The sequence below is a fragment of the Sarcophilus harrisii genome, chromosome 5 (genome assembly GCF_902635505.1).
Source record: "Sarcophilus harrisii chromosome 5, mSarHar1.11, whole genome shotgun sequence".
In the NCBI taxonomy this organism is placed as follows: domain Eukaryota; kingdom Metazoa; phylum Chordata; class Mammalia; order Dasyuromorphia; family Dasyuridae; genus Sarcophilus; species Sarcophilus harrisii.
Window position 1 is genome coordinate 110,088,621 of NC_045430.1, and position 72,089 is coordinate 110,160,709.

General features: G+C 38.6%; 2 protein-coding genes across 2 annotated transcripts; one reads left to right on the forward strand and one right to left on the reverse strand.

Annotated features, from left to right (window-relative positions):
* The first annotated feature begins 2,292 nt into the window (after positions 1 to 2,292).
* Positions 2,293 to 28,283, forward strand: FOXJ2 (forkhead box J2). The gene is made up of 11 exons (XM_031938329.1): positions 2,293 to 2,683; positions 10,655 to 11,001; positions 16,267 to 16,341; positions 17,684 to 17,752; positions 17,903 to 18,043; positions 18,586 to 18,787; positions 22,352 to 22,708; positions 22,830 to 22,931; positions 24,612 to 24,821; positions 26,151 to 26,249; positions 27,139 to 28,283. Exons 2-11 carry the CDS (start codon positions 10,669 to 10,671, stop codon positions 27,225 to 27,227), a joined length of 1,677 nt encoding a protein of 558 aa, XP_031794189.1. The 5' UTR covers positions 2,293 to 2,683; positions 10,655 to 10,668; the 3' UTR covers positions 27,228 to 28,283.
* Positions 28,284 to 36,054: 7,771 nt separating this feature from the next.
* On the reverse strand, positions 36,055 to 43,857 carry C3AR1 (complement C3a receptor 1). Its single transcript, XM_003771195.4, has 2 exons — positions 43,725 to 43,857; positions 36,055 to 37,785 (listed from the first exon to the last, which is right to left on the reverse strand). The coding sequence occupies exon 2, from the start codon at positions 37,773 to 37,775 to the stop codon at positions 36,276 to 36,278; it is 1,500 nt and encodes a 499-aa protein (XP_003771243.1). The 5' UTR covers positions 37,776 to 37,785; positions 43,725 to 43,857; the 3' UTR covers positions 36,055 to 36,275.
* Positions 43,858 to 72,089: the final 28,232 nt, after the last annotated feature.

A 72,089-nucleotide genomic window follows, 5' to 3' on the forward strand; every position in this document is an offset into this window, starting at 1 on the left:
AGTCTCTACTTCTCCAACTTTGTGCTTCGGCCAGTACTGGAAGCAGCCTCCCAACCTGCAGCCCCATGGCATCCTCCGCTATCCCGCATCGTCTCCAGACCAGTCTTTGCCCCCAGACTTTAGTTAGTCCCGTAGAGTTGTTAAAGGAGCCACAAGATGGTATTTTAGAGGGTAAGAAGAGGCGAGAAAGGGATTTTATTAGCTGGGATAAATCGAATCACCTTGCTGTATATGTGGTTTATCTGTCCGAAGACTTCCCTCAATCAAAAAAAAAAAATTAAATGCCTTTGTGCCCAGAGATGGCATTACAAAGAAAAGTACAAGACGGTTCTTACTCACTGGGAGCTCTCAGTCAAGTGAGAGGAACCGCTTGCAAAGAAACTGTTCAAACAAGCTATGTACAGGCTAAATCGGCTCATACACGTGTGCTATTATCCTTACCATTAGTGAAATGGGTGCGGGAGGGGGTGTTATGAGGAAGGAAGATAGTCAACAGACTAGAGGGCAGGTGGGTAATGCCCAAACAGAATGTTAGCTCGTGCAGTGGGCATCTGCATGAACTAACTGGTGGTGAAGTGAGAACACTTTATGCATTATCAAGGTGTTAAAAAAAAAAGAATTTTCAAAAACTTGAAAACTCGACTTAATGACCAACCTAGATTCCAGTGGACTGATGAGATAAAACATGCTACTCACCTCCTGAACAGGGGGGGATGGACCCAAGATGAAGAATAGGGGACATTTTTGGACACAGCCAATGTGGAAATTTATTTTGACTATACTTTTTTGTTAGTCCTTTTCCAATGGGGAGGATAGGGGGAATAAGGATAGAGAAGCAAAAAAAAAAAAAAAAAAATAATAATAATAATAATAATTCACTGGTGTTGATATATAGGTAGGGAAGGGGGAGGCTGAAAAGAGTTGATAAGGATATAAAGCTTGTGTTTTAAGAGGTCAGGAAGTAGTGAAGTTTAAGATGTGAGATGTTAACGGTATTGTCAAAAGAGCTGCAGGATAGTTCTAGTACTTTGCTTTTGTCTGGTATTAAGAATCCCACCTTCTGCAAGACTTTTCGTGGGGGTGGCTTGTCTCTTCTGGGATTACCTTCAATTTATACTGTACATAGCGCCTTTGAACATCGTTTTGGGCACAATGTCCCGTTAGACCGTAAGCTTCTTGAGTTTAGGGTCTGATTTTTGTTTTTCTGATATGCCCTACGCTTAGTATTCTAAATGCTTGGAAAATAACGGGCGCTTAATAAAAGCTTGTAGACTGGATTTTAACAGTGCATTAAGGGCTCTGGGATGCATATATACCTGCTAATTCACTTGATCCTTACTGTCCGGTGGGGGTTAGCCCCTCATTTTACAAACAGAGTAAGAGACGCTGCGCTTTGCCCAAGGTTACTGGCCCCGTAAGCTTCGGGCACTGACTCCGAGCCTCCGATGCGAAGCGAACGGAGTGTCTCAGACGATGCCCGGACTGCTAGCTCCTTCGGGAGGGGTGGGCGAAGGTGGCGATTCTTTAGCGGGAAGGAACGGGTCCTGGGCGGCGGGAGCCCCAGCAGGTCCCCGAGCCTCCTTAACCCGCGCGGGGAGACGCCGGCCGTGACTGTCGGGCTGGGCCGGGGGGCGGGGACACGAGGGGAGGGGGGCGAAGAACCGCGCGGAGGCCGGGGAGGAGCCGGGGCCTGCAGCGGAGCGCAGCCGGAGCCCGAGCCGAGCCCGGGGACAGCGCGTATGCTCGCCAGCTCCTCCGCCTGCGCCGAGTCCCGATAGCGTGGCGTCCGGGGTGGCGGCGCCAGCAGCCCCGGGGGACGAGGCGGCCGGGCTGCCGCCGCTACTCCCCCGCGCCGAGCCCGAGCCTGAGCCCGGAGCCGAGGCCTCCCCGGCCGGCCAGCCGGGCAGCCTTCGCGGAGCACGAAGAGCGGCGAGACGCCGCACCCGGGGCCCCCGGCCGGCCTCCGCTGGATCCGAGACCCCTAGACCCCGGACCGTGCCCCGGGGGAGCGCGTTTTCCCCCGGGAAGCGGGGACACCCTCCTTTCCACCCTCCTGCGTAGACACACTCACTCCTTAGTTCCAGACTTTCTGGGTCTGGGGGGACCGGGGAAAGGCGCCCTGCGCCCTCCCCCCCGTGCCCGCTCTGCTTTGGCGAGAGGAGAGAAGAGTGCCGGGCTCCAGAGGCTCGGAGGACCCCGCGGGGAAGGGGGGATCCCGAGTCCCCCCAGATTCCGGAAAGGGCGACGACATCCCCACCCCGGCTCCGCGGGTTGCTTCTTAGGACCTAGAAAGTGGAACAGGGCAGCGCCTCTCCGTTTGATTCTCCAGCCCACGGAAGAAGTCCCTCACCCCTGAAGGAGCCCGTTTTGAGGGGAGGGGGACTCTCCCAAAGGGGAGGAGACAACCCCAGATTGGGCGAGGCTCCTCCCCTTCTCCCCAGGACCTCTGCCAAGGCGTGGGGGATCTGCCATCTCCCGCAGGTGGGACCTCCTTCTCCTCCTCCTGCCGCTCCTCCTTCTCGGGGCACTCGCCTCCCCGCCCCAGCTTGGGGAAGTCGGCAAAGCCCACGAAGAACTGCTGAGGATGGGGCCCCTGGCCTGCCCGTAAAGAGCGATCCCCCTTCCGCCCCGGGCTCCAGCGCCAGGTGGTTCCCATCCTTCGCCTGGAGAACCTCTGAGACAGGTGAGAAATATTTGTCCGCGGTCACCATCTCCCGGCCCCTTCTGTGTGCTAAGTGCGTCGGGAGGGGAGGTCTGGGATTTGGTTTTGACATCCAGGAAGCAGATCTTTCTGGGCCTGGGAGTTGCAGAGAAATGAGTGCTCGGAGACACTGGAGATGACAAATGGATCCTGGGGGGTGGAGCTTCAGAAGCCTATGGAGTACGGATCCCAGTGCCGAGGCTCGGGGAAATGGGGTCCTTAGTTCGGGGAGAGGCGGCGTTCCCTCCTCATCCCCAAGCAGATCTCACCGACATTCTGACAAGTGAGGCGGTGGGGGGCACGAGGTCTGAACTTTGTACAGACAGGGGTATGTATCACCCTTAACCCACCTCGCTGCCGTGTCATTCTCCAAGCACTTCTTAAGTGCCTTCCAAGGGCTGGGCTCTGTGCTAGGCCTGGCAGGCCCAGGGCTGGCCCCTTGGATAGATCCTACAACGCTGTGACTGCTTCCTGTTGTCTAGATCCTAGACCTGAAGAGTAGCTTGGAAGGCTCCTAACTTTCCCCGCAGTCTCCTGTGTTTTTGGAGATTTTGTTTTGTGTAATAGAATCATGGGATGTGGGGGTAGAACTAACAGAGAGACCCTCAGATCATGTTACTCAACCCCTTCATTTTACAAAGGAGGAAACAGAAGTCCAGTGAGTGAAGGGTTTGCTAGGGATCTCACAGGTGTTAAATAGTAGAGTTGGGATTTTAACCCAGATCTTCCGACTTCAAATCCAGTCATTTTTGCACCATCCTGCGCTGCCCAATTGCTTTAGTATTTGACATTGTGCAGGAGGACCATCTCTGTGGCTGTGAGAGTAGAGGCAGTGTCATGGGGAACCTTCCTCCTCTGCATCTCTGTCACTAAATGGGGCATTTTCCTCTCAGAAACTATTGGAGTTGTGATATTAGAGATCATCTAGTCCAATCCCCTGATTTTGCAGATGAGGAATCAGGACAGGACAGATTATGTGAGTTGTTCAAAAACACAAAGCTGGGGAGCTCTCCATATATCAAAAGGAGTATGGGAGAACTGCTAGGAGTTCAGAAGAGCCAAAGCTCCTCTGCTGAAATCCCTCCCTAAAAAAAGGACCTACACTACTGTGCCTCCGGGCTTCAGTTTCAGTATGACTGTACTTCAGGTGAGAGCAAGTATGATTTAACCAGAAAGGGATATGTATAGTCAGCACTAAGTCCCCTCAAAAGAATCTTTCCATCAAGGTGATCGTGACCTCTGAGAAATATCTTAGATTAAGGTTCACTTTCAGAAAAGCCTCAAATAGTTTCTCTCTGGTTCCTGGCCCAGGATGATTGTTTACTATCTGGTATACAGGTCCTTAGAACGTTCAGAAGAGTCAGTAGAAAAGACATTGCTTCAAAATTGCAGGAAGTTGGGGATCCTCTTCTGTTGACCCTTATACTGTCTCCAGCAAAACTGCCCCTTCAGAAGATATTATTTTCTCTCCTTTTTAATTTTATTTAATTTTTAAATTTTGTCCTCGGCGTCACTGAATTAGGGATAACTTCAGGCCTGTCTGGCACCTTATTTTTTTCTCAAGGATTCTAGCCTTTGCCCTCTAGTTTATCCATTCCTACCCATTCTGCAGCATAGCTGGGTGTGGAAATTTAACTATGATTTAGTTTTTACTTTTTGCTTCTGCTTTTCTATCTCTAGTCTAACCTCAAGGTGGGCTCCCTAAACACTTGAAATTGTTTCTTTAATCTGAAGTAGCATTCTATATAGCACATACGTGGAGGGAGAGACAGGGTCAGGTGTGATGGCTTAGAACCTCATAAGCCAAGGGTCAGGATCTTCCCCAGAGGGGAATGGGATAATGTGGAATAGTCCTGAGGAAGCTTCCATAGCATGTATATGTACATTATATGACTGAATGTTTGTATCTATGTTTGGAGTTTATCTGTCTGGGTGTATTGAACATAGAACTGCAAATACCAGGTTACCTCGAATCCTGTTTCTAGTGGGATTTGTATATGGGGTGGACCCTTATGAATCCCGCTGAGATACAGACAGATGCAGAGAGTAAGGTGGGGATGGGGAATGCTTTTTGCAGCCTGACATCCTTGAACAGTTGTCAAGCAATAATAAAATATCAGAGTAGCCCAGGTTGGATTCAATACCTCTGGAACTTGAGGAGTGACAGGAGAAAGGACTCTGAGTTTAGAGGTCACACAGAGATATTTGAGCCCTCACCCCAAGAACGTTTCATTCTGGCAAGATCCAGCTTTGCTCTGACAGCTTCTCTCTTCTCCCAAAGTGCCTGACCATCTGGTCAGGAATACAAATTATTCCAGCGCCCCATGGGGCTGTGTTGTGTCATAGTCAGACTTAAAATGCTGCCTTTCTATCTGACCCCTAAGTGGCGTTGGGTGGAATGATGAGTTTGGTAAAGGACTATAGATGTCAAAATTATTGATCTAATGCAACCCCCTCATTTTACAGATGAGAAAACTGACTAGCAGTAATAAATGGAAATTCTGAGATTTGCTCAAGTTCATGAGTTCCTACACTTCTAAACATCTGGACAGTCAAGAGAATGCTTATCCTTAGATAAGCTCCTACACCTGTCAGAGTTAGAGTGATTCTATTGCTGAAAGAAAACTAGCATGAATCCTCATGGCTTGACAACCAAGCTGACTCCAACAAGTTTTAGGTTTTATTCTGTCCCTATTTTCTCCCTCCCTCCCTTCCTTCCTTCTTCCTTCTTCCCTTCCTCCCTTTCTACTTCCCTCTCTTCTTCCTTCCTTCCCCTTCCTTCCCTCCCTCATTCCTTCCATTCTTCCTTTCCAAATTGGTACTTTCAATAGGTTCGCCCCATGATCTGATCGAAAATATTCCTGGTCTCCCAAAGAAGTTATCCCAGATTGAGTGGAAGAGAGTACTGTCCTCTGGGAGCTTATATGACACATCTGTCTTGGTACAGTGGAAAGGTTTTGTAACTCTGGAGTTAGAGGAGCTGGTTAAAATTATGCACCTTGTGGTCACTGCCTGTGAAACCTCAAGCTAATCACTTCACCTGTCTAGGTCTCAGTCTCTCATCTGTAAAATAAGGAAGGGGGGGGGAGGTTAGTTTAGTTCGTCTTCCAACTCCTTGTCTATGATCTTATAACAAGGGAGAGGAAAAAAGGAAGGTCATAAGCATTTATCTAGTATCTATTGTCTGTCAGGCCCTCTGCTACAAGTATACCATTTGATCCTCACAACCCTGGGAGGTAGGAACTGTTATTATTTCCATTTTACAGTTGAGGAAACTGAGGCAAAGAGAGCATGGGGTCACACAGCTAGTAAGTGTCTGAGGCCAGATTTAAACCCAGGACTTCCAGATTCTAGCCACATTGCTCTATGTAGTGCCCTACCAGTTACCTCTGACAACATCTACCTATCTAAGTGTGTGTATGAGAGGCAGCCCAGGTGTAGTGTGAAGAACATTTGGTGTTGAGGCCAGAGTCTGAATCCCAGCTTTGATACTTAAAAAGCTGAGCAAGTTCCTGCCTGAGTCTCTATTTTTCAGAATAATAAACTCGCAGAGTACAAGTAGGAACAACTTAGAAACCTTAAAGGTATAGAAATGTGAGTGATTAGGAATGGTCATTTTATTAGGGAGGTGGTGTTGGGGCTGATTATGATTCTGGAAGGGCCTCCTGTGACAGAGGGTCATCCCTGAGCAAGTCACTTAATCTAAGAATGTCTTTGGTAAGAAGGGGCTGATCTGTATGGGTGGGTGGGAGAAATTCCTCTCTGGGAGCTCATTCCCTACACTGGTGAAATCAGAGGCCTGAGGAGAATAGAGTTATAAGGCAGCCCAAAGTGGTGGAAGGGGGCAGAGGAGCAGGGAACAAGCATTTATTAAGCACTTATTACATGCTAAGTGCTTTACAAATGAGAGAAAATTGGCCTTAGAGACTGGAAGGCCTCTGCTATGTTCTGGCTGAATAATTGCCACAGATCGCTTTACCTGTCAATATCTCAGGCAATAAAAAGACTGCAATTGGTCACTTTATCCGCATTGGATTTTTATACTTGGAACTTCCTACATGTTGAAGTTATAGGTCCAGGCAGCAAAACCTTCATAGTAATTATAAGTCAATATGATGGGCTAAGTTTTGTCTATTTAGCAATCTATCTAGTATTTATGAAAGAGGAAAATCATTTCCCTACCATCCCCTACTGAACACTCTCAGAAAGCATATAAATATAGAGAAACCTGTCCCTTTAAAAAATTAATTTAAAAAAATATGTTTTTCTTTGTACTTTCTCCATATTGAGAAAAAAGGAAAATAAAAAACCCATGTAACAAATAGATGCCTCTTCCTCTAATGGCCATGTTCCACAAATGTCTATCTCATTTTGCATCTTGCGGCCATCACTTCTCTACAGAGGTAGGTAGAGGGGTGGTCCCTTTTCCCAGGTCTTGATAAGTAATACTTCTTATATGTCTTCTTATTTTCTTCTTGGTCTTGCAGCCCAAAGAGTATAGGATGTGACTTTGCTTATGTACTGCTGCAACATAATAGCCCCCCTCCCCTCTCCCCAGAAATATCTGGATTAATAGTAGTGTCGGGAGAGAGTGATGAAATGGAAGTATCTTGTATTTTTTCATTCTAGTAGTTACCTGATGATTAGCTTCATGCCATTATTTTGGGGAGCATGAAGCAAATGCTAGATGTGAGCACAATAAGACTTAATTCTTATTTCATTGAGAGAGGACTGAATTGTTTTCAGCTATTATATTGCCGGCCTCTTTTTAGTGAAGAGGTCGTCGATGCTTTGGATCAGAAGGGTTGCTTAGGTGTATTTAGGGAGTTGGGAATAGAACTGAGGGGGTATATTTGGGAGTCGGTTTTTTTTTTGGAAAACTGAGTTTATTAGGAAGATAGAAAACAAAGGGCTACAGGACATTCTGTTGATTAATTAATATTACAGCACCAGAAATTGTATTTTGAATTAGAAATTTCGTTTGAGGAGCATTTTAGTCTAAATGTTATCATTCCTTGATGCTGGTATTATTAAATTGGTCATCTGGGCGTCACTTTTATGCGAAGTATGAGAGGAAGGAAATTATGATGAATTAAAGGAGAATGGGGATAGAGGGTCTCAGAGCTGTAGCTCCAGGAGTCATTTCTCTGAGGACAGGCCCGATCCATCCCGCAGCAGGAGAACCTCTTCTTCCAGGGGACCTCGGGGATCTCCACATCCCTGATCTGGCATCTCCTGCATCGCTGAAGAACTTCCGCTATACTCTGCATTCACCCTCATGCTTTTGCTCGAGCACAGGACAGGCTTTTAGTGTAATTCCCCAGGGCTTTCCGCCTGCTATTTCCTTGAGCTCCTCCACAGAGATCAGGAATACATTCTGGTGGCAAACGCGCAGCTCTGTGGCTCTCGGTCAGACGAAGCTGGGAGGCCGGCCCTCCTTAGAATGGAGTTAGTTCTCCATCCTCCTTCCCCTGCACCCCTCCGAGCCTGGCGTTTTGCTTTGCTGGCCAGAGAGGCCTCGCTTTGGCTCAGCCTGTGACGGCTCCCTCCTAGACGTGGCAGCTTTCTTATTCGGCTTGGTTTGGTGAGGCGCTGGAAGACCTGGGGAGCCTGAGAAGTCCTGGGGACGCCGCTGTGCCCCGCTGTGGGGCAGGTTCGGCCCGGGGACCGGGGCACAGAGAGAAATCTCTTCCTGGTACTATTTATAAACGCGGCATGTTTTTCCCGTCAGTGCGCTCTTGGGCTGCAGTCGCGTCCCGGCTGCTCAGCCCCCCGAGGCATTAAGGTGTTTCCTTCAGCTCTGGGAGCCGGGCTTTCACTTTGCGCTGCAGCGTGGGTGTGTTTCTTCGTGTGGATGGCAGGACGGTGCATGTGTGCACTTGCACATAGCTCCGGTGGGATACACCCTTAGTGGAAAGGGCAAGACGTTACGGGGATTCCTGAGCCCGCAGGAAAACGGGGGCATCGGTCAGAGATGGAGAATTGGCGTTTAGTGGGCAGCTTCGCTTCAGAGGCAGCTGGGCACCGAAACGGCGGAGTCTGCGGGGGAATATGTGTATCTGGACCTTCCTGAACGTGGCTCCTTCCGGGCCAGGTCCTTCCCGAAGAGTGCCAGGCAGGGCTCCCAGCGGCGCGCCCCAGGGAAGAGGTGGTGCCGGGCACGACTGACGTGAGCAGGCACAGACCTGTCAGGTGGCAAGTCTCGAGGGGGACGGAGGCCCTCCTCACCCCGGCGGGAGCGCCACGGGGGGGCGGGGTGGGGGGGTCTGTCCGCCCCGGCCAGACCCCGCTCCACAGGTGCCGCCCGGCTCCCCTCCCTCCCTGCCCGGGGAGCGCCGGGCCGAGGGGGCGGCGGGAGGGCTGCAAACCCGGCGCGGGCGGCCTGGCAGCGACAGGCGCGCGCATGGGGGGCAGGCAGGGTGCGTGCCTGGCTGGGAGGGAGGGAGGGAGGAGTTGGGCTCCGCCGCCGCGGCTATTTTTAGCCGCCCGCCCGTCTGATTGTTACCGGCGCACTCGCAGCTGGGTGTCTCCCTGGCTCGGAGGAGCCTTCGCGCCGGGCGGTGGGAGGCGCCTCCCCGCCTCCTGCCTCGGGCGTGCGCATGTGTGGGCGGGTGTTCGGGGGAAGCTGCCGGAGGTGTGCGGGGCGCGGGCTACCTCCGGGTTGTCCCTGGTGCTCTCACAGCTGTGCTGCGGGCGCGGCCGGCCCGCGGGGATCTCTGTGCGGGTGCTCCGGAGCTCGGGCGGAGCTGGCGGTCCTGGTCCCACCTCTCAGCCGTGCCGGGGCACTGGAACCCGACCCAGGCTCCCGGGCGGGCCTTTTTGTGTGTCCCCGGGCGGATGCTCACGTAATTAATTAACACCAAGCGCTAGCTCTGTAACTCAGTCCCACCTCTGCAGTTTTCCCTATCGGCAAGTCATTTATCCTTCCCAGGCCTCCGTTTCCTCATTTGTAAACCAGGGCTTTTTATTTTAACCTTCCTTTTGGGTCTAAACCAAATGATTCTGGGGGCCCAATTAGCTTTCCCTCACTGCCGGCTTTCTATATACAGGTTTATCTTGCTACGTTATAGAGCCCCACTTCTAAAAGCATGGTCTCTCCGACTCCGAAGTTCCCCAAAACTCTTACGGGGGATTTGCCAGATTAAAGCTATTTTTATATAAACAAGACATTATTTGCATTCTAAAATATTCCCTCCTTCCAAGAGTTTCTTGGTATATTTCAACCAAAAACAGGCTGAGACCGAAAGATAGGAGAACTCACCTTGCCTTCTTTTAAGTTAAAAATTAAAGAGATTGGTCAGAATATGGAAAGCAATTTCACTTTTTTCACAGATTTTTTTTTTATTTTGGAAAATGTTATATGTATCTTTTTTACATTAAATGTTACATTGTTTTGGATGAATTAATATATAAACATTTAAAAAATTCATCAGTTTTAGTTTCCAACACAGTACATATCAATAGATAGAACCCACATTAAAACTTTTTGGGATCATCAGTAATTTTTAAGAGTGGAAAGGGATTCCTTAGACCCAAAAGTTTAAAAATCAGTGATGTGGAACCATAAATGGAGAAAATTGAGGGACTGGGTAGTTGTGATTTTTGGCTATTTGCATATCTCTTCTCAGTTTGGAGAAGAATTTAGATTCTTGTTTAGCTTCTACCTAAGGGAAGAATTCCTTTTACCTTGTTTCAGGATAGGAGAAAGTAGATTATTGGAAATGAGATGAGAGGATTAGGAGTTGTCCACAGAGAAGTATAGTTTAAAGAAACACCCAGCAGAATGAAAATCCTTTTAAGAGACTGGGATTAGAACGTACAACTCAGTTATAGTTATTTCAGTTAATCAATGTAATGAATATTTGAGCACCTGGGACGTACCAGATACAACATAGGTCGTGCTGTAGGCATTGTACTCATTTATCCCATTTGTTCTTCCTCCGTCCTCTGCAGAGCGGGGCAGCGCCATGGCTTCTGACCTGGAGAGCAGCCTCACCTCCATAGACTGGCTTCCCCAGCTGACCCTTCGGGCTACCATTGAGAAGCTGGGGGGAGCCTCACAAGCGGGGCCCCCTGGAGGGAGCCGCAAATGCCCACCTGGTTCACCCACGGATCCCAACGCCACCTTGAGCAAGGATGAAGCAGCCGTCCACCAGGATGGCAAGCCTCGATACAGCTACGCCACACTTATTACCTATGCCATCAACTCCTCCCCGGACAAGAAGATGACCCTCAGTGAGATTTACCGCTGGATCTGTGATAACTTCCCTTACTACAAGAACGCTGGCATTGGCTGGAAGGTAGGACTACCCCATCGCTGGCCATGCTTTTCTTCTCAACAGCCGTGACTTCCCCCCCATCTCCTTCTCTGATTCATCCCATTCTAGCACGGGGAGGTAAAGGGGCTTTTAAAAAGTATCTTTGGTTCATCTCTCTTAACTTTCAGGTAACTTGATCATGGTATGCCCCACAAATTCCTCCAATTAGAATTCTATACATAGTCTCCACACTATTACTACTTTCCCAACTATCTCAATTTCCTCTCCCCAAATAGTCCAGTTTTTCATCTTTTCTTGCTTCAGGATGGGTTACCATCAAATTTCTGTGTTTGTGTTTCACATGGCCAGCCTGTCTTTTATAAAATACATTTTTACTGATATCTTCTATTGTGATGTCACATGTATTTCCCATTATATCCCTCTTGAACCCTCCCTTATAATAAAACATAACAAAGACGAGGAAAGAAAAGTTCAGCAAAACTAAACGATATGTAAAGTTTGACATTCTTTACAGTGTTCTCTGCTTTGCAATTCCTCGCTTCTGTGAAGAAGCAGGGAAGTACCTTTTCATATTTGTTTATTGGGGCTAAGCTTATAATTTCACAAGATTAAATTTTGATTATTCTATTGTTATTGTTATTTCCACTTACATCATTGTAGTTGTTGTGTATCTTGTTTTATGGTTCCTGGTTATGTTACTTCCTATTAGTTCATATGACTTACTTTGCTCCACTCTTTTTGTAATATTGATTATTTCTTACAATACATAATATTCCATTATTTTTGTGAGCCATAGCTTTTTTTTTCTCCTTTCTCAAGTTTATTTCAAAACATCTAGTTGGTTTCCTGTTTTTTTGCTGCTATTAAAAAATCCCTATAAATATTTTGGAGTATAAGGTCTATTTATTTTTTAATCATTGATTACCTTGGGATCTCTGGGTCAGAAGTTATGGATATTTTAATCAAAATTTTACCAAATTCCAAATTGCTTTCCAGAATGGTTGGATCAATTAATAGCTCTGTCAATAGTGCATCAGTGTGCCTATCTTTATATAGTCCCTTCAATATTGACTATTGCTAGTCATATTATATTTGCCAATTGATAAGCATATCTTGAGAAATGTGTTAATCAAAGAAAACTGACAGAAACTACCCCCAATTGTAGCAGATTATTTTTCAAGCAGGTTAAAAGTGGATAAGTTGTTTAGTTAGAAGTGAGAAAGCACGGCCTACCTCTTTTGGCAAGGAGAAAATCCTGTTAAGACTAGTCTTTTGAAAAAATAACCAATTTGTGAGTTGTTGAATGGGAATTGAAAAAATGTATACAGTTCCTTTACTTTTTACTTTCAAAAGATTTTTATTAAGCAACTACTCAGTATAAAACACAGGAGATAGAAAGAAAAAATGAAACTCAGTCTCTGCCCTGAAGAAGCTTAGATTTTTAATGAAAGGATAGAGTATTTATTTGTTTTGAACTTCGACACCAAAAAAGAGCATTTTCATACACCCAACAGAACACACAAAGGATTCTCTGTGAAACTATTGATTTCCATTTCATGGTTCTTGTTTTTAAAAAAGTAAATAATAATTCTATATATATATATTTTTAAAACTAGATTCTCTATGCTTCCTTTTTGGATTTTCTTCTGTGCATTTAAAAATTTGTTTCAGTGATCCAAGAGAAGGATATGAGGCAAGAAAAAAAATCTTGTAACAAATAAGAAAATTAAGCAAACCAAATCCACATGGTGTTCATGTACAAAAATGTCTATTTCTACATCTTCATTTCTCTGGAAGTGAATAACATCATTCCTCTAGAGATATGGTTAGTCATCACAGTGATCATAGTTTTTAGGTTTTTCAATTTTTTTTTTCTTTATAATGTTGTGGTTCTTAAATAAATTGCCCTTATAGTTTTACTCAATTCACTCAGGGCATCAGTTCATACTTTTTAATGTACTCTGAAATTTGCTCTAATATTTTTTATTGGTTGATAATACCCCCTTATGTTCATATATCATGATTTATTCATCTATTATCCTGTTATTTAACATGTAATAATATATTTTTATTTTTTTCCTCCTTTTACGCTCCACTTCAGAATCAGGGAATTTGTTTTGCTTATTACTATTAAATCCTTGATATTATCTTTCTTCTTAAGATTCTTCCACCCCCTGACACACACAGATCCTCAATTTTTTCCTTACTGAATTTGATATACTTGTGTGTGTTCAACGCTTTTTTGTTTCTTTTATATAAACGTGAGGGCCAGCTTATGTCTAGTCTCCCCTGCCCCCTCCTTTATATTTCTATACTCTTCTTTTCAATTATGAGAAATAGTAAATTTCACTCTATTCTTCCTCCTTTCTACATTATGTTATTCCTTTTATCCTAACTTATCTTTCCCTATTTTACACATTCAGATCAGATTCAATTCACTTTTGTGATTTTTAAAAATTTAACTTTTCATCATACCTTTGAAGACACCAAAATTATGAAGGAATACATTTTTGCACCTTCTTATTAATGTCAGCACTATTATATCATATAGCTCCTTATAATTATGCTAATAAATTTGCTTTTTGCTCTGGACTTTCAACTATTTTACAATTCCTATTCAACTCTGCTCATTTTTCATCAGGAATGCTTAAAAATCCTCCATTCCATTAAAGATCCAATTTTTTTTTTTAACCCTATAGGATTATTCTCAGCTTTTTAGGGTAAGTTATTCTTGGTTGTAAGCCTATCTCTTTTGCCTTTTATAATATCATATTCCAGTATCTCCTGATGTTTATAGTAGAAGCTGCTAGTTCTTATGTGATCCTTACTCTGGTTCCTTATATTGTACTATTTCTGGGTATTTGCCATATTTATTCTTTAGCTTGGGGAGCTCTGGAATCAGGCCATGACATTCCTGGGACTTGTTTGTAGATTCATTCTATCTTTACTTTGCCTTTGGATTGTATTAGATCTGGGCAATTTTTACTTAGCATTTTCTGAACTATAGTGTCCAACCTTTTTTTAAAGTCATGTTTTTCAGAGAATATAAATCTTTTCTTGACCTATTATCGATGTCCTTTTTTTGGGATTTTTCTTTTTTCCCAATTTTTTGATTATATTTGATTATTTTTTGCTATCTCATGGACTTATTGATTTCTTTTTTTAATTAAATTTTTTTTCATTTAACATTTATTTTTTTCTTCCTCTCATTTCCTTCCTTTCCACTAGTACTAGAAAAAGAAATTCCTACACTGGTCATGTCCAAATAAGTGTCTATTTAGCATATATAATCCATCAGTTCTTTTTCAAGAAATGGGCAGCATTCTTCAAACTATTCATTTCTGGTTTTTGTTTTTTGTTTTTTGTTTTTTTTAGTTTTCAGGGAGTTCATTACTTGGTTTATTAGGTTTACTACTTTCCTTTCTAAACTATTTTCCAATGTTTTCTACAAGAGTTTTTATTTCATTAAAAAAATATTCTTACTTAATTTTCTTCTAAGTATTCATGTAAAAAAATCCATTTTTTCCTCTCAGAATTACTGATTGCAATTGTTGCAGTCACTTGTTAATTCTTTTAGGGAATCTCTAGATATCCAATACTTTTTAATGTTGGTTAATATTTTCTCTGATTTATTTCTTTCCAGCTTTAGTTCATGGTTTGGAGCTTGATGCTGTAGCTTTTCTTCCCTCCCCCTTTGCTTTTTTCGGATAGGCGTGGTGGACCCTGCTTGGTCTTGCCTCCTGGTTTAGGTTCCCCTGGATCTTTGAGGTTCACATCTGCAGGGCTTTTTGCTTCGCAGGATACGGTCTTAGGGTGTCTTCCATTGAGTACTGCTGCCACTCTGATACTTTTCCAAAGTTCCAGCTTCCAGTGTTCCCTATGGAGGGACTTTCTTAGGAGAGCTCTCCATTCCGAACTTTGGTCCTGAGCCTATTTCTGATCATACAGAATAGCTCTTGAAACTGGCTTTATTGGTGGCCTTGTCTCCTATTGAGTATCAGCTTCTATTTGATCTCTTATGCAGTCCTAGGGTAGAAGAATTCACTTATTGCAGTTTCTCTTTAGATTTCTTGAATGTTCTTCAGCCTGGTGTAAATGTAAGGGTTTTTCTGGATAGTATATATAAGAGTGTGTGTTAGAGCCAATTTTTGTTAACATTTTGATGTGAGCATTTATAACTTGGAAATTTGAAAATACTATGGATCAGGGTTTGACTTATTGGTTTGTTGAGACTTAGGCAAATGATGAAAGAAATTTTAATAATGCATTTTCAAAAAGCTGATTTTAAACATTTAACAGTAAATACATGGAAGCTGGTGGGCTTTAGCGCTGGGTAGGGCAGCCACCTTGTCTAGGTGGCTTGTTTCTTTATTGTATAGTTAGCAGTTGTATCCTGAAATAAAAGACAAAAATGGACCTTTCTTTTTCTTTGGATAAACTCGAGAGGCCAGTTTTTGAATTCATTATCTAAGCATCCTTTCAATTGTGCTGCTCATTTTTGAGAGGACAAAGTGGGTAGGTTCTTATTTCCCCTCTTAATTCTTTATTGCTGAAACACTTTTCAAAAGTATTTGGCCATATTTCCTAAAGAAGCCCTTCTTGTCATAAATTTATCTCTAGTAGGAGTTGTCCCAGTCCAGTTGCTGTTGCCATCTGGCAGGTAACTTTTAATAACATAAGTAAAAATCGTATTTAATCTCTTGACTTCTGTCTTTGTTTGTTTTAAAGTCTTCATTGATTCTTTATAAACATAGCTATTCATTTCCCAGTACTTCATCTCATGGAATAATCTCTTATTACAAATTAGAACTGTTAACCAAACCAAACCAACACGGTGATCATCTGTGACAGTATCTCCCTTCTTCTGAAGATGCAATCCATCTCTTCTCTACAGAGACCAAGAGGGTCTTTCTCCTCATCAAAAGTCTGGAGACAAGATGACTTGGTGTATTTGTTAATTTAAGTTCTGCTGTCATGCATTCATTTATCCATGTAGTTTTATTGATCTCTCTCTCTCTCTCTCTCTCTTTCTCTTTTAAACATCTGTCACTTTGCTTTGACTTTCCCATCTTTCCAGTGGAGCCTTTCTTTGTAAAAAAAATAAGGACAGTTAAGCAAAATAAAATTGTTACTTTTCAGGATTATTATTCTTAATGCTTTTAAAAACTTTTGACTTTATGCTGCTCTATTTTATGCTTGGGCCCCTTAGCTCATCCCCTGTGTCTTAAGAAACAGTCTCCTGCCTCATGCAACCTCTGAATCCCGATTTTTCTCTCTCTGTCCTAGAACTCAATTCGTCACAATCTTTCTCTCAATAAATGTTTCCGAAAGGTGCCAAGACCGCGGGATGACCCTGGGAAGGTGAGTTGTTACTAACTACCTAGTAGCAAGAACTAGATGGTTGCTAACCAGTTTATTTTAATGCCTTATAAAAGGAAATAATATAAATCAGACTAGCACCTTTATTTTTCTCAATATGGGAATGGTTGAACTTAAGAAGTACCTCTAGAATTGGTGATTAAGGAGGGAGGCTGAGGAATCATTTCTAGAGCTCTTTAAGAACCATGTCATATATTGGATTACTTGCCACCTAGGAGAATGGGTGAGGAGAAGGGGGGGAATTTGGAGTACAAAGTTTTGCAAGGGTCAATGTTGAAAAATTATCCATGCATATGTTTTTTTTTTTTTTTTTTAAATTTAATAGCCTTTTATTTACAGGATATATGCATGGGTAACTTTACAGCATTAACAATTGCCAAACCTCTTGTTCCAATTTTTCACCTCTTACCCCCCCACCCCCTCCCCTAGATGGCAGAATGACCAGTAGATGTTAAATATATTAAAATATAAATTAGATACACAATAAGTATACATGACCAAAACGTTATTTTGCTGTACAAAAAAGAATCAGACTCTGAAATATTGTACAAGTAGCTTGTGAAGGAAATCAAAAATGCAGGTGTCATGCATATGTTTTGAAAAAGCTTTAATAAAAAAGAATTCATGGGTAATTTTTCAACATTGACCCTTGTAAAACCTTATGTTTCAGTTTTCCTCCCTTTCCCCCTATCCTCTCCCCTAGATGGGAAATAATCCAATAGATGTTAAACATGGTAAAAATAAATGTTAAATCCAATATCATGCATATGTTTTGAAAAGAAAAAGCTTTAATTAAAAAAAAGAACTATGATTTCTGTTTTTCCTGTAGTCTTGACATTTAGAGCCTTTTAAGGTCAATAATTCTGTGATTCAATTGTGAAAACTATCTGAATTGATAACTTAGTTTTAATAGAAGGAAGAGTACCTTATTTTGCTCATTTTATAAATAGGAATTCTTGAGGCCTCCAGAAAGGTAGGAATTTTCCTGAGATCACACAGGGAGAAGAATTAGATAAAAGCGTTTGAACCTTTTGTACCATTTCCAACTTATTCTATCCCTAGTACTTTCCCTAGCCACAATGAGTTTATAAAATGGACCCCTGGAGTATGGCATCCTGCGTATTCGACATGCTTAATATTCTTTGTTCAAGTTCTTCTCCTTAACATTGAACATACCCTGGAGAGATGACTTGAACCTTTTTTTGGCTCCTTGCCTCGTCATTGGTAACACACATTGGAAACCTGTCCCTTCCCTCCTCCTTCAAACAAATCTGCCAGCCCAGGCTAATAATTCTTTCATCTTTTGTATGGAATATGCTTTCAGGGCTCTTATTGGACAATTGACACCTGTCCTGACATTTCCCGTAAGAGGCGTCACCCTCCAGATGATGAGGTAAGTTCCAACCCAGTTGTCTTTTCAACCATTTCTCATTTTTTTTAACCTAAGTTGGACAGAGACAGTGAAACCAGGGGGACTGGGGACACATTTTTTCTGCCCTTTTCGGAGAATTTTCCAGCTTCTTATTCATTTCTACCAACACAGCTGTCCCAGGACTCCCCAGAACAGGAAGCAAGTAAGAGTCCCCGAGGAGGTGTCCCAGGGAGTGGAGAAGCGGCCTTGTCTCCTGAAGGAAGTACTCAGATGTCGATGCCTAGCACCACCCCTATTACAAGCTTCAATCAGGTGGGTGGGGGAGGTGGCAGGAAGGAGATTGGAGGGGGGGGCAGGAAGTAGGACAGGGGTCCTCAAACTTTTTAAATAGGGGGCCAGTTCACTGCCCCTCAGACTGTTGGAGGGCCAGACTATAGTAAAAACAAAAATTTTGATTTGTGGGCCTTTAAATAAAGAAACTTCAAAACCTTGGGTGAGGGGGATAAACGTCCTCAGCTGCTGCATCTGGGTCGTGGGCCGTAGGGACCCCTGAAGTAGGCAGAGCGATTCAGAAATAAAGAAAAAGGAGACCTTAGGAGAAAAGGAAATGTGGTAGCTGCTGAACAGAGAGGAATTCAGAAAAGTCTGTGAGGAGGAAAGAGAAGGGGCTTGGGGGTGTGATAGAGAGTGTGAGAGTGAGGAAGGGGAGAAGATAGGAGAAAGGACCAAGAAGGAGGAAAAATGAGAGGAGTACCTGAGGAGAGAAAGTATAGAGAGCACAGGTAGGTGCTCCTCAGGTAACTGACTGAGAAAGACTACAAGAGTTTTTCAGCTAGAGTTCTCTTTGGTTGCAGGGTTCGGGCCCCGTGGATGGTACAGGAGTTGCAGCTGGTGGTCCAGGAAGAGATGGGGCTGATGGGCCACCTCCCTTGTATAATACCAGCCATGACTTCAAATTTTCCTACTCGGAGATAAACTTTCAAGATCTGAGCTGGTCCTTTCGAAACCTCTACAAGTCCATGCTAGAGAAATCGTCCTCTTCCTCTTCCCCACATGGTAAGTCATTGGTTTGGAACGAGGGTTGTGGGTTCTATTCTCTTTTTGGGATGAGAGGATGTCTTTTCTCTTTTTCCTTGCTTCTGGTAGAACAAGGTTTTAGCTTAGTTCGGATGAATAACTCTTTATTGGTGACTTTTAAAAAACACTACAATCTTAAAGCTAGTTGTATAGTGGATAGAGCACTGGTCCAGTTGTCAGGAGGACTGCCTCAGGCACCTAACACTTCCTAGCTGTGTGACTCTGGGGAATTCATTTAACCCCATTACCTAGCCCCTCTCCCCAGTGTAATGGGGAAATGCTAAACAAAATAAATATACATTAAAACAATGCACAATTATTCTTCTTTTCTTCACTATCTCTTGTAAACAAAACAAAATCCAAATATTTAAGCAAAGCCCAACAGCTGCCAAGCCTGGAAATGTATACAGCATTCCACATCTGTAGTCTACCTCTACTAATTTGACAGTGTCGTTGTTAGTGTTTAAATTGTTTTTCCTTATGCTGCTCACTTCACTCTGCATCAGTCCAGTCTTTACATATTTCTTTTTTTTTTTTTTAACTGTATTTTAAATACGCATTTTTTAATGAATCATCTTGGGAGAGAAAAATCAGAACAAAAGAGAAAAACCATGGGAGAGGAAAAAAAAAACTCAACAAAAAAAGTGAACATAACATATGTTGATTTATATTCAATCTCCATAGTTCTTTTTCTGGATGCAGATGGCATTTTCTATTCAAAGTATTAGAGTTGCCTTGGAAGGTTTTTCCATATTTCTCTGAAACCATTCTTTTCATCATTTCTTATGGCACTATATTATTTCATTACATTTACTTTCCATAATTTGTTCAGTCATCCTCTAATCTATCCCCTTAATTTCTGGATTTTAAAAAAATCACTATTAAAAAAAGTGGCTATAAATATTTGGATCTTGGAAGGTTTTTTTCCTTTTTCTTTGATCTTGATATCACTGGGTTCAAGAGGACATTTTTTAGTTTTATAACTTTTTGGGCAGAGTTCCAGATTGCTTTCCAGAGTAGCTAGACCGATTCGCAGTAAACCCACTCTACAGAGACTTCCTTTTCAGTTTTCCAGGACTGAGATTATTCAGTACATGAATACTGACTACTATCAGGATATTGTGCTCGAACATTGAGATGGAGGTGAACATAATCTGGTCAGTCACAGGATGCCTCCTGCCAGTCATTTAGGAGACGGCCACTAGAGGACAGTGTTGTCACTGGTATAGTACAGCACCATCCCCCCCCCTCCCAAACTCTTGATTTCTTCTGATAATGATTTAACTTTGAATAAAGGGGCTTTGAGGCGTCTTTGGATTCAGCTGTACTTCTCTGTATATTTCCTTTTTGTAGGAGGGACTTGGAGGTGAAATTAAGTCACCCAGTTAATAAAATTTAATAAGCATGCATTTTACATATATAATAATATAACACATAATAATATAAAAATATCAGGCACTATGCTAAGTCTTGGGGATACAATGAAAGGCAATATATCCCTAGTCCCTAGCTCCCAATCTTATGGATGAGAGAACGTGCAAATAATTATGTACAAACCAACTATATCCAATATAAATCAGGAGTAAATCAACAGAAGGAAGTCACTAAGATTAAGAAGAATAGTGAAAGTCTTCCTGTAGAAGGCAAGATTTAAGCTGGTACTTGGAGCTAATCAGGGAAGGAAAGAGGCAGAGATGAAGACAGATCCCATTGCAGGAGTACAGGACTGCTGGAGACAGTGCCTGGAGCTGGAAAGATGGAATGGTATGTTTGAGAAGCAGTGAGGAGGTCATTGTGACTGCATTGTAGAGTACAGGTTTGGTGTAAAGTGGCTAAGTCCTAAAGAGCTCTGAACACCAGACAGAGAATTATTTATTTGAGCCCACAAGTGAGAGCCACTGTATTTATTGAGTAGGGATGGGGAGACTTGACCAGACTGGTGCTATAGGATAATTATTTTGGTGGTGGAATGGAGAGATTCATAGCAGGTAGATACATCACCTGGTGATTGCCATGAGGTGAAGTGGGCCTGCCCCAGGTGATGACAGCGTTTCAAGAGAGAAGGGGATATATACCTGAGATGTTGCAAAAGTGAAATTGGAAAGCCTTGGATATGGGGAATGGCGGATGAGAGGCAGAGAGAAGTGAGTCTGGGGGATTGGGAAGATGGTAGTATTCTGAATAGGAATGGGGTGATGGGAAGAAGGTATGGTTTAGGAGCAAAGATAATAATGAGTTCAGTTTTGAGAATGTTGAGTTTTAGATGTCTAAAAGACATCCGATTCTAGATGTTTTGCTAGACAGTTGGAGACATTAGGGCAGAGAGCTTAGGATTGGATAAATAAATTTGAGAGTCATCAGCTTAACGACAATTGAATCAGTAGGAGCTGAAGTGAAATTGTATAGGGCGAAAAGAGAAAGGCCCCAGAACAAAGTCCTGTGGGACACTGTTGATAAGTCGGAGTACCCCAGATGAAAATCCAGCAGGTGAGATTCATGTGGGCAGTCAGGTAGGAAGAGAACTAGGAGAGAGAAGTACCACAAAAATCTAGGGAGAAGAGTGTATCCACTAGAATGGCAGAAGATTCAGAAAGGTCAAGGATGAGGCTTGAGGGAGGGCATTGGTCCAGCAATTAAGAGACCATTGGTAACTTTGGAGAGGGCAGTTTTAGCTGAATAATGATATCAGGAAGCTGATGGTATAGAGTTGAGAGGAAATGGGGGTGTCTCTTATAGACAGCCTTCTTAAGGATCAAAGAGTTTTCATGGCTGTGGGTATGACAGCATCTGCTTGAGAACTTTTAATTTCTCTCTATATATAGAGCGATGAGCTGAGCAATACACAGAGACATAGAACAGCCATGTGTGGGATCAGATAGACCAGGAGGCCCATTGAATGATCTTGTAGGATTTTGATTCTGATTTACTTTCTATCAGAATGCCACAAATAATTCCCAGTTCCCCTTCTCTACCTGTCATCTCCCTATTCGCGGTACTGCTCCCATGACAGTTACCAGAGATACAAGGGTGGAAGGGACATAGATACAAGGGTGGAAGGGACATAGTGATGAAGAGAGAGGGGGGCCAAGCATGGGATAGAAAAACTTAGTGCTGATTTTTATTCATTTATCTCCAGACTGATTCCTTTTGGGCTGTCGAGCCCAAGCTAATGTGTGACTCTAGGTTGATGTCCTCCAAAGACACTGTGATGTGGTTTGGTCCTACAGGGCACTTGCCACTGCCTCTGGTCATGATGCTCGCTCTTTTTTGAGACAGGAAGCTTCTCACCTAACAGGGGACTGTTTTGTTTTGGGCTCTGCAGTACAAGCACCTAGCACAGTGCCTAGCACACGGTGGATACTTTGCTTGTAGAACTGAACTGGCCTTTGTTGGGAAACTAACTGGCCCCTCTCGCCCCGCCCCTCGGTCCGGCTCTTGAGCCCGGGAGACGATGAGCCGTTTCCCTCCTGCCTTTGGGGCGTCTGTGGGGTCTCCTGTCCACACCCAGGTGGCCCGAGCCACTCGCTCCCTCCTCCTCTGCAGGTTTCTCCACTCTCCTGGGTGACATGCAGCCTTCCAACCACAACTACTACATGTACCAGCAGCCGCCCCCGCAGCAGCAGCAGGCGCCGCCCCCGCAGCCACCGGCACAAGGCCCTTCCTCCGTGGGGGGCACCCCTTCGCTGCACACCCCCAGCCCGGAGGGCTGCCCCCCGCCCGGAGGGAAGCAGCCCGGGGCTGACGGCTACGGGACCCCCTCGGTGATGGCCATGCACCCGCCCCCGCTGCAGCACGTCGGCTACCACCCCCATCAGCACCACCCGCCCCCGCCCCAGCAGCCCCCGCCGCCGCCCCAGCAGCAGGCCCAGTCCCAAGCTTCTATCAACAGTGCCGCCTTTGGTGAGTAAGCCCAGGGGCAGAATGACCCGCACTGTAGTAACCGCGAGCAGGGCGGTAGGGAGTTGGGCGCTGCCCCAGGCCCGACCTCGCCTAATTTTGCCCGTTGTTCCTTCTGCCCCAGCGTTTCCCCCTGACTGGTGCTCCAACATTGACTCCCTGAAGGAAAGCTTCAAGATGGTTAATCGGCTTAACTGGTCCAGCATTGAGCAGTCCCATTTTTCAGGTTAGTGGCCCAGGAGGAGAGAAGACACCGTCATCCTTCTGGTCCTCCCGGTCTGAAACCACAGGGTCGCTACCACTGATCCCGAATGTCTCGTCATTTCTGCTCCCACCACATCTCGTGTACTCATTTCCTTATCTTTCTCATCAGACACCACTCCAGGCAAGCCCTCATTAACTCGGTCCTGGACTGTTGCGCTCTTAGAATCGGTGTAGCCTCCTCCAGGATGTAGGACCCGCTTTCTACATGAGACCTTTCCTCTGATTCCTAGTCCCGCCCCCACCTCCTCCCACACCCCCAACTAAACACAAGCCTTGTATCTTTTTGCCTGTGTTTTTGTACATGTGCACGTGCACACACACACACACACACTCACATTCTCTCTCTCTCTCTCCCTCCCTCCCTCCCTTTCTCCTTTTCTTTCTCTCTCCCTCTTCCCTAATAGAATTTAAGATCCTTCAAGTTAGATAATGTTTCATTTTTTTCTTTGTAATCTTAGCATCAAGTACAGTGACTGGCACACAGTAGACTTTTTTTTTTTTTGAAAGTGTATTTATTTTTAATATACATTGTTTTATGAATCATGTTGGGAGAGAAAAATCAGAGCAAAAAACATGGGAGAGATAAAAAAACAGGAAAAAGAAATGCATAGCGCATGTGTTGATATACATTCAGTCTCCTTAGATTTTTTTTTCTGGATGCAGAGGGCATTTTCTGTCCAAAGTCTATTTGGATTGCTTTAAATCACTGAATCACTGAGAGGAACCAAGCCTTTCATAGTTGATCGTTGCGCATTATTGCTATTATTGTGTGCAATGTATTCCTTGTTCTGCTTGTTTCGCTCAGCATCAGTTCATGTAAATCTTTCCAAGTCATTCTATAACCAGCTTGTTCATTATTTTTTATAGAACAGTAATATTACATTACCTTCATGTGCTCCAGCTTGTTTAGCCAATTGATGGCATGCACTCCCTTTCCAATTTTTTTGCTACCACAAAATGAGCTGCTACAAACATTTTTGCACATGTGGGCCCTTTTCCCTCTATGATTTCTTTAGGATACAGATCCAGTAATGACACACATAGTAAACTCTTAATAAATATGTGCAGAGTGATAGTAGTTAATTATGACATTAAAGCAATTTATCATCACCCCTGGGATTTGATATAGTAGAAATGGACAGACTCTTCCTGAGCAGTAGTCTGAGGGTCTGGGTCCAGGTCTTGGATTCATCTCTGACTGTCTGGAGGTGTGACCATGGACAAGACTCTTAAAGTCCTCAGGCTTCTGTTTTCTGATCTGTAAAAGGTGGGGGGGGGGGGGGGGGGTTTGGACCAAGTAGCCTCCAAGATCTCTTCCAGTCCCAGAGCTATGAGCCTATGATTGGGCTCATATCTCATAGATATGATTAAAATAATTGTGGGTATCTTGTATCACCTCGCAAGGATTGAGAGAGTTCATGCTTTTAACTCATTTTTTCATAATAGTGATAGTTGATATTGTACATGCATTTAGTATTTTTACCTGTGGTGTAAAGAGGAAAAATCAATGAGAGATATTGATTAGGGAAGTTGTACCTGAGAATGAGGAGAGCCTAGGACAGGTACCGAGTCCTAGGACAGAGAGCTTGCAGGTCAGGCAGGGGGTTATCCTTGAAGATCCTATACCTTCCTTGTTTTGCAGAACTAATGGAGAGCCTCCGGCAGGCAGAAAGAAAAAACTGGAGCCTGGACCAGCATCACATTGCCAATCTCTGTGACTCCCTCAATCAGTTCCTTACCCAGACTGGTCAGCTGCCCCATCCAGGGGGTCCCCACCAGCCACCACCCCCCACTAGAATTGCTGACACCTGTGCCCTGACCAGCGGTAAGCAGGAGTCCACGATAAACCAAGGTAAGAGGCAAGGGCTGGCAGAGGTGGGGGACCAGAGAGGGAATGGGGACGTGGATGGATGGGCAGGAGAGTGAAAGGAGGGAGAAGGTACCTTGAAGTCCTAGTGTCCCTGGAGATGTGGTAGAGACACGTTAGGAGAGAATTTCTGCTTGTCTGGTGGGAAAAAACCTGGCCCTGTGGCTGACTACTTGTATGATCTTGGGAATCACTTCATCTCCCGGTTTCACTTGTAAATTCATGACTCTGAGATCCCTTCCGTCTGTAAACCCGCAAGCTTTGCTCTCAGAGGCCTCAGCCTGGTTTGGAGAAGACAAGTATTTGGGGCAGAAGAGGAGGTGACTGAGGGCACATCCCCATTTTTCCACTTTATAGTCTTCCCAACCTATTTACTATTCTCTTTTCCCAAAAGGGTTTAAGTGGCTCAACTGTCTGGAGGAATTCATACCTCCTAAATGAAGGAAACAAGGAGATGGGTTCTTAATATGATACCTGTGTGTACCTTCCTCCTAATGTTTTCAATACTCCGTAATCCTAGAATTTAGGTCCCTTTTTTACTCTTCTCTCATAAGTGAGCTTTAATGGCTTCTGGAGAAGCTGCTCAGGACAGTCTCTGCAGAGGCTTTCTGCCATCCTGAAGGCCTCACCCCCACACTGATTCACCCACAGTCTTTGCCTGCCTTGCCACTGGGTTCCCATGTCCCACCCCACTCCTCCTGCTTTCCAGCCCTGCCATTGCTTCTGGAAAGAGTTTGTCATTTGGCACTTTTAGAGCTCTGTTGTTCACCATCCCTGTGATTCCTTGGATCAAAACACCCTTTCCCTGGTCCTAATTTCCTATAGAATTCTTGGACTGGCTGGAGCATCCCACATTTCTGTTTTTAGGCTAAATGGTACCCAAGCCTGCCAGGTGGCTCTCCTGTTCTTAAAGGTTTCCAGGGAGGGGAATTCCATCATTTCATTTTTGATATCTGGAAGTGACTCTGAAATTTTGGCCGTAGTAAATTAGTCCTTTAGAGATTATGTGCTCTCCTGTATCTTTCAATCTAGTTTTGCTCATTGTTCCTTTTATCCCTAGCTTTTCCCCGTGACTGGTGTTCTAATATTGACTCCCTGAAAGCAACCTGCCCTCCTCTTTCCCCCTAGAATGTAAACTCCTTTAGGGCAGGGAGTGATTTCTTTTTTATATTTGTATCCACTGTGCAGCAAGTGTTTGACAAGTGATTTTTCATTCAGGAAAAGGAGACATTTGGAGTTATTATGGCAGCATTAGTACAGTGAGGTCAGTATCTCTGCCCAAAGTCTCAATATGACCTTATTTTTCTCTTTCAGTGAACTCTTATGGACACCCACAAGCACCTCACCTCTACTCTGGCCCGTCACCCATGTACCCAATCCCTACCCAGGACTCTCCAGGATATAACCGTCCAGGTGAGTTATTGTTGGCTCCCTTGGTCACCAGGTCTAAGTGGAAATCTCATTTTTGGTTGGGGTCTTCCTTTTATTCTCTACTTTTTTCTAATAATCTTCAGAGAACCTGTCAGCACTCCACATCTATGGGGCAAGAGAGGTTTGTAATATGCTTGTACAAAACTGAGAATCCCAGCCAGGTGTTTTTAGGAGATGTCATTTACCTACAAAAGAGAATTGTATGCTGGGAATGGTTTTAAAAAATTTATTTAGAGTTCTTTTTTTAACAAACAAAAAAGGAACAAAGAATGGATAATATGAAAGTAACAGATAATTACTTTTTAAAATTTATTTATTTTTATTTTATTTTATTAAAAAAAATTTATTACAGCTTTTTATTTACAAGATAGATGTAATTTTACACCATTGACAATTGCCAGACCTTTTGTTTCAATTTTTCCTCTCCTTCCCCCCCATCATCCCCTCCCCTGATGGCAGGTTGACCAATACATGTTAAGTATAGTAACAGCTAGTTTAAAACAATTTATGTTAGGCTTTAGCTTATGTTCAGAGAATAGACAGAAACAAATGCTGGTATCTATTGATAGTGCTTTTATGCTAAGGTCTGATCTTTCCTCCTGTCTTCCTTCCCTCCTAGTCAGCTCAGCACTGCTTTCAGCAACTTCAAAACCGATTGGTTAATAGGGAAGAGAAAGCGCTATATTGCCCTGATTAATATACATAGTGTTTAATTTACATGTGGATAATTGAGTTGTCTGAATTTTGCCACCAGACAATTCCCCAAAATAATAAATAGACTGGGACTAGTTACAAAGCCTTTTATTTGGTGGTGTTAGAGGGAAGCAACGACTTCCCAATCCCTTTAATCTCTTCCTTTCCTTTCTGACAGCACATCATCTGGTTCCCCGGCCACCCGTCCCGCCTCCTGGTTCCAGCGAGGAGATTCCTGATGATTTCGACTGGGACTTGATCACTTAGTGTATCACAGACTGAAGAACCCAGGGCCAGTGGTGGTGAATCCTGGGAAAGGAGCTAGAGATAACCCCAGTCCCGTTCCCCTTCCCCCAGCCTGTACATAGATATATAGAGATATATATATCTATTTCCTCTTTTTCTTTTTTTTTTCTCTTTGCCAGAGAAGCCACTGCAAGATGCTGCCGAAGATAACCCTGCCTTCCCTGTCTTTCTCCCCCTTCTTTTATTATTATTGTTATTATTATATTATTGTTATTACTACTAATATTATTGATTGCTGACCCCAGCCTCTGGCCCTGGTGCCATGGACCATTACCATCCCCAGGTTGGGCAGTGAGACTCTAATAACCAGGGACTCTGGTCTCCAGATCTTGGAGAGGCAGTGCTGATTCCATCTGTTAGCCCTGGATCTGTTACTGCCCCCATCTAACTGCAGTCCAGGGCCAGAGAGAGTAAGTGGAGGCAGGTCAGAGGGGCTCTGCCGGCATCATTGATCCCAAAGGAGTCTCCAAGGTGGTGCTATTTCCTCCCCCATCCTGAAATCCTTCTCATCCCCCATTGATGCTTACTAAGTCCAGGGCTTAAAAACCCCGGGGAATAAAAAGCAGGGCAAGAAAAGGGCAGGTAGGGGATGATTGCTGACTGCAGTCAGGAAGGAGGGATCTCAGGAGATAAATGGGGTTTGGTTAGATAAGCAAAATCCATAGTGTTGTGATTGTGGAGAGGTGGTGATCAATAAGTATGTGTGGAATTGCATTGCACTGCCATGGAAATCAACCACTATTCATGGCCCCCCGCCCATGACTCTCAGAATTGGGATCGATCTCAACTAAGGAGCTCAGCCCCTGCTCTTGTGGGGAGGGAATATCATCAACCCTAACTCAGTTTTTAGGAGAGTTCCTATTTATCTTTTTTTCTATAACACTTTAAATCCACATCTCATTTATACATGCAAATTGCCATCTTTATACATCTTTTCCCACCCAACAAACTGAATATTTTTGTCCAGTTTTTCATACTGATCTTCCCTTTTGTCCACTTATCCCTTTGACCTCAGAAGGGAAAGAATCCCCTGAGTACTATGAGTAGCAGCAGAATCAAACAGATGGCATCAGTGGGACAAAGGTTTGGGCTGAGTTGGAAGTACAAGTGGGGAATTCTTGGCCATTTTAGTTGCAGAACCAAATGTACATTATTTATCTTACTTGGGGTTGGAAGTTTTCTCATTGGGTTTTTGAAGATCAGGAAAGCTTAAGAGAGAAATACAATGAAGATGGCAAAAGAGAACAGGATTTAGTGTGATAACTTGTCTCCCTTAACAATTAGAAGTCGATATATATTGGCTAGCATTAGCATTCTCTCTATGTCCAGTGAAAAGTCTATGTGGAGTGTTCAGTTCTGAACTTGAAAGAGAAAAACAAATTCTCTTTATCTCCACCCCATATATTTTCACTTTTAAGAAGTAGAAATGGGTGGAAATAGGCTAAGGTCCTTTTCTACTTCCTGAAACTCCCATGGGGCCTTCTATTTCCCTGTTCTCAGGATTTCCAAGTCATCTGTTTCTACTCCGCTTTTTTCCTTCTTTCTTAGAAAGGACTTCAGTTGGATGTACATTATTGCACAATAGAATTAAAAATGAGATTGAGGAATAGGGACGGGAAAAACTTGTCACTTTTGGAAAGAAGCATTTGTTCAGAGGGAAATGGGGTGGAGGACCAGTCTATTGTGTGGTAAGGCAGTAAAATCAAGGTACAAGTGGTGAAATGTTTCTCATTCTGGAGGGAGAACCTCTCCTACTAGTGGGGCATAGTGTCTGCTTTTAACTCCATTCAGGGATCTGAGGAAGGGAGCTAACCGTTTTTTTGTACTCAGCTTCTCCCACACAGATCTCAGTGAGGAAGCCTTTTGCTGATCATAGCCTCTCCCTGTAAATCCCTTTTCCTTTTAGATAAATGCAGCATTTCTAAGAACGGACTTATTTGCACATGCAAATGTGCCTCCTGAAAGCAAACCATTTTACAGGAATTAGGCAAATTTGAGATTCTGAGCAGTCCCAGGGATTGGGACTGGGATCCTGGGAGGGATTTGGGTCTCCTGGGTTCCCAGCTCCTGGTTCAGCCCTGTTCAGTTGCATACATAGGACAAGTCTCTTTCTGTACCTCAGTCCTGCCCTACCTTTCCCAGCCCCTGATGAAGAAATGGAGAAAATAGTACTCCTTTGTTGGTTCAAACTCCAACATGTGCTGAAGAGGACTGTTTGCTGAATGTGAAATATAGTTGTCATTGTATTGAGTGATGTGTGATAACAGGAGCTCACAGGGCAGAAAAAGAAATGGGAGAGGGGACTGGAAAGTCGTGAGGAGGGAGCAGGGGTAGATCCACCCTTCCTTGGCTAGCTCCCTTTAACCCTTAGGTATCTGGTTAGGTGATTCCCTCATGACATTCATGATGCATCCATGTGGGCTGGAAAGGGGTGGGGGAAGAATTGGGCCTCACAAAAATTTTTTTGCATGCTTTCTTAATAAAACAAACAAACAAGAATGTCGACTCTTCTTGTTTCAGTGTCACACTTGTTTGGGGGTGAAATACACTTAGTTGGGTTCATCTTCAATCCTTGGGGAAAGTGTGAGGGAAAACAGAAGGAAGAGGTGGAAATTGATTGGAGCTGAAGTTTCCTGTAGGCTTGATAGCCTACCAAAATGTCAGAACTAAAAGATACCCCCCTTCTACTTTGTTATTGTTCTGTTAGTCACAGTGAAATTTTGCTGATGGAGGCAGCTATCCCCTCAGTGGGTTGCACTGGGGACAATCAGGCTTGTATTCTGGGACACATGGAAGTTTGAAAAGGGATTGGAGCAATTGGATTCTAGGAAAAGGAGAGGCTTTCAAAAATTCCTTGGGTAGAATACCTCCTCAGAAGTTTCTTTCAAACGAATACCTGCCTGAGAAAATCAGATTTTAAGAGGACCCCATTAAACTCACTTCTGTGGCATTTTCTGGGCTCCTCAGGCTTGATCAAATCTACAAAAGCTTTCCAAGTATTCCAAAGAGTTCCTGAAGTTGCTACTAGACTCTGAAGGTGGGAACAGGTTCTTCTGAACGTCTTGCAACTCTCCGTGAGTCATTCTCAGCCTTGCAAGAAAACCAAAAATTGTTGAACCCAATGTTCATACAAAACATGTTTTGTCATCTAGGAACCCCCCACAAAAGTGCAACAGAGAGCTACAGTTGAAATTCTGTATCATCCCTGTGCTAAACTCAGAATTGTCCAAGTCCCTTTGCCTTCACTGTCCAAATGATAGAGTTGAGACAGGCTTTATAACATGTGATTTTCTGTTATTCTCCCTCAGAAGAATGCAAAGGACTTTTTTTTTTTTTCCCCAATTCTCTGTTCCTGGCACAAAACAGACATTAACTGTTAGTTGAATTCAAATAAATTAAACTCTTAAGATATCTAGCAAGAGGATTGGACCTTGTGTCTTAAGTATGTATAATATTGGCCATTTCCCATTCATCTTGGCATCTCTGTTTTATATGTAGTGGGTCTGCAAAGGTTCCCCAACCCCCATTATGAAATAAATGACTAATTGGTGAAAGGTGGAGTGTAACGGTAGAAAGTAGGAAATGTGTAGATTTTTGGATAGAAGAGTTATGTGACAGATCAGAAAGTGGATAGAAAAGAATTTCCTGAGTATATATATATATACATGTGTGTATGTATATATATATATATGTTTATATATGTATATATACAGTATATAGAGCACATATATAGGATACACAGCATATATAACATGTTTATATATGCACATATATATATATATATATAGTATACATAGGACACACACACACACACACACATATAAAAGAATGTTGCTGAGTTCTTTTATTTGTGTCCGGCTCTATGACCTCATTTGGAGTTTTCTTGGCAAAGATGTTGGAGTGGTTACATCTCCTTCTCCAGCTTATTTTACAGATTAGGAAACTGAGGCAGAGGTAAGAGGGTCACCTCTTGATAGGGTCACCCAGCTAGTAAGTGTCTGAGATTGGATTTGAGCTCAGGTCTTCCAACTTCAGGGCTTGCACTCTTTACTGAACCACCTAGCTGCCACATAGTGAAAGTTAATACCCCAATAATTTCTTATTAGCACAATTGATTTGCTAGGTTCTGTCTAAAACAAAAATTGTAGTTATTTATGTTAATTTTGGCATAGAAGATATATATTATTCAAATTTATGTGAATCCTTACACTAAAAAAAATAATGTATATATACACGTATATACACATTATTAAACTTGTGGAGAAAGTCAATTAAGTATCATTTTTAAGAATCCAACTTAATAGCATGTCTACGGGTGTTGATTAATTTTGAAGTGGAGGGCAGATTTTTTGCTATTAATTCCTCTTTCTCTATTTTGGATGAATTTCTTGGAAGAAGTGAATTCTAAGTATGGCAGCAATGCCGTGGGGGATATGATGCTTGAAAGTATTTTGGACATATTAGTCAATATGGAAGGTTTAGAAGCAGGGACAAAGAATTTGAAGGATGCCAACAGAAATATCCTAATTGGTATACAAGTAAAAAGAAAAGGGGGAGTAGATTATCCAAACCACAATTTATTTTTACCACTGATTGTCTCTGCTACTTGAACCTGTTGATTAATAAGGATTTGACAGAGTTACATTCCTGGACCTTGGGGACATGAACCTCTAGTGCTGAATTCTGGTTTTCAGAGTCAGCAGCCTTCTGTCCCTTAGGGTTGGAGAGAATTAACATACTAAAAGATACATTGGAAGATGGGTCCCTCAGGTGTCCAATGGCTTTGAGAGACAGAAGGACTTGGATGTTCCATGTCCATGGGGTTTGTTGGCAAAGGTACTGGAGTAGTTTGCCATTTCCTTCTCCAGAAGTGCATGCACTGTTAAAACTCCCCAGTATGACCTGTCTGTCTGGGGTAGTTGTCCATGACAATGATTTAGGGAAGTATGTAAATCAGCATTTCACCCAATCAAAAGTCAGTTTTCCTGCCTAAATGGTGAATGCCATTGAACTATTATAGATTTCAGGGAGTCTTACTCATGACTTTAGCATAATGGAATTGACTCCTCACAGAATCAGACACACATGCTCAGCTGCAATAAAATGCTTTTACTTTTAGATAGAATTGACAATCAAATTAATCACAATAAAAATCTTCCAAGTAGTTTCACATCCACAGTCTTTTCCAGATTCTCAACCAAATCCAGAGAGCACATAGGATAAATACAGCTCTAATTAATTCACTGCTTGAATTTGTTTAGTTCCACAACTGCTCTCCTTTGAGTAAGCAAAGGAGTTTTCAAAATCATTGTAAACTATAAAGGATCTGAAAACATGCTATTGGTCTTGTCAGAGGGGCTATGAGAAGAAAAGGCATCAGTGTGGAAATATTCAACTCAAGAGGTGAAACTGTCCATTTCGATTGATCCAAGGATGTCAAAGATTGAGGAAAAAAAATGCAATCTATACCAATCTATTCATAGTAACACTCTTCTGTGGTGGCAAAAACAAACACATAAAAAACTGGAAACTGCTTACCCCAAATTGGAGAATGGCTATTAAAAAACTATAACATGAATCTGAAGGCAGAATCTATTTCCATTGCTCTTTGCATCCGACACTACTGACATATAATGGGTATAACAAATACTTGTTGATTGATTCAGAAAAAAAAAAGTGAAGATAGTTATGTACAGATTATCCCCAAAGTCTTAGTATGGTTTTAAGCTTTAGCAGCTTAATAGTCAAGGTAGTTTATAAAAATTAAAAAAAACAACAACTTGTTGTGGCCATCTTGATTAAGAGCTCAAAGTAGAGACTCATAAGGTGAGAAAAGAGCTCCAGATGATTATGCTGTACAGCCTTGTTTATATACATTTCAGGAAAGAGGGGAAAATTTGGAATTTGCAGAGGTCAATGTTGAAAAATTATCCTTGCATGTGTTTTGAAAAGAAAAAGCTCTAATTAAAAAATAGTCTTAGTTTAATTAAGAAGTCACACCCCAGTAAAACTGTCTTGGCAGACAGAGTTGAGGGTAAATTGGGAATTCTCAAACCTGCCAGCAAGTTAGGGGAATACCTACACCAAGCATGTGAAGACTTCTCTGTTGGGATGGACAGCTAAGAACAATTTGTTCCAATGGCCATGACCGAGCTTGCCCAGACATCAAAGATACCAAGGTCATCTACTACATCCTAGGCCATCATTCATCATTTTTGACTCTTGTCCTGTTACTGGACTTCAATAATTCTGGAAAAGAGTGAGACTGATGACTTTGCATAATCTTGCCTCATTCAAATGCAATCACATACAAGTTATCACCCTGTGATGTCATTGATCTTCTTCAAGAATGAAGGACAAACAATGCTTATCTTAGTATACTTAAATTTTAGTAGCTTAAAACTACATTAAGACTTTTGGGATATCTTGTATAAATGGAGGTAGATCAAAGTAAGCAGAATTAGTAAAAGGTGTTTGAATTTTGAGTAGCTGGAAAACCAGTGAAAGTCCTAGAATTGGAGAACTAATAATTAAAGATAATTCCCCTCACCTGACCTCTTGAAATAGAAAAAAAGGAGACTATTGGACAGGATATTGTCAGATATAGTCACTACATCAATTGACATAGAGGAATACTCAGTTATGGGTTTGGGAAGTTGAAATGACTTCAAAATAAAGGCAAAAGGCATGGATAAAACACCATTTTAAATTTAATAACAATTTAAAAAATATTATTTAGAGATATATCAATGCTGTATATACACAATAAATATTTTCCAGTTTACTAATTGGCTGAACTCTAGACATCAGCTCCTAGAGCATATGCATTGTGGTTTGCCCCACAGATATTAAATTCTAAATATCATCCTTTATCATCATGGATTTCCAAAATATCTTTTTTCACATTCTTTTTACATAAGACATAAATACATCAACAATTCATTTTTACTAAAGCAGAGTAAATGGAATTAAATTGTAGTAAGGAGAGGATTTAGTTTAAAACAAAGGACTTTAAAATAGCAAGAGATTGTAGCCTTCAGGAGTCTAGGAATTTTTAACTAGGTCAGGCATTGCAGCATCGATATTTGGAGAAGCAAAAAGTGATCAACTTTCCAACTTTTGGAGTGATATTTCCCCCCATTAATTGGTTTATTTATTTTTAACACACATTGTTTTATGGATTATGTTGGGAGAAAAAATCAGAGCAAAAAGGAAAAAGCATGGGAGAGATAAAAAAAAACAAACAGAAAAAAGAAGTGATCTTAGCATGTGTCGATTTATATTCAGTCTCCTTTGTTCTTTCTCTGGTTGCAGATGACATTTTCTGTCTAAAGTCTATTCAGATTCCTTTGGATCACTGAACTACTGAGAAGAATCAAGTTTTTCATAGTTGATCATCACACATTCTTGCTGTTATTGTGCACAATGTATTCCTGGTTCTTGTTTTGTTCAGTATCAGTTCATATAAATCTTTTCAGGTCTTACTATAATCAGCTTGTTCATTTTTTATAGAACAATAATATTCCATTACCTTCAGTCATTCCCCAATTGATGGGCATCCATTCCTTTTCCAATTTTTTGCTACCACAAAAAAGAGCTGCTACAAACATTTTTGCACATGTGGGTCTTTTTCACTTTTATGATTTTGGAGTGACATTTTGGATCCAATCCAGCAGTAGCTGGGCTCCTTAGTCAAGCCTCCTTTGGATATGAACTGATGGGATTAATGTTATGTAGAAACTGTGTTAAGAAAAAAAAATGCTAAATTTATGCCCTCAAAGTGAAGTGGTGTGTGAGAGTGTGTCCCCAAAGTGTTGGGGGGAGAGATGGTTGTACTTTTGTTCTTGCTATATCTTTGAAAGATAAAAAAAGCTTTAGTAAAAGCTAAAAAAATGGCAAGAATAAACATTAAAATAGATTTTAAAACATCAGATTCTCATATATTTTAATTGGCTTATAGATCTTACTCTTCACCATCTCTTGCCAATAAATCTTTCATCCTGGTTCTTATGCATTAAACTTAAGCATCACATTTACCAAAATTTTGGAGTTGAAAATGAAATCTTCCAGGACAACTCTTGTAATAATGAGGAAATTGGGAGCTTAAGTGACTTGTTTAATGGCATGCAATTCTATTCAAGCATAGGGGTTGTTATGAATCAGGTTCAACCAGAATGGTAAGGTATCTTAGGTTTAGGATTGGAAGGAGACAAGATATTCTCAATTTACAGAAATTGCTGTATGAGGGGAAGGACATTCAGTACAGAGAAGGGATGTTCACCCAGATTATTATTTTGACTAATAAGCATAATTCGGCTCGTAGTAGTGTTAGGATCTGTGGGCAGAAACCTGAGAGATGCCAAGTCCTCATGTTCTGGATGTTTTTATACTCAGGAAGTTCTTATGTATTTATTGAGGAAATTCCCTCTATAAGTAAAACCTGGATCCCTGAGCCAGTTAAATTTCAAAACTAAACTAATCTCGATTCAGACCAATTCCAAGAGACTTGTGATGGAGAAAACCATCTGCAGAGAGGACTATGGGGACTAAATGTGGATCACAAATAGTATTTTCACTTTTTTGTTGTTGTTTGTTTGCATTTTGTTTTCTTTCTCATTTTTTCCCTTTTTGCTCTGATTTTTTCTTGTGTAGTACAATAAATGTAGAGACAATGTTTAGAAGCATTGCACATGTTTAACCTATATTGGATTACTTGCTATTTTGGGGAAGAATGGTGGGGTTAAGGGAAGGAGAAAAATTTGGAACACAAGGTTTTGTAAAGGTGAATGTTGAAAACTATCTTTCCATGTATTTTGAAAAGAAAAGGTTATTATTAAAAATAAAAAACTAAACTAACTTCTATGTGCTCCTATTATCTGAAATGACTTCTCATGGTTCCCCCAACCAATTCTATTCCAAATCTTCTAGTCACCATGATATCTTCTACTTGAAAACATATCCTAGGACATAGCCTTATTGGGGTTGTATCGTTCCACTGATCCCATCTTCTCACACAGCCGTGCTGACAACGTCTTGAGTCAGGGAGGTTTTGTTCTGGGGACAACTAGAAGAATGCATGGGATCTTCACTGAAAGCAGCCTCCAGAATGCCCTGTATGGACTGCTGTGCTTTTTGCCTAAAATCTTTTCCCATGAAAGCATAGAGCAGGGGATTAAGGCAGCTATTGGCAGATGCCAGTGCAATGGAGAGGTTGTCCAGTGCTATCACTGCCTTTCCAAGTGGGCTATATGGAGATGCTATCAGTGACAGAACCCCAATAATATGATATGGAGTCCAGCAGACAAAAAAGGTGATGACTACCACTACAGCCACTTTCAGGGTTTTGCTCCTAGATTTAGCAAAGTGACTTCTGTTTAGACGAAAAATGATGAGGGTGTAACAGACCATCATGATGGCGAAGGGCAGAAGGAAACCTATCACCAGTCTTGTGACTGTGATGGCCACCAAGGTTGTTGACAGTTGGTTCTCATTGAAATCATATTCATAAATAAAATCCAAGAAATCTTCAGTCACTTCAGGGATATCTAAAGGATTGTTAGAAGTCCAGGGTAAAGCTCCTGCACTGTCATAGGCTAGGACATCAGAATTTCTCGGTGTATCAGTACTGGAATCATTGTTGGTAAACTCGGGTAAAACAGGAGAAATTGTAGGTGATTTATCATGAAGTTTCTTTGGCAGTTCTGATAAATCAGGAAAGGAATGATGATTATTTAAGTTAACTGAACTCACAGTGCCTAGTGTATCTCCAGAATGACCTCTGCCGACTTTAGTATGGAAGAAAACACCAGAAGTTCCAGGTGTATCAGGGGTGGTAGAAAGCCAAGGAGAATCATCCCTCCTGGAAGATGAGGGATATAAGGTACCTTCCATCTTGCCAGCCAACTCAGACACAGAGGAGTTCTTGAGTGAGCCTTCTTCTACTAGGCTAGGACTAAAGTAAATATAATCTGGGGGATTGTTCTCCTCAAAGTTGTAGGCACACACAGTACAGTTGTTCTCAGTAAAGGTTTCCCGGTACAAAAACACAGGTGTGCACATTGCAAAAGCCAGGACCCAGATCCCTGCACAGAAGCTGAAGGCCATCTTCACAGTGCGATGATTCTGGCACCATACTGGCTGCAGCACTAAAACACAACGGTCAAGACTGATGGCCGTAAGCAGGAAGACACTGGCAAACATATTGAGGATGATGATGGAAGGGATGAGCTTGCATAAGAGCCAGCCATAGGGCCAGTGTCCTTGGAGGACTAAGTGAATGAGGGAGAAGGGCACAGAGAGGCAACAGAAGAGGTCAGCCACGGTGAGATGGAGGAACCATATTGTATTCACTGTACGCTTCATCTTGAATCCAATCACCCAAAATACCAACCCATTGCCTGGCAGCCCCAACAAGAAAGTGAAGCTGAAGATGGCTATGGAAATCATCACCTGGGGCTCCCTCAAGGGCTGGGGAATTAAATCAGATGAACTGCTGTTGGTAAGAGGCATCCTGCAAATTCTGCAAAAGAAGCATAAGAAATGCAAATTTTAGTCATACTTCCTCACCAATTTCTAGTTCTTATATAGATTTCTTGTCCTTTACAAATCATTGGTGTGTCTCAAGATATCTCTTTGGGACCATCTTCTTTTCTCTACATTTTCTCTTGGTGAGCTCATCTGCTCTGGAATTATTACTTCCAAATTTATTATATCCAATCTTAACACAGTCTTCATCTCAATTTAATCTCAGTATGCAAATATCCTAAAGTTTCATGACAAACCATCCCTTGACATCATTAAGCTAATGACAGCTCATCATCCTAATTTTCTACCTTTTAATCAAGAACTCTGAAGATTTTCTGATCATATCCTTGTATCTTTCCATCATTGCCTAAACTTCTTCATCCTCACCATGATTTCCAATCATGTTCTCTATTCTCTCATCCAATTAATTTACCCACTCTGTGCTTTCTTTTCCTTCTTTTTATATATTGAATATATATACCAGATATTGGTAACTTCAACTATACACATTCATCTAGACCTGAATTCATTCTTCCCTGTCCTATATCTACTTTTCCAACTCCAACCATCCATGTTCTTTATCCCTACACCTGTGATACTGAGTCTTTCTACAAAATTTAAATTTATTATATCTAATTACAATTGGGCCCTCACTGCTACTTGATGATTCATTTTTTTTTTCTGATTAGCTTATTATATAAGCTCTTTTCAGATCTCCCATACCACTTCCACTTGACTCCCTCATAGCAGAAGACTTCACTTCCTATTTTATAGAAAACCACAATTAAAATGCTTATTCCTCATTCTCCATTCTCCTCTCTATTGCTCAAGGCTTTAATGAAGTCTTGCTAAGGCTATTTTTATCACTTATGACCTTGATTTCATCCCTTCCTTTTTCTGTTGGAAGTTTGCCCCTTTGATCATTTCATCTTTTTTCTGTACTTTGCTATTGGCTCTTTCCCTGCTTTATATCTCTTCCACCTTTAAAAAATATTCAGTGGACCTTGCCAACCCCTCAAATTATCATCATAGTTCTCTTTCAAATCCAAACTCCTAAGAAAGCATTGTTTATACTAATTGAACCTATTTTAAAAGTTCTTACTTTTCAATACACCACTAACTATGCTAGTATATGTTCTTCTACTCTAACTTCTATCATACTGCTCTTTTGGTTGTTTTCCTACCTAATTGCTACTTATTATTATCATTATCTTCTACCTCACTAAGTGTGGAGGTCCTTACAGACTCTATTTTGAGTGCCTTTCTCTTTTTTTCTCTAGATGTATGGTCTTTTTATCTGCTTGGCCATTTTATCTGCTCTTACAAGTTCACTGCTCACTTCTGTAGAGCTGATTCCAAAATCTATATGTCCAACCCCAATCTTGCTCTTGAATTCCAGTCCTATATTATCAATTGCTTATTAGACATCTCCAAATGGTTGTCACTTCAAACTCAACATGTTCAAAATGGAATTCATTGTATTTCCCACCAAACCCGTGTCCCTTCCATTTCTGTTGACAGAACTACCTTTCTTTCAGTTACCTATATTCATTACTTCTTGACTGAAATTATCCTTGACTCTTTCTTTTTTTCCTCAATACTTATGTTTCATCAGTTGCCAGTTTTTGTGTATTTTATATCTTAAACATTGTTCTTATTTATCCCTTTATCTCTACTTACACCAAAACCATCTTAGTCCAGATTCTCATCATCTTTTCATACAGCTGCAAAACGGATGTTTCAGAAACGTAGATTTATCCCTGGTGCCCTTTTACTCAAAATTTTTTAATCATTCCTCATTCATTACCTTAGTGAAAAATACAAATCCCCTAATTTGACTTTTCATCTCATTATGCCTGGAACACGCTTTTTTCCTCACTTTTGACTCTTGAAATCTCTACCTACCTTTAAAGAATAATTCAGGTACTATCTCTTAATGCAGTGTTTCTTGATTCTCCAGTTACTAACACCCTCTCTCTCCTCAAATTGTATTGTGCAGTGGAATGCAAATTACTTGAGATAAGCAGTGGGGGAGGGAAAGAAAGGCAATTTTTATTTTAAGAAAAAGCAGTAAAATCACACTCTTAAGAAACTTAAATCTTAAAAATCATGTAGTTATTATAATGCATAGGATGATTTAAAAATCTCATTATAAATGAAGATTTCCCTCCATTGATGTTATGTGATCCTACATATTCAACATCATTACACAGTTGATTATTGAGCAAATAAATATCTTTAGCCCTGACCTCTAAACCAAGGTTCAGTCTTGTTTTTATAACCATTTACTAATATTGTTACTTCTCTCGCTTGCTATCTACTTGCTCAAACTCAACACATTTAAAACAAAATCGTATTTCACCTCAAATTCACTCATTTGACTGGTCTTTTTTCTCTGAACATTACTACCATTATTCTAATTCAGATTTTAGACTTTGAATTAACTTTGATGACTTTTTTTTCCCTTCATCTTCAACAGTCCATATTCAATCATTCTCCAAATCCTATCAATTTTCATTTGCCACTTTTCTTTCCATTTCCAAAACTACCACTCTAGGTCTAGCCATGGTCACCATTATCACATCAATAACTTTCTAACTATTCTCTTGAGTACTGGGGAATGTGTAACATTCAGCTACGGTATGTGTGACAATACACTATTAAGCTTAATCTATAATATTAACATTTTTTCCATCACTTTTGAAAATCTAGACAAGCAGCAAAACAATAAATTGAGTCCAGATTTGTAATATTTGCCAATTTCTAAGGTGTAAATACACAGAAAATTTAACAACCAGCTCTAACTAGATAGTTAGAACTCTTGAGACATATCCTTGTCTAATTACTGTGAGCACTAATGCTAGACTGGTCTTCCCATAGTGTTTTTGATCATAACATTCCCTCAGTCAAAAAAGCTTTGGTAAAAATCCCCATTGCCTTCTAAAGTTCAAGCTCTTTTGGTTTTTAAAACACATCACAATCTTAGTACAACTTGCCTTTCTAGACTTTGTTTGTTATGTGGACATATTAGATAAATCATTATTCATTGTGTGCTTTTCTCTTTCTGCATACATATACATAATATAGATATTTCTCTCTCTCTCAGAATATGTGTATCTGTATATATATGCTTATCTATGTCTAAATCTATACCTGTATCTATGGATATGTCTACATCTGTATCTATATCTATATTTTATGTATTTATATCTCTATATTGTTACCTATCTGTCTATATAGCTATTGGTGTATATATAATCTGACTATTTCTATTTTATATTTATAACTATGTCTCTTTTTTCTGTCTATATCTCTATTTGTTTCTCTTTCCTGTGATTTCTAGATCTCTTCCTTTTTCGTATTTAAAGGAGGATGTTGTGGTTTAGTGGGAAGAGTCAATGGATGTTTAATCAGAAGGATAGTTTGAATTCTGATTCTCCCACTTAATACCTAGTCATTCAGTCTCTCTGAGTCTTTGTAATTCCATCTGTAAAATAGGGATAATAATATACAAATTATCTCTCTCACAGAATTATCATGAGGGACCAATAAAATATTATGTACAAAGTATTTTGAAAACCTTAAAGAAAAATCAGCTATTATGATTATTACTCATTTTTCAAGTGTTGCATCAAATGCTAACTCCTCCATGAAGCTATTCTTTACCTAGAAGTGAATATTCCCTATTCCTAACCCCCTTTTTTTCCTTATGTGACTTTCAGGTACATAGATTTTTTAAAATAACTTTTTATTGACAGAACCCATGCCAGGGTAATTTTTTACAACATTATCCCTTGGACTCACTTCTGTTCCGATTTTTCCCCTCCCTCCCTCTACCCTCTCCCCCAGATGGCAAGCAGTCCTATACAAGGTACATAGATTTTAAGTAAAAGGGACCCTTATGATCAATTAACTTAACTCTTTTATTTTCCAGGCCTAGAGAAATAAATGATTTTTTCAAAGTCATTCAGGCAATAAGCAGCAGAGATGAGATTTGATTCCAAATCCTTGGACCCTCAAACTAGTATTTTTTTCCCCTAGATCATACCATTTCTTTGACACCAATCACATATTGCTTAATATTACAATCAATTGTGTAGCTTCCTTTTCACTCCTTCTTGATTTTAAGTCCTTGGGGTTAATAACTGTGCCATTCATTTTTATATTTCCATAATTTTGGCATGGTGTTATACGTGTAGTAATTTTCAGTAAATATTTATTGAATAAATGCTTCAATTTTTTTTGAATTAAAAAAAAAAAAAACCCTTTTCCTTTTTGGCTCCCCAAAGGTCCTTGAGTTACAACATAAGCCCATTTCCATAGTCTCTTTGCTGCCTCAACAAGTTTCAAGAGGCCGTCTCATCAAGTTTCCCTTTGCTCCTTTCTTCTCTTTTTTTTTCAGTTCCTTATTTTAATCTAGTATGTCAACAACTTTTTTTTCCCTTTATTAGATGTTCCAAAATATTGCTATAAATTGAAAACTTTTCTATTGTGTTGGCAAATGTTGACCCTCAAGATTTGACCGTTAGCAAACCCGATGGGCTACTGAGTCAAGAAGTTCATGGACAAAGAAATATGGAAAGTCCTTTCACTTAAAACCTATGATTCTATGAGTAACATAAAGATTCTTTCTGAAGTTCAATGATTCTCTAATTCTGTCTCATTGTGCTGCTTACTCAGCTCTGAGTTTTACTAATGTTTCTTCCATCCTAAAATACATGTACTCATAGTCCAACAAAGAATTAAAGAAAAAGTAAATTAAAAATATAAGAGCAGAAAAGGATTATTGGGATTTAGGAATAGTCAGAATCTTGGGAGACCTCTAATTTCATTTCCCTCATTTTATAGATGAAGGGCTAGAATTCTAGGAGCCCAGAGAACTAAAAAAGAGGATGAGCTCTGTCAGGGAAGGGCTTGTTAATTTCTTCAATGCTTCAGCTATTAAAATTTTTGTTTTAGGGAGACATTAAGTGACTTGTCCAGAAAGACAAGTAGGAATCACAGATAAGCAGGACAGCTTTGGAAGCAACATGTTTAATTTATTACATTACTTTTAAAGAAAAGCAAGATCTACATGAAAGAGATTTGTAGATTCATTTATGATCTTCTCTTTGTGTCCTATTATGTATATTGTAGTGTACATTTTAAATGATGCTTATTAAGTTTAGAATTTTGTAAATGGTAGGTGTTAGGAAAGGAAGAGAAAATAATTAATTGACTTTAATCAAAATTAAATGATAAGGACTGGAGAAGCAGGAAGATATAACTCAGAAGAATTTGAGATATGTGAAAAAATCTTCCTTTCAAAAGAGAAAATTTTTTATGATCCAGAATTAAAAAAAAAAAACAAGTATTTAAACATCAGACCCAATGAATTTATACATATCTATATTTTACTTTGGTAGGAAGAGAGAAGGGGCTAGAAAGTAAATTTATGGTACAGTTCTTTGAAGAATTTAGTAATTTTGAACATGTAAATTTTATTTTTTTGCCTGCTAACTAAAAAGTGAATAAAAACCTAAAACCCAATTTCTCTATTGTCCAGAACAAAGCAGCATTGATAAGAGAAAAATAATGTTAAGTTATACGTTGGCTGAATGAGACAGGAAATGGGCAGTGGGGAAAAGAACAGAATATAAAAAAGAGACATCTCACAAGAGAGAAGAAATGTTTAAAGGAAGATTATAGACTATTAAAGAATTGGGAGAAGAGAACAACAATAAACACTTGAACATGCTGGAGAGAGGCAGAGACAAAAGAGAGATACAACATTCCCCAGGATAAACTGATTAAGAAAAAAAGACATCTCGGGAGTTCATGAAAGATGATTGGTGGTGATGGGATTCAATGAGAGAAAGGGAAAAAGAAATGGATATTGAAAGTAAAACATAAGGAAAAGGAAAGACTCAAACAGGTGAATATAAGTTTGCTTACCAAAGGACAGTAGCTTGTATGTAGTTGGAAGCAAGATTCAGTCTAAATCTGAAGTCCTTGCCACATCCTTCTCTGGCTCTCATCAGAAGAGAGTATATATATTTGGGAACTTTGTTTTTTTCTTCTTGGAACAATATCGTGTGTGTGTGTGTGTGTGTGTGTGTGTGTGTGTGTGTGTGTGCGTGTGTGTATGTGTTTAAAGGAACCATCTCTGTCCTCTTAGCTGATGTAATAGGTAGAGTCAATGAATCATCTCCAAATCTTGCAATTTTGCAAAGATAAGAGGAGGTGGAAGGAGAAGTTGTTAGAGGAAGGTTTAAGTGTGGTAGTAATAGAGAAGAGGAATAAGGGTTTAGAGAGAAAGGGAATGAGTTCTGTTTTGTACACATTTCATTTAAAGATATTTCCTGGTAAATAAGGTAAAAAGAAAAAAAAATTCTTGAGAACTATATCTCTTATGAGTATACTTAGAGACTGCAGCTGTAATTTGATTTTATTGTGATAATATAAAAAACAAACTAAAGGTGGAAAGGGGATTGTACTGGAAAAAGAAGAAAATGGAGGTAAAATGAGAGAAATTACATCTCATGAAGAGGCAAAGAAGATCTATTATAATTGAGGGAAAGAAGAGAGGGGGATGAACATTGTGTGAATCATATTCTCATCAGATTTGGTTCAAAGAGAGAATATCAGACCTATTTAGCTTCACAGAGAAATTTGTCTCATCCAGTAGGTAAGTGAGAGGGGAAAGAGGAAAGGAAAGAGGGAGGCTAATAGAAGGGAAAACAGAAATATTAGGGTATAAGTATAAGAATATATATAGTATAAGAAAGCAGGAGGAGCTGTAAAGGGGAGGGCTGTTTGAGGGAAGTATTGGTCAGAAGCAAAATACTGAAGAGAAGGAAAAGATGGAAAGGAGAGAGAAAAGCATAACTTGAAGTAAATAAGATGGTGGGAAATATAAAATTAGTCATTTTAACTTTGAATGTGAATAGGATGAACTCTCCCATAAATGGAATCGGATAGCAGACTGGATTAAAGACTAGAATCCTATAATACAGGAAACACATGTAAAGCAGAGTGATACATACAGAGTAAAGGGAAAAGGCTGAAGCAGAATCTATTATGCTTCAGATGAAATAAAAAAACAAACAAACAGTGGTAGCAATCTTGATCTCAGATCAAGTAAAGGCAAAAATTGGTCTAATTAAAAGAGATAAGGAAGGAAATCATATCTTGCTAAAGGATACCATATATAATGAAGTCATAGCAATACTAAACATATGTACCAAATGGTATAGCATCTAAATTCCTAGAGGAGAAGTTAAGGGAGCTGCAAGAAGAGATAGCAAAACTATACTAGTGGGGGGATCTCAATCTTGCTCTCTCACTACTAGAAAAATAGAACCACAAAATAAATTTAAAAAAAAGTTAAGGAGGTAAATAGAATTTTAGAAAAATTAGGTATGATAGATCTTTGGAGAAAATTGAAGACAGAAAGGAGTATACTTTTTTCCTTGGTGGTTCAAGAAACCTATATAAAAATTGACTATATATCAAGGCATAACCCCTCCCCCCCAAATTAAATGCAGAAAGGCAGCAATAATAAATGCAAGTTTTTCAAATCATGATGAAACAAGAATCACATGTAATAAAGAGCCAGGAAAAAATAGACCAAAAATTAATTGGAAATTAAATAATCTGATCTTAAAGAATTAGTGGGTAAAACAACAAATCATAGACACAATCAATAATTTCATCTAAGAGAATGACAATAATGAGACAACATACAAAAATTTATGAGATGCAGCCAAAGCAGTTCTTAGAGGAAGCTTTATATCTCTAGAGTCTTACTTGCATATAATAGAGAAAGAGAAGATCAATGAATTAAACACTAAAAAAGATAGAAAAAGAACAAATTAAAAAAAAACCTAAGTAAATATTAAGGACCATGCCTAAATGTGAAGGGACAGGTCAATTCTCCAAAAGCCCCCAGCTGTGAATTATAACACACTTGAAGGAATTGCAAATCACAATTTGCTGACACAGATGTTGCTTGTGAATTGGGAATAAAATAAATTGGAGGCAAGAGGGAAGAGGAAAGAGGTCAGAGAATACAACTGCCTCTCAGGCTCCTTGTATTGTTATCATCCTCTCACATGAAGGGATCTAATTCTGTTGGTCAGAATTAGATCCCCTTGGTCAGAATTAGATCCCCAACAGCCATTAGCAGGTTGCTCCCCTAACAAGTAAATATTAAATTTGAAATTCTGAAAATAAAAGGAGAGGTTAATGAAAATGAAAGTAAAAAGCTATTGAACAAACTAAGACCTGGTTTTATGAAAAAAAAAATCAACAAGATAGATAAACTTTTAATTTCATCAGAAAAAGGAAAGAAGAAAATCAACTTGTTAGTATTAAAAATGAAAAGGATGAACTTTCCACCAATGAAGAAAAAATTGGAGCAATAATTAGGAACTATTTTGCCCAAATGTATGCCAATAAATATGATAACCTAAGTGAAATGGATGAATATTTACAAAAATATAGATTGCCCAGATTTACAGAGGAGGAAACAAATTACTTAAATATTCCCATTTTAGAAAAAGAAATTGAAGAAGCTATTAATCAACTCCCTAAGAAAAAAATCTCTAGGGCCAGATAGATTTATGTATGATGAAAAATGCTATCCATCTCTAGAGTGCAGATTGATGTATTCTTTTTTTCATATTCTTTATTTTCATTGTTTTTTGGAAACATGGCTAATATGCAAATATGTTTTACTTGACTTCACGTGGGTAGGTGAGGGAGGGACTAGAGAGAAAAGAATTTGGAACTCAAATAAAAAAATGAACATCAAAATAAATAAATAATAAAATTTAAAATGTAAGTGGGAAGTCTTTAACAAAATAAAAATATAATAAAACATTAAACTAAGATATTTGGGAACCTAATTACCAAAACATCCATAGAAACTTAGGAATATAGTTACAAATCAGTCTTTACAGAAGTAAAGATAGGCTGAAATAATTGGAGAAATATTTACTACTCATAATGAGACTGTATTAGTATGATAAAAATGACCATACTATTTAAGTCAATTTACTTAATGAGTATCATGACAATCAAAATTCCAAAGGATTACTTTTGGAGTTAGAAGAAATTCTTTTTTTTTTTTTTTTTTAAAGCATCTGGAAAAACAAAAGGTCAAGAATTTCACAGGAAAAAATGAAAAAAAAAAGTGGGAAGAAAGGAGATTTTATAGCACCATATCTCCAATTATACCACAATGCAGCAATCATTCAAACTATTTACTACAATTTAAAAAGATAAAATATTGATTAATGGGACAAATTAGATGCTCAATGTATAGAAGAAAATTAGTATAATATAATAATAGTAGTATTGTGTTTAGTAAACATAAAGGTATTAGTTACTGAAAGCTCACTATTTGACAAAAACTATTGAGGAAATTGGAAACCAGTCTGGCAGACATAGGTTGAGTTTAACACCTCAAGCTCTGTACCAAACTTGGCTCCAAATGTATTCATCCATTATGACAATTATAAGAAGCATATTATTAATAAATTAGAGGAATAGGAAAAGATATGTATTTCATACCTATGGACTGGGGAAGAATTCATATGCAAACAAGGGATAAAGAATCATAGAAAATTAATAGGATACTTTTTATTTAAAAATTTAAAGTTTTTACACAAACAAAATCAAGATATTTAATTTTGAAGGGGAATAGTTAATTTTAAAAATCTTTGAAGCATATTTCTTTGCTAAAGGGCTGATATCTAAAATATATTTTAAAAACTGATTCAAATATAAAAAAATAAGAGCCATTTCCTAGTAGATAAATGATCAAAGGACATGAATAAAAATTTACAACAAAAGAAATTTAAGCTATTGAAGTCAATAAGAAAAAGTTTCCAAATCAAGAAAATGAAAAGAATGTCAGTGAAGCATTATTTTCAAATAGACAGAAGTGAACAGAAGGAAGGATATAGAGATGAGCAGGACAACTTTGAAAATATAGCTATAGTAGAAATATCATGAGTTTGGAAATTGAGTTTCAGGGACCAGTTTCCTAGAAGATGGTGAGTTCCAAAATGGTACCATTATACAGAGGTGAAGCAGCTCTTTCACCAAGAGTATGCTATAGATGAAAGAACTAAGAAAGCCTGAGTCATTTCCTAGTTGTCCAGGAGATTTGATTTTGTAAATTGCTTAGACAATGCAGGTCTGAGATGAAGAGATTATTTCAGCATTACCCCAAAGTTGTCTTTATTTTCAGAAGAAATCACCATCTCTCTGTCAGATACTATGCTTTTTCTTAGTTCCCTAGAGAAATGTTTGGTCATTGCATTGCTCAGAGTTCTGGTCTTTAAAAATTGTTTTTCTTTACAATGCTGCTGTATTTGTATAAATTATTCTTCTGGTTCTTCTAACGACTCAATCATTTCATTCTACTCAGGTCTCTGAAATAGTCTCCATAATTTCTTATGAACAGTATTATTCCATTACGTTATTACCTCATTACATTCCATTACCACAATATATTTAGTCATCCCCTTTAGATTCTAGGTTTTTGGCTTTCTTTTTTTTAACCTTTTAATTCCATTTTCAAAATCAAGAAGTTTGTTTTGATTGTGGCTATTTCTTTCTTGGTATTATTCTTTTTGTGAATCATCCCCCTACCATCTCAATGTCCCTACATTGATGCTTGTTTCCCTGATGAATCTGATATATTCTATGCCAAAATCTCTTTTTGTGTACATCTATTCAAATTTACTTTTATTTAGATAAGAGTGAGGTTTGTTTGATGTCTATTAGGCTCACTTCAATCCTTCCTTGACTTTTTTTACTCTCTTTTATTTACCCCAGCTATGATAAATAATTCCATCCCTTCTTTCTTCTTTTTATTAATACATTACTATTATCTTTTCTTTTCTTTATCTTCTCAAAAACCTCAGAACTGAACTAAACCCAGCTTTAGAACCCGTGCTTTTTTTTTTTTTTTTTTTTTTAAACTCCAACAATGCTCTTGGGAAACATTAAGATTTTGAAGAGATTCTTATTTTTTCTATGTACTATTCTATCATCAAATCCCTTTTAATTACTCAAATAAACTTCTCTTTCTGAGATTCTTGCATTTCAAAGTTCCTATTTAACTTCTATCTTTTCTTCTTTCTTTCTTTTTTAAAATAGTATTTTATTTTTTCCCAATTATATGTCAAGACAATTTTTAGAATTCATTTTTATAAGATTTTGAATTCCAAATTTTTCTCTTTCTCTTTTCTTTCTAAAATGGTAGGCAATTTGAAATAGGTTATGTAAGTGCTATCACATAAAACATATTACAATATGAGTCACTGTTGTGAAAGAAGAAACAGATCAGAAGCAAAAAAAAAAAAAAAAAAGAAAAAGAATGAAGTGAAAAAATATGTTTTGATCTGTATTCAGAGCCATCTGTTCTTTATTTGGATCTGGAGAGCATTTTCCTTCATGAGTCCTATGTACTTTTGAATCAGTATTGGGAGAAGAGCTGAATCATTCATAGTTAGTCACCATGCAATGTTGCTGATACTGTTTACAATGTTTTCCTGGTTCTGCTCATTTTATTCTGTATCGGTTCATATAAATCTTTCCAGGTTTTTCTGAAAACTGCTTGTTCATTGTTTCTTATTGCACAATAGTGTTCCATTCCATTCATATACCACAGTTTGGTCAGCCATTCCCTAATTGAAGGGTATTCTTTAATATCCAATATGTTGCCATAATAGAAAGGGCTGCTATAAAACTGCATGTTTTTGAACATGTATATCTTTTTCCTTTTTTTAAAATGATCTCTTTGAAATACAAAACTAGCAATAGTATTGTTGGATAAAAGTATGTGCACAGTTTTAAAACTCTTTGGGAATAGTTCCAAATTGCTCTCCAGAACAGTTGGATCAATTTACAATTCCACCAGCAGTTTAGTTCTGGTCTTATCAGAAATACTTGAAAAACCTCTATTCTATTAAAGAGTAATTTCCTTTCTTTGTAGTATTATGGTCAGCTTTGCAGGGTAAATTATTCTTTGTTCTAAGTCCATATCTTTTGCCATTGGACTTCAAAGCTTTCCTCTTGTTAATATTAGAAGCTGCCAACTCTCTTGTGTTATACTCATTTTTTTCTTTGGTTCCTGAACTCCTTCCTATATATATAGGAGGTGTTCAGGGAAAACTAGAATCTATGGTTTGAGAGCTTGCCAAGTCCTTCTCAAGGCTGCTCATATACCTTTGGTGTCCACTTTCACCCAACTCTCACCTTTTTTCAATAAGCTGTCGCATGTGGAAGTTGAGGGTAATTGACAGGTAATAAGCCCATTGTGACTTAGGAGAAGGCTATCCCAAGCATATGAAAACTTCCCCAGGTGAAATGAGCTGATGAGAATAATTTGTTCCAATGGCTTTGAAGGAAGTGCCATGAAGGCTTAGGGCCTGGTCAAAAACTAACGATGCTAAGGTCATTCTTTGTATCTGGGGTCCTTGTCGGCTATCTTGAGTTTTGTTTTGCCACTGGACACTGGACAATGTCTTTGGAAGATAGGGTGAGACGAATGATTTTGTGCAGCTTTGCCTCACTTAAATACAATTCACATGCAAGTTAAGACATTACCCTGTGATGTCATTGGTCCTCTTCAAAAAATGAAGGACAAACATCCACAGATGCTGGCAGTATTTTTTTTTTTGGATGTGAAAGCTCTGACATTCCAAGGACTTCTTTTTAGTTTTCTTTTGTTGGGGAAATCTTTCTATCTTCTTGTCCTTTGATTCCAATAAATTAGGGTAGTTTTCATTTATGATTTCTTGAAATAATGTCTAGATTTTTAAAATATCATAGTTTTCAGGGAACCCAGTGATTTTTTAAAATCTCTTTTTGAGTTGGTTTCCAAGTTAGTTTTTTTTTATTAGATATCTTACATTTTCTTCCATTTTTTTTCAATTTGTCAATTTTGTGTTAATATTTCTTATTGCTTTGTGGAGTAATTGATTTCCTTTTGGTCTAGTCTATTTTTCAGGGAGTCTGCTACTTGGGTTAGATTTATTACTTTCTCTTCTAAATTATTCATTCTATTTCTATTTCCCTTTTCCAGAGCTTTTATTTCATTTTCATATTATGCTTCATTTATACTAAATACATATGTAGTCCTTATGGAAAAATCTTTTTCCTTTGAGTCTTAACTTGAAAGTTATTCTTCTTTTCTCTTTGGATCTCTAGATTTTCAACATTTTTAGAAGTTGGTTGATATGTTCTTTGACTTGCTCATCTTCTCAGATTTAGTTTGTGACCTGAAGTTTTGTGCTAGGGCTAGGATTTACCCTCTGCTGGTTGTACTTTTAGGTGAAGTGGTGAGCACCGCTTGGTCTTACCCTGGGATTAAATTTCAGGTACTTACTGGAGTAGGTTTTTTTTTTTTTTTTTTTGAATTCCACATAATTCTTTTTTTAAAAAAATTATTATGGCCTTTTATTTAACACGTTATATACATGGGTAATTTTACAGCATTGACAATTGCCAAACCTTTTGTTCCAATTTTTCCCCTTCTTTCCCCTATTCCCTCCCCCCGATGGCAGGTTGACCAATACATGTTAAGTATGTTAAACTATATATGTCCTAACAGTTATTTTGCTGTACAAAAAGAATCAGAGTTTGAAATAGTGTATAATTAGCCTGTGAAGGAAATCAAAAATGCAGGCGGACAAAAATAGAGGGATTGGGAATTCTATGTAATGGTTCATAGTAGCTGGTTCAATTCATTACTGCTTTTTTGGAGCTGATTTGGTTCATCTCATTGTTGAAGAGGGCCACATCCACCAGAATTGATCATCATATAGTATTGTTGTTGAAGTATATAATGATCTCCTGATCCTGCTCATTTCACTCAGCATCAGTTCGTGTAAGTCTCTCCAGGCCTTTCTGAAATCCTCCTGCTGGTCATTTCTTACTGAACAATAATATTCCATAACATTCATATACCACAATTTATTCAGCCATTCTCCAATTCATAGGCATCCACTCAGTTTCCAGTTTCTGGCCACTACAAAGAGACCTGCCACAAATATTCATGCACATATAAGTAAGTCCCTTTCTCTTCTTTATGATCTCTTTGGGATATAAGCCCAGTAGTAACACTGCTGGATTAAAGGGTATGCACAGTTTGATAACTTTTTGAGCATAGTTCCAAATTGCTCTCCAGAATGACTGGATGTGTTCACAGTTCCAACCAACAATGTATTAGTGTCCCTGTTTTCCCACATCCCCTCCAACATTCTGCATTATATTTCCCTGTCATTCTAGCCAATCTGACAGGTGTGAGGTGATATCTCAGAGTTGTCTTACTTTGCATTTCTCTGATTAATAATGACTTGGAGCATCTTTTCATATTCATCTGAGAATTGTCTGTTCATATCCTTTGACCATTTATCAATTGGAGAATGGCTTGATTTCTTATAAATTAGAGTCAATTCTCTATATACTTTGGAAATGAGGCCTTTATCAGAACCTGTGACTATAAAAATGTTTTCCCAGTTTATTATTTCCCTTCTAATCTTGTCTGCATTAGTTTTGTTTGTACAAAAACTTTTCAATTTGATATAATCAAAATTTTATATTTTGTAATCAATAATGATCTCTAGTTCTTCTTTGGTCATAAATTCCATCCTCTTCCACAGTCTGAGAGGTAAACTATCCTATGCTTGTCCAATTTATTTATAATCTCATTCTTTATGCCTAGGTCCTGAACCCATTTTGACCTTATCTTGGTGTACGGTGTTAAGTGTGGGTCAATGCTTAGTTTCTACCATACTAATTTCCAATTTTCCCAGTAATTTTTGTCAAATAGTGAGTTCTTATCCCAAAAACTGGGGTCTTTGGGTTTGTCAGACACTAGATTATTAAAGTTATTGGCTGTTTTGTCCTTTGAACCTAACCTATTCCATTGATCAACTAGTCTATTTCTTAGCCAATACCAAATGGTTTTGGTAACTGCTGCTTTATGATATAATTTAGATCTGGTATAGCTAGGTCACCTTCATTTGATTTTTTTTTCATTAATTCCCTTGAAATTCTTGACCTTTTGTTTTTCCATATGAACTTTGTTGTTATTTTTTCTAGGTCATTAAAATAGTTTTTTGGGAATCTAATTGGTGTAGTGCTAAATAAATAGATTAGTTTAGGTAGTATTGTCATCTTTATTATATTTGCTCGCCCTATCCAAGAGCATATAATATTTTTCCAGTTGGTTAGATCAACTTGTGTGGAAAGTGTTTTGTACTTTTGCTCATAAAGTTTCTGATTTTCCCTTGGCAGATAGATTCCTAAATATTTTATACTATCAGTAATTACTTTAAATGGAATTTCTCTTTGTAACTCTAACTGTTGGATTTTATTGGTGATATATAAAAGTGCTGATGACTTATGTGGGTTTATTTTGTATACTGCAACTTTGCTAAAGGTGTGGATTATTTCTAATAATTTTTTAGTAGAATCTCTGGGGTTCTCTAAGTATACCATCATATCATCAGCAAAGAATGATAATTTGGTTTCCTCATTGCCTACTCTAATTCCTCTAATCTCTTTCTCAACTCTTATTGCCAAAGCTAGCATTTCTAATACAATTACTGGAGTAGTTTTGCAACATTAGATGGATCAGTTCTGTTCTCATCCTGGCCATCTTCACAGTCCTCATTCTGTTAGGTACTTACAGTGCTTCATTTCTAAGCTACCATCTACTAGAGGTAGATATTTTTGTGGTCCTTTATAGAGTTTTGAAAATCTGCTTTGTTTCATTTCTATTTTTTTTATTTCTATCTTATAGATTTGGTGTGAGGCTAAAATCTTATAATTTATGTAAATGCTTAGAAGACTGGATTTTATATAATAATGTAATAATATTTCATTACATTCAATAACTTTTCTCCATTTGAGGACACTCACTTTATTTTCAGTTTTTCCCTACCAAAAGCATTGCTATAAATATATATTTTTTAAATAAATATTTTAATATATATGGGATCTTTTTGTTTTTGCCCTTCTGCCAAAACTTCCAAGTATTGTGAGATTCTGATAATACTAAGTCAGCAGATGTACATTTGTCTAAAAATATACATCTTCTCCCCTCTCCCCAGTTAATCAGATCTTCTCTTTTAACAAAGATTAAAAAACAAAATAAGAAATAGTTGGCTTTAGTTAAGCCAATCAACATGTTACATCCTATATTGGCAGACTCCACTCATCAACGGAAAGAGGAAGATGTATCTTCTCACTTCTTCCAGGCCAAATTTGGTCATTATATATTTTAAATATTTAGTTTCATTTGATATTAGCTATCTAGCTAGATGATAGAATAATTTAAAAATATATCACTTATGTGTTAGGCTTAGTATTAAGCATTAGGGATACAAATACAAGTAAGAATGATATTCTTTCTCCTTAAGGAAATTATATTCTAATGGATGAAATAGCACAAAAAAGAGATATTGGAAAGGGGGAACACTTGTAGCACCTTGGTGAACTAATGGTGTTTAATAGATTGAAGTCTGGATCCCTAGCAAGAAAGAGTGAAAACTCAGGGACTTTGAGCACACAATGCAAATTTTTAATGGTAAGAAGAGAATGATGGTTTTAGGGTAGAAGGTATGATAACCTCAACTAGAAGATGGAGCAAAGCTTTATAGTTCTTGATTCCTTTTACATCATTGTATTTATTATGTACAACATTTTCCTAATTCTACTAATTTTACTGTGTATCAGCTTGTATAAATGTTTCCATGTTTCTCTGAATTTCTTATATTTTGTATTCCTTTTTAACTCCATAATATTGCATTACATTCAAAAGCTATTCTCTATTTTCTGCACACTAATTTTATTTCCAGATGTTGATGTTTTGGGTTTTTTTTTTTGCTACCACAAAAGTATTTTTATAAATATTTTGTTGTATATGAGACCTTTCTTTTTTTATCCTTTGATCAAAGCTCCCAGATATTTTAAAAACTTAAATTTCTATATATGTTATTGTTATAATAGTTCATAAATATATCCTCAGATGCAATGCAGAGTTCCAAACACAGTCAATTTATTGACAAAACACTAATTTGCCAAAAAAAAAAAAACCCTTGTTCTTAGCCCCTACAGAGAAGCTAAATTTTATTTTATTTTATTATTATTATTATTATTTTTATTAAATAACTTTTTATTGACAGAACCCATGCCAGGGTAATTTTTTACAACATTATCCCTTGCACTCACTTCTGTTCCGATTTTCCCCCTCCCTCCCTCCACCCTCTCCCCCAGATGGCAAGCAGTCCTATACATGTTAAATAGATTACAGTAGATCTTGGATACAATATATGTGTGCAGAACGGAACAATTTTCTTGTTGCTCAGGGAGAATTGGATTTAGAAGGTATAAATAACCTGGGAAGAAGAACAAAAATGCAAGCAGTTTACATTCATTTCCTAGTGTCCTTTCTTTGGGTGTAGCTGCTTCTGTCCATCCTTGATCAATTGAAACTAAGTTAGATCTTGTCTTTGTTGAAGAAATCTACTTCCATCAGAATACATCCTCATACAGTATCGTTGTTGAGGTATATAATTATTTCCTGGTTCTGCTCATTTCGCTCAGCATCAGTTCATGTAGGTCTCGCCAATCCTCTCTGTATTCATCCTGCTGGTCATTTCTTTTTTTCTTTTTTTTTTTTTTTAATTTAATAGCCTTTTATTTACAGGATATAAACATGGGTAACTTTACAGCATTAACAATTGCCAAACCTCTTGTTCCAATTTTTCACCTCTTACCCCCCAACCCCTCCCTAGATGGCAGGATGACCAGTAGATGTTAAATATATTAAAATATAAATTAGATACACAATAAGTATACCCGATCAAAACGTTATTTTGCTGTAGAAAAAGCAGACTCTGAAATATTGTACAATTAGCTTGTGAAGGAAATAAAAAATGCAGGTGTGCATAAATATAGGGATTGGGAATTCAATGTAATGGTTTTTAGTCATCTCCCAGAGTTCTTTTTCTGGGCATAGCTAGTTCAGTTCATTACTGCTCCATTAGAAATGATTTGGTTGACCTTGTTGCTGAGGATGGCCTGATCCATCAGAACTGGTCATTTGTTGAAGTATATAATGATCTCCTGGTCCTGCTCATTTCACTCAGCATCAGTTCATGTAAGTCTCTCCAGGCCTTTCTGAAATTATCCTGTTGGTCATTTCTTACAGAACAGTAATATTCCATAATTTTCATATACCACAATTTATTCAACCATTCTCCAACTGATGGACATCCACTCAGTTTCCAGTTTTTAGCCACTACAAACAGGGCTGCCACAAACATTTTGGCACATACAGGTCCCTTTCCCTTTTTTAGTATCTCTTTGGGGTATAAGCCCAGTAGAGACACTGCTGGATCAAAGGGTATGCACAGTTTGATAACTTTTGGGGCATAGTTCCAAATTGAGAAGCTAAATTTTAAATGAGGACAGCTCTCTATTATAGACCAAAGGGGAAATATCCAGAATAGTAAACAGCATTAAAATTCACATTTCTTGCTGCTGCTGTTGCTGCTGCTGAATACTTGGAGACATCAGCCTGGGCCCAAAATGTATCCTTTGGTCCCAGAAAATCTCTCATTCTCAGAAATCCAAATAAAATATTAAAAATTCTCGAATCTCTATCTTGCCTCAGTTTTTCCACCATTAAAGTAGAAGGATATTTGTAACACCACCCTTCTCAGAGAAGATGTCTCCCAACAGGTAGAAGAATGCTAATTTTCTTAGAAGATAGGGATCTTATGTTCAGAGCTGAGATAAAATGTTACAGTGCTGATTTAGCAAGTCCACAAACTGCTTTCAGTGTTTTGAAATTTAAGTATCGTCTTCCTAAGAGAATATAATAGTAGTTTTCAATGATAGTGTCCTGCTTTGAGACTGTTAGTTATGAACTTCTTGTGATAAATACTTTGTTTGTATGGAGGAAATATAATTGATGTATATATTGTACATAGAATCGCTTTCTATTTTGTCTTTTGGGGAGATCCTACCATGAGTCAATTCTGAACTTTAAGAAATTTTGTTTGGGGCTCTAGAGTAGGGACAAAAAAGGACCCCTTTTTTTAGATGCCAGATATCCCCAGGATTGAATTTAGGACAGGACAAATACCCAATTTTACACTGGCCCCCATCTTTATACTTAGGATATAAATAAAGTGTGGGGATTTATGGCTCAGAGGGTAATGCCTAAATCAACTCTAGGCATCAGCATGCACACAGTATGAAGTATTCAAGTGCTTTACTAAGCACCTCATTTGATTAACTGGTAAACAGGAAGCACCTTAGAATAGGGCAACCAAGATGCTAGAGAGACTTAATTTCATATGGAGTTTGGTTGAAATAATAAGGAATATTTAGCTTGGAAAAGAGGTGTCTATGGAGAAGAGTTGGGGTGGGGAGAGGACACATAATGTTATCTTTAAGTATATGAAGGGCTGTCATGTGGAAAAAGGAATAGACTTGTTCTGTTTGGTCCTGGAAGACAGAATAAAGGAAAGTGGACAATCGGGAGCAATGGATGAAATTTTCAAAGAGAAACTTTACGCTTGAGATAAGGAAACACTTTCTAACAAGTAAAGCTTTGTAAAAGTGGAATGGCTGTATTCTTTAATGCAATGCAATTCTTCTTTAATGAAAGAATAAATCTCTCAGTGAATTAGGAAACTTTATCATCCTAGAAGACTGAATCAGCCTTGGTACTCACTTCATTACCACTCTCAGTTGAGGGTAGAATCAGAACCTCTAAAACCTCTATTTAAGGAGGAAATTCACGACAGGTATCTCTTCATTTCTTACCCAGCTGCACTACTTTGAGACTTTTCCATCATGTCTTTGCACTTCCCACCTTTTAAGCTTTCTTTTGTTTGCTATGTTCCAGAATTAGATGGTAAGGTCCTTGAGGGCAGGAACTGTCATTAAAAAAAAAAATCTCTAGCATTTAGCATAGTGCCTAGTTCATAGAAGGTACTTAATATATGTTTATTGACTACTAACTATTTACTGTAGGTCTTTAAACACTTCATGGTTAACAATTTATTGGGTATAGAAGAGAGGCAACTTTGAGGTGATCTCTCAGATTCCTTCCAAAACTGAGATTTTATTATTCTAATCACTTTCTTTATATATATCTAAACACTTTCCTTATACTTTCAAAATGTTTCCAGAAAGTTGGACTGTTTCATAGGCCCACCAACAGTCTTATTAGAAATTCCCCAACATTGTTTGTTTTTTCATCTCATAACATTTGTCAATTTGATGAGTATGAGTTGACATGTTAGAGTTACTATCATTTACATTTTTCTAATTTTACATGATTTTTCAGATGATTATTGATAATCTGATTTTTATCTTTTTGAAAACTATTTATTCATATGCTTTGATTATTTAATACTGACTCCAGGAGACCAAATCCTGTGTCTCTGATACTTGCTAATTGGCCAAAATCTAGTACATCATTTCTTCTTCCTTGGACTGATTGGCCTCCGATGCGTCTTTGAGCTTTAGATCTGGGACCCATATTTTAGGCTTGAATTTTTTTTCTTCTCAATATGTATGATTTTCAAAAGTGAGAAACTTTTACTCTTAGCTGCTTTCTAAGAGGGTGGTGTGAATAAATATGACTTTACCCAATCAAATTCCAGATTCCCATCCTTCTTGAAATTGGTCACATTTCATTGAGCCCTAGTCATATTACCTCAAGATAACTGAGTCTTCTTTCTATAGGATTAAAAAAGAATATTTAATTTGTCAATTAGTCAGCCAATAAACATTAAGTGTCTACTATAGGCCAGACACTTTGTGAAGCTCTTGTCAATACAGATAAAAAGAAAGAGAATTCTTACTCTCAAGAAGAATATCTCCAAACTAATGGGAATAGAAAACACATGAAAGGAAGCTGAAAAGAAGAGGTAAGGGAGGGAGTGGTGAAGGAAATTGGAAGACACAGTATGGGGTTGGCAGGATGGAGAAATCCAAAAGAATATATCTGGGTGAGAAATGAAAATATGGCTTCTGTGGGTTACCTACTTAAATGGAAGTTTGAGGAAGAATTCTTTAGTTCATCTTCAGAAGGGTCCTGAGGTAGAGGGTACTGCTGAGATGTGAGTATCAAGGTCAATACCTATTTTGTGGAATGATGAGGTTCCTGGGGACAAGATGGAGAAGTGTAAAGGAATACAATCAACTAGAAAATGTTTAGATACTGTTGAGTATTTTATTTCTTGGGATAGATTCAGTAACAGTAATATCATGATAGATAATATCCAATATTTTGGATATAGAATAGGTATTTCTATTTCTATTTTGAACTGTGACCCTGCAGCCTTTTTTGGACTTGGCTAATACATAACATGGAATGTAACCTGGCAGTTCTAGGAAATGCTTAATTTGCTTAGCTTCCATGGCAATGCTTCTTTCAAAGTGGCAAAGGAATATAAGTACTAGAGCACAATTCGCAACTGCTGTTTGATTTACTCATCCAGTAGGTCAAATTATGAGGTAAATACTTAGAACATCTGAACCTAGGAGCTTGCCTCTTATTCCTCAGCACAGGAGAAGAACCTAGGATACAGGAAGAGCTAAAACTGTTAAGAGACTATTTCTGTTTTGTATTCGCATGTGAAAAGAACCTTAAACTATTTATTTCTCACTCTGGGTAACCCATAATTTTTGAGGTAGTGGATGTAGATTATAATTCATGAAAACTCACATAAAACCCAGAAATAATTTTAGAAAGAAAAGTATTAGGTCATTTGGGAGATGGGGGGAGGGAGGAGAAGCCAGAGAAGGGGGAGGAGGAGAGAGACAAACACAGAGATACACACACACAAAGACACAGAGAGATATGGAGGAAGAGAGACAGAGAGAGACAAAGAGAAAGGGAGGAAAGGAGAGAAAGGAGAGAGGGAGGAAAAGAAGGAGAGAGAGAAAAGAAGAAGAAGAAGAAAAAGAAGAAGAAGAAGAAGGAAGAGGAGGAGGAGGAGGAGGAGAAGGAGAAGGAGAAGAAAGAAGAAGAAAAAGAAAAAGGAGGAGGAGGAGAAGGAGAAGGAGGAGGAGGAGAAGAAGAAGGAGAAGGAGGAGGAGGAGGAGAAAGAAAAGGAGAAGAAGAAAGAGAAGGAGAAGTAAAAGAAGAAGAAGAAGGGGGAGGAGGAGGAGGAGGAGAAGAAGAAGGAGGAGGAGGAGGAGGAGGAGGAGGAGAAAGAAAAGGAGGAGGAGAAGAAAGAGAAGTAGAAGAAGAAAAAGAAGAAGAAGAAGAAGAAGAAGAAGAAGAAGAAGATGAGGAACAGGAGGAGGAGGAGGAGGAAGATACTCTGGTATTCCTCTTATATCTCTGATCAGGAGACCATTAGTCCATGGTATCTCTGTCATATTGCTAAATAACATCATTTCCCCTATAAGCAGACTATCTTTTGCCTCTTTTTATATTCTCAACATTTAACATAGTGCCTTGCATATAGTAGATACTTAATAAATGTTTGTTGAATGAATGATCCTTTAAATGGGTGACAAAAAGTATCAATCAATAATCAATTTCAATTATAGATTTTAGCGTTAATTTAGACTAAGTGTCCCAAATCCTTGGCACTGGTGTGGCAGTTGTATCGGAGCCATGACTGAGGAAACTTTGTCACCCTGGAGGACATCTTCAAAATATCAAGTTAATTTAGAACTGGGATAATTCAAGGGATGGAAGGAAATATGACATTTTAACAAAATCCTTGAGGAAAAATGACTTGAATAAGAAGAGGCGAGAAGGAGGGGTCTTGTTTTTGGTCTTGGCCAGAGAAGAACTTTTCAAGTTTCTAAGAGTACAGAGGATTTCCGATTTCCTGTATTTATGTGTGTTTTTGCGGTTCCCCCTGGTGGTTTGCCTAGACCGCACCCAGAACAGCCTGCTTGTCATGCTTGGGACCAATTATCACTTGTTAAGCAGTCCCATTTCTGATGGCAAAGGAAGGGCTATTGAAAATTTTGAGTGTGATGCTCCAGCTTTGGTCTTGGTTTCCTTACCTCAAGAGAAACCTGGGAAATTCCTAAAGGTAAAGGGTCGAGCAATATCCTAAAACAGTCTTATTTACATCCATTTACTTAGGCAAAATAGGTATATTTATATATTCTCTAACCACAACTATGTATGTATTTGCAGTGGAGGGTTTGGAATGGGAAGAGTTTTACTCTTTTCTTGGCTTTAGTTCTTAAAGCAGACATAGATATCCTCTGCCTGCTTCTAAAGGGCGTAGAGACCCGGAGAGCCTATTTCTTTCAGCCAGGAGTGACTCAGGGGGTATTTTGTGGTCCCATAGATTCTTCTGCTTGGGTAAAGAGCTGGAGGGGCTGATGAATCATGGTTGCTTAGCTGGTATTGGGTATACAAAGAAATAGCACCTGTTGCTCCGTTGGCCCTCTTGGTTCTTTCTTTTCCTGAAGCTGAGTGGTAAAGCAAGAGCTGCTGGGTTCTGCTGGGTGCAGGAATAGCAGGGAGGCTGAATTCTATTTCTTGGCCATCGTGCATTGAGTACATAGTGCCTCTTTTTCTTTTGTATTCATTCTTCCCGAAGCTTAAGTAAATGAGCATCTGGAGACAGATTTGACCAGTTTGTGACTTCAGGACCTTTAAGAGATCTGGAGAGACATCCGAGTTCCCACTAGGAAACAGGGTTGATAGTAGGGTCTACTGGAGAAGATAACAATGGCTGATAACAGAGAATGTCCCAGCAGTTGGAAATGGAAAGCTGGTCAGCTGAGGATGGTGATGGCTTCAGGGAGTGTGATTTTTGAAGCAGAGAAGAGCTGGCTGTGAAATGTACCAATATTCCAAATCCAGCAAAAAGCTATATTTAAGGGGAACTTCCTCAGAATTTCACAAAGGAATAAACTGATTCCCAAGACCAGGGGAACTTTTTTGAATATTCTTCAAGTCAACATGTACTCTACACCTGTGCTTTATGTAAGCCCACTCTCCATAGGGACTTTGACTAAGAAGAGAGTAAGTTTCTGGGATTTGGAGAGAATATTTTGTAACATTTTTCTTATATCACTTTAACAAATAATCCTTTTTCTAAAAACTAGTAGAGTTCTAATGGCTGTTTGATAATTAAGAGTATATTAGATAGGGGCTCTGTAACTATACTGTTAGAAACTCCATTTTCTAAGGATTACTTCTAGAAAGCTGTGTTAAATTAATTTAGCCAGCCTCTAATCTGTGGGTGACTGGAGCCAAACAGAATAGGGTAGAGACAGGAGAGTCAGGAATCAAACAGAAATTTAAGTTAAAAGGTCAGATGTTCTGGAGCCCCATCCCTGTTGGGGGGAGGAACCTGCTTTAGTGTGGGGAGATCCCAATACTTAGACCAATGATTGTGCAAGGAGTGTAGCCTTGACAATGAGGGGCAATTGCAACAATGTGGCAAATTTGATTCATATCAGGGCTTCATGACCAGAACTTGGCTGAGCTCAGAGAACACCTGGCAACACAACAATTATGTGATTTTAGTAGAGGGTAAAATCATTCAGAGGGTGAGCACAAAGGATTGTTCCTATATCAAGCTCAGTACATAGCTTGTTTGCTGGGCTTTAGAAAATATGTTATCTCCTAATATCTTGATATTTCTTCCTTTTGGTCAAAGGGAGGGGGTCTGAATGAACCCCTATCTTCCTGCCTTATAAAAAAGAGGCAGGTATAAGTCCAAATGCCATAAGGAGTCAGTTAGGCCAGGACAAGGATTTTTATTACAGGCGGTCATGTTCTTGATGGCACCTACTGGGGAAATGTTTCACAGGTATCATTGTCAGTCTTATTTGATTGCAAACAGGAGAGGGGACAAGAATGTGTTGACATTAGAAAGAGAAAATGTCATCACACACTTGAATCAGGGAGTTGGTGGCTGGGGCACATAATAAAAGAGGAGAGGAGAAAAAAACTAGGGCAGTAATCTCAGCCCTTGTCTAGAATCTTGGGACAGCTTTCTCATCTGGATTTTGGCTGCTTCTGCATCCATAATAGATGAACCTTCAAATCTTTAGAGGAATCTGCTATTCAGTCAGGAGCAGGGGCGTTCTTCAGATGATCCAAGAGTCTACACACACCCTCCTTAATTAGATGACTTGGTAAGGACCCTTAGGAAAAACTCCTTGCATTAATCTTTGAATATGAGTTTCTGGTCAGCATAACACAGATCCTTTGTTGAGGGTCTCTAGACAACAACATAGAGATGATCTAGTTTCCTAGACACACAGGGCTAGGTTCAAACAAGGTGATACAATTTCTCTCAAAATTTCCATAATTGCATATTTATATTGTCAGGTACATATCAAACTACTTAGAGTCTCACAATGGACTAATTCTGAGAAGGGAAAATTACATGTCACCAAGCTAATCAATAAAACTTAAACATAACTAAAATCAATTCTTCTTATATTCTAGTTATCCATTCTCAATGTGCATTTAATTAAGATACTTTGAGTCCCAGAAGTCTCATGTACTCATCCGGTCCATAGATCTTTTCTTGGCCTATAGACTTTATTCTCAAGACAGCCCTAAAGGGGGCTCTGTTTCTCTTGTTTCAAATTGAATGGTTTCTAAATAATTCTGACTTAATATAATTTAGTAAATGTGGTCTTTCAATTTTAAAATTTCAGAGAATTTCAGTTTATATACTATTTGTTGTTCCTATTATTACCTAAATTCTGTACCTAGTATAAGAATCTTTAAAAATTTTGTGAAAATCCAACTATAAAATGAGGTCTTCTGCCTTTTAAAATTATCAAATACTTTAAAATGAGAAAATAATTTCACTTTCTTTACTGTTATCAATGTGTAAAATTATTAATCCATAAATCTAAAATCTATTCCATAAGAAATTATTATTAAAACATATTCAAAGCATGAATTACCATGATAGATAAATATTGGAAGTTAATAATAAAGTTATATATATAGTTCTTAAAGAAACAATCCAATCTTTTTGCATTTATCAAAACTTACCATTCCATTTAATTAGAAAACTTTTACATTACATCTTTGATTTATTTCTTTATTTAAAAATGCTCCCCTTAGGAAGATATCATCCCTATATTATAATTTACCCACAGATAGAGGTTAAAATTGTATATTTATATTTGTATTCTACTAGTAACTCAGAAATGTTCTCAGAAATAATCAATCTATTATTTAGTATACTTAGTATTGTACTTTACAAAACTTCTTAATTATAGAAATTTGCCATAAAAGGAAAAAGAGGCACACAATTATATACCAATATCATGTATTATAACATAGGGGAAAGGTTCTTTAGCTCTGATTGATTCCAGGCATGAGTCATGTTTGACAGCAAATCATATAGTCAAAGGGTGTGAAAAGCAAGGCTGGATTAACCTGATTAACCAGATGGGAATTTTCCTTGTCAGAAAGGAAACAGTACAATGGGAAAATAGAGTCAGCAGGATCTTACCTAGGTTGAGCCAAGGCAATCCCCAGAATTTTTCCAGGCACAGATATCCATCTTTAGCAGTTCCTAGACTGTAGCACAAGACAGTTTCTACTTGGCTTCATGACAATTTAGTCAACTATGCCTGTAATCAAAGCTGAAAATAATGGTAAATTACAGTCCCCAAAATTTTTACCTTAATTTCACTAACTACAATTTAAGGCTTGAATATCTTTCTTGGTGTTTCCCTAACAGTTAATATTTCATTTATCCTTTACTTATAAATAGAAACTATATTCTAGGGCTTTAGATGTACAGCAAATACCTAATAGTTGACTCATCATTAAATACTTAATAATATTCAAATACATTTTTATAACATCTTTTAAAATACATGTCTAACAGCATCCAGATTAGAAAGTTGGTTTGTCTGTTACAGTGTTACAGTGATCTCTAGAATTTCACAACATAAGAGAATTTAGAAATACAAGAATAACAAAAAATAACACATATATAAAATACTAAACAAGACTTCAGGTGACACCAATTGCTTTTCCAAATTATCTCTTACAAAAATAATTAACCTTATTACCTTTAGCATTTTAAAACACTTCAGAATTATCAGGTATGGGACAATTACGTTCAATTAAAGAATTAATGTAATGCTTTAACGTATTAAGCACTTTACAATCATTATATTATTTTGACTCAACAACCCAAGAAGATGAGTGCCACTATTACTTTTCTTTTTATAGATTAGGAAAGTGGAACAGAGATTAGATAATTTACCAAAGATAACACAGCTAATAAATTTTTGCAATCATAATGTCATTTAAGCTACTCTACATTTTCCCAGTATTTTTTTCAGCAACTATATTTAGGAATCTGATCTGAGATGAGAGGGATTAATAGGAAGAGGGTCTTTGACTTGGGGAAGTCACAGAAATCTTTTTTGGTTTAAACAATTTTATCTCTTTTCATAGTCAAGGAAGGGGGGTTAATAAAAGGTTGCTATGAGGTGAAAATGTATACTTATTTTTTTCTTTCTTTACTGTGAAATTACTTTCAAACTAGTAGACTTCCTTCTTTGCTCTAGAACAATGAAGCTAATAATTTGTCATTTTCTTTTAAAACTTTTATAAAATCTTATCCTTATTTTTCCTTAAAACAGATTCTATGGAGTAGTACTCAAAAACTTACTAAGATATTTTAGAATTACCCTAAGGTCCCAGGAGTTCTCTGCAATCTTAAAATGATTACTCTTGAAACTCTTTAATGGTTAATTTTCAAATATCCAGAATCTGTTAAGATGTATTTAGTAGTTCTACAAACTTTGATGATCTGACTTTATTTCTGTAAATCCAATATACACCAAAGTTGAAATGATAAAAAAAGTATTGCAGATTTTTTCTTTTTCCCTTTTCTTACAATCTAATCTTTTAAGGAGAGAGGATTTAGTCCTTCTCCTGGATCAGTTACTTCAACTATGAAAAGTCATTAATTTTTCCTAGTGTTCTAAACTTTGGCTACAGCTCTTAGAAGTTTTTCTGGCTGGCTGCATTTTAAATCTTTCAATGTAATTTCAGATATAATATTGATTATACACGTACAATCATGTTAAACATAGCTTCATAGTTGTCATGTGACTACTATGAATCAGAACAAAAGAGAAAAACTACAAGAAAGGAAAAACAAAAACAAAGTAAAAATAGTATGTTTCAATCTGCATTCAGAATTTATTATTCTTTCTCTGGATATGGATAGCATTTACCATCCAAGTCTTTTGAAATTATCTTGGATCACTGTATTGTTGAGAATTTATTCTATCATAGCTGATCATTGCACAATGTTACTTTTGCTGTATACAATGTTGTTCTGGTTCTCCTCACTTTATGCAGCAACAGATATTCATCTAGGTCTTCCTAGGCCTTTCTGAAATCAGCATGCTCATCATTTCTTTTTTCTTTCTAAATTTATTTTATTTGAAAAAATAGTGTAAGAAAAAAGAAAAATAGAAAAAAAATACAAAACAAAATAAAGCAAAACAAAAGAGAGCATTGATATGTGTCCAGCAGAACATCAGGGAGGACTCAAAATATATATTCAAAAAATAGCAACAAATCATCAGATCAAGAAAGAATATCTATATATGTATATCTATATTTATATATATATTAGTAGAAATTATTTTCATGAATATCCATTTTTTTCTTTACTTTCTCATAAATGGTTCTTTAGTTCTCTGCTATGCATCTTATTTACTTTATTCTTTTTTCCCTCTTTCATTCCTCCTCAAACAAGTTACTGTTATTAAAAATATATTTATATATACATATGCAGATATATACATACATACACACACACCCACCTACCCACCACATACACATGTGTGTGGAATAGAGAGATAAGGTGAAGAACTTACAGGAATATGTGACTTCTTTTTCTGTATTTTATTTTCATTATTTCTGTGTTTCCCCTATGACCTGTATAATATGTGAAGGCCCAATATTTACTTGAGCCTTGGCCAGCTATAAACATATTTACTTAACCTGAGCTGATGACATTTATCAGTATTTGATATTTATCGATATTTAGTCTATTAGCTTGACCACTATCTGCTTGATTAAGCCTGAAGGTCTGATTTTCTGTTTCCTAATTTCGGGGAAACAGAAACCTTCCATTCTAATCTCTCCAGATAGCAACAACCAATTAGATGCCTTCCCTTCCCCTTCTCAATGCTCTCTTACTTGTGATGTAATCTCGTGTATAAAAGCTGTGTATCTTTACTACTTTAGTTCTCCTACCGAGCTTTCTGTTTCTTATCTTGTGACGTTTCATCCTCTGAAGGTTTTAATAAACAACCTTTCTGCTTTCTATTTTGAGTGATCTCTGAGTAGTCATTTTGGGTAAGGGTTTTCTACATCCCTCACACATGTATTTCCTATCCCTGCTGCCTCTTTAATTAAATTCTACTCCATAACTTGCCTTGCTATTACTTAATCCTCCCGCCTACCCAAGGATCCCTCCCTTGTCCTCTTTCCTCCCCCCTTCTTAATTTTTAATTATTTTTTTTAATTTTTGCTGAGGCAATTGGGGTTAAGTAAGTTGTTCAGGGTCACACAGCTAGAAAGTGTTAAAAGTCTAAAGTTAGATTTGAACTCAGATCCTCCTGACTTCAGGGCTGCTGCTCTATCTACTGTATCTTCCCTCCCCCCCTTATTTCTTTATAGATTTTGGAGGATGATATACTCTTCATTTATATATGTAGTATTGTCTATTGAACCCATTCACAATGTGAGTAGATTTTCAGAACTACAGTACTCATCATTTCTTTTTTCTTTTTCTTTTTTTGGTACTCATCATTTCTTATAAAATAATAGTATTCCATTACCTTCATGTACCATAACTTATTCAGTCATTTTCCACTTGATGGGCATCCACTCAATTTCCAATTCTTTGCAAAGACAAAAAGAACTGCTACAAATATTTTTATATTGAGTCCTTTCCCTTTTTAATGCTCTCTGTGTGATATAGACTCAGACATGGAACCAACGAGTATGTACAGTTTTATAGTACTTTGGGCATAGTTCCAAATTGCTCTCCAGAATAATTGGATCAGTTTACAATTCCACTAACAAATCCTTTCAAATTTCAAAGTGAGGGAAATAGCTTGTGAACAATGACACATATATCAGGGCCCTTCCCTTTGTTCAGGGAACCACGGCAGTGTGGGGAGACCTTGGTATTTATACCAATCATTGCACAATAAATTGTAGCCCCGATTCATAGCAGGGTTTCATGACCAGAACTTGGCCAAGCTCAGAGGACACCTGTTGGCTGCTCAAAGTAATACAATAATTAAGTGATTGCCAGATGGTGAAATCATCCAGAGGGTAAGCATAATGAATTATTATTATTTCAACTTTAGAGCACAAATTTCTTGCTGTAACAAAGATCTGTAAAACAGGGTACCTCCTAATATCTTAACTGTTGAAAATAGTTAGTTGGCCTTGGGTGACCCAACTTGCTAGTGCAAATGGGAGTTGAGCAAGTGAGTTCAAAGGTATGCTACAGATGTATATGTATATGTATGTTTGCATATGTGTATTGCCCTCATCGCCTTCCTGATCAAACTCCATATCATCAAATACTGTAAGGTTCTTGTTTGGTTTTCTGGAGGTCTCTGAGAAGCCTTCTTTTCAGTAGATTAATCACCACAAGAGTAGCCAGGTGTTAAAGTCTAAATTCTTTATTGTCTCCTGCCTGAGGCTGGGCAGCTTTCTGGAGAGCCTTCCAGACCAGCCTTGGTCTCAGTGGGAGAAGTGTAGGAGGCCAGACACCACAAAGCTAACAAAGACGGAAATGAATCTGGCTCCCCTTGGCTCTGAGAGCTTGAGCTCCTGCCTCCAGTCCATTTGTCTTCTCTCGCTCTGTCTCTGAGCCTATCAGTCCCCCAGGAGAGCCACTAAGAACCCGAACGAAGATGGAATGAATCTCTCTGAGTCCGAGGGTTTGTGCTTCAGGCTCCAGCCATCACAAAGGTAAATGATGGAATGAATCTGTCTCTGGGCCCCAGCTGGCTGTTATATACTCTATTATCATTACATTATCATAGATGTGAATCTTGTGGAACTATATTAAGTACTAAGTACATATACTGAACTAGAGAACTATTAAGCACCATGATAAACTAGATAACCATTGTCTTCATCAATTCCACTGAGTTAGCACCTGTAGTGCCACAGTTTTTTTATTGTCCTGACTCAGTTGCCCTAATTGTCCTGACTCAGTTTCCCTAAATTGTTCTGCCTCAATTTCCCTAATTGGTCCTGTTTCAGTTTCCTTAATTGTTCTGCCCCAATTCCCTTAGTTGCAAATCCCTCCTCTGGCTCATTTAGACTGATATAACTCAGGGCTATTTGCCCTAAAGTTATAAATTGTCAATATGTAAACTCAGAATGGGGGAATCCAGACATTCTGTCTCTAGTCAGATACTTTCTTAACTTCTAGCTTGTTAGAATTTATGGTCCTACCCCCCCAACCTGTCAGAGCCAAGTTGATACTTCCTGCTTGAAGATTCCCAGTCACCAGAGTTTGGACTCCACCTTCCTGCCTTTGTTTAGCTACTGTGTATAAATATGTCATTGAGAACTCGAATTGGCTGCTGGTTGCTGACTAGATGCTGGATTCTTGGAGACCATAGTCTCATTCAGCCCTGGGACCAAACCATGGATCCATTTGATCGTAGTAAATCTCTCCCTTCCAAATAAAATATTAAAAACTCTTTAATCTCTATCTTGCCTCGGTTTCTCCAGCATTACACACCTTGCAAGAATCCTTGTTTTAAGTACAAGAGTTCTATCCCATAACAAAATACTTGCTGTATATTTTCAATTAGATATCCCATTGACACAAATTCAGAATTTTCAAAATGGAATTCTATCTTCTGTCCTAAACTTGTTCAAACTCCAAACTTTCCAGTTCTGTTGAAGGTTACTCAGGTTCGTAATCTCAACTTCAATTCTTTACTCTTCCTAAGTCCTCATATCCAACAGCCCGAAACACCTATACTTATCTCTACACTCACATAACCATCCTTGTTCAGGACTTCATTACTTCTTCCCTGAACTAATTCAGTAGTTGTCTAATTGGTTTTGCTAATCCCAATCTCTCCCTTCTCTAATCTACCCTTTATACAAGTGGTGGGAAACAATCTTTCTAAAGTATAAGATTAATAATATCACTCCTCTATTCAAGAATATGCAGTACCTATTATCTCTAAGTTAAAATAAACAGATGCCTCAGTTGGATATTTAAAGTCTTTTATGGTCAAGCATGTCTTTATGGATTTATTTCATAATACTCCATTCATTCTACATTCCAGTGAAACTGACCTTGCTATACCCTGAACTTGGCATTTCATCTCCATTTCTTTCAGTTAATTTGTCTAGGAACTTATGTTTTCTGTTGTCTTATAACCCTTATTTCCTCTTTACTTCTGGATCTTTTCTTCCTAAAAGATTCAGCAAAGGCCCTGCCTCCTACACCCTACTCCCCGTTCCCTAAATAAATCAGCAAGCATTTATCCATCATCTGCTATATACCTGGTGCTATGCTAAGACATGAGATTATAAAGAAAGGCTAAAAACAGTCTCGGACTTCTAGGAACTCAGAGAAACATGTAAACAATTATGTATAAACAACAGGTAAGCTAGGTGTCACAGTGAATAGAACACTGGGCTGGAATCAGGAAGACATCTTCATTGGTTCAGAACTGGCTTCAAACACTTCCTACTTGTATTGCTTCCATTTTCTTAGAGAAGTTGGGGAAAGAAATAACAAACCACTTCAGTATCTTTTCCAAGAAAACACTAATAGAGTGATGAAGAATTGGATGTGACTGAATAATATGTGTAAAAAATACTTATACATACAGAGGATATTTTAGAGTTAATTACAAAAGGAAAACACTATTAAAGGAGACTCAGAAAGGCTTCTTTGTAGACACTGAGACTTTAAATGAAATGTTCTTAGTTTTTCTGGAGGTCTTGGGAGCAGTCTTCTTTCCAGTTGATTAATCACCACAAGAATAGCCAGGTGTTAAAGTTCAAAAGTCTTTATTGTCTCCTTCCCTTGGTGTTCAGCTAGCTTTGTCCTGGCCTTCAGGAGGGGACTTGGTTTCAGTGGAGAAAATGCAGGTAGGACAGGCCAGCTACCACAGGGTGTGAGATGGGATGAATGAATCTGTCTCTCAGTCCCCCAGAAAAGCCACCAGGAGCCTGACCAAAGATGGAATGAATCTCTTTCCTTGGTTCCAAGAGCTTGAGCTCCTACCTCCAGTCCTTTGTCTTCTCTGCCCCAGAATGAATCTGGCTGAGGCTCCTAATTTATATACTCTACACTGAGTATAAACCAATCATTATATCGATAGGAAACCATTATTTGTTGTAAGATTAAATCAATCATACCGAATTTAGAGAACTCTTAATCACCATGCTAAAAACTAGATAACCATTGTTCTTTATCACTTCTACTGACTTAACACCTTGTAAGAAATCTTGTTTTAGAGTTCTGGCCCATAAGAAACTGAGACTTGAATAAAGCCAGTGAAGCCAGGAAGTAGAAACAAGGGAGAGAATTCTAAGCATAGGAGATAGCCAGTGAAAATTAGGTTGGAAGATGGAGTGTGAAGTGCAAAGGATAGCAAATAGACTGTCACTGTGGAGGGGTAGCTATGAGAAGCCCAGTGCTTCTTAGTATTTTCTCTTTGCTCAGATTAATATGTACAAATGTATCATTTGTATATTTATTGTACCTTCCCATGAGACTGTTACCTCCTTGCAAGTCGGAACTATTTTTTGATTTTCTTTATATCCTTAAATCCCAGCAATGGATACATAGTTAATTTGAAGTTATATCTTGTCTAGGACATTAACTCAATAATGAGCAAAACACTTAATCTTACACTGCTCTAGCACAGGGCTTCTTAAATTTTTTTCCACTCTCAATCCCTTCTGTCCCATCTTCCTCAAAAAAAATTTTTTTTTTAACTTAACTTCATCTGGTACTGAGATGTTTCTGGCAGTAAAGTATCTATTTATGTTGTGTGTTCAGAACCAAGGCTAGAGTGAAATCACAGCTACAACAGAGACAAGCATTGCCTTGGATTCATTACCCGTCTAATTTTGAATTAATTTTTGGTCATTGCATCCAGAAATCTTTTATGTTTCCAAATTTTTCTTGACCCCCATATTCAATTATATGGGGGCATGGTTTAAGAAACTTCGCTCTAGGAAACCCTCTAAGCCCTTATAATAAATTCCAGCAA

Excerpts from the sequence above, each read along its gene's own strand:
- FOXJ2 (XM_031938329.1), top strand. The coding sequence starts at position 10,669 with ATGGCTTCTGACCTGGAGAGCAGCCTCACCTCCATAGACTGGCTTCCC. Across the intron at positions 11,002-16,266 it reads ACGCTGGCATTGGCTGGAAG|AACTCAATTCGTCACAATCT; the intron begins GTAGGACTACCC and ends TCTCTGTCCTAG. Across the intron at positions 18,788-22,351 it reads CTCTTCCTCTTCCCCACATG|GTTTCTCCACTCTCCTGGGT; the intron begins GTAAGTCATTGG and ends CCTCCTCTGCAG.
- C3AR1 (XM_003771195.4), bottom strand. The coding sequence starts at position 37,775 with ATGCCTCTTACCAACAGCAGTTCATCTGATTTAATTCCCCAGCCCTTG.